This window comes from Tasmannia lanceolata, unplaced genomic scaffold (genome assembly GCF_043159265.1).
Source record: "Tasmannia lanceolata isolate RefF3 unplaced genomic scaffold, GAP_Taslan_0.1 ptg000008l, whole genome shotgun sequence".
Taxonomy (NCBI): Eukaryota; Viridiplantae; Streptophyta; class Magnoliopsida; order Canellales; family Winteraceae; genus Tasmannia; species Tasmannia lanceolata.
In genome coordinates, this window is record NW_027518685.1 from 61,254,937 (window position 1) to 61,327,025 (window position 72,089).

At 39.7% G+C, this 72,089-nt stretch overlaps 1 protein-coding gene and 1 long non-coding RNA gene across 2 annotated transcripts; one reads left to right on the plus strand and one right to left on the minus strand.

Moving 5' to 3' along the window:
• Window positions 1–1,607: 1,607 nt before the first annotated feature.
• LOC143883701 (uncharacterized) lies at window positions 1,608–35,148 on the plus strand. The gene is made up of 2 exons (XR_013252483.1): window positions 1,608–2,582; window positions 34,897–35,148. It is a non-coding gene; the product is annotated as an uncharacterized LOC143883701 (long non-coding RNA).
• A 23,177-nt stretch (window positions 35,149–58,325) lies between these two features.
• On the minus strand, window positions 58,326–60,283 carry LOC143885423 (transcription factor TCP19-like). Its single transcript, XM_077389590.1, has 2 exons — window positions 58,902–60,283; window positions 58,326–58,723 (listed from the first exon to the last, which is right to left on the minus strand). Exon 1 carries the CDS (start codon window positions 59,935–59,937, stop codon window positions 58,906–58,908), a length of 1,032 nt encoding a protein of 343 aa, XP_077245705.1. The 5' UTR covers window positions 59,938–60,283; the 3' UTR covers window positions 58,326–58,723; window positions 58,902–58,905.
• Window positions 60,284–72,089: the final 11,806 nt, after the last annotated feature.

Genomic DNA, 72,089 nt, shown 5'->3' on the forward strand with positions numbered 1-72,089 from the left:
GAATCAATAATCTAGGATTTGGAGGTAGTGAGAAGAGAAGCAGGTGAACTATCATGCTGTGCAAAACCTGCAGTAGGTGGTTGGCTCCTCAGATGCAGGCTCTGAAGCTCCTCATAGTCGGCCCTGGAGACGAGGAAAACATCATTAGGTGCCGCTGTGATGGCGGAAGAGGATGTAGAGACATCAGGAAGACTGTTGGCGATGACGTGAGCAGAACGGTGGGGGCGAAGCTCCAGATGTAAGGCATAGCATGTATCCACATGATGCCCGGCCACCTGACACTGAGTCCAATAAGGGCGGCCATGCCCACCGGTACCACGTCTGCCTCCAATATCTCGGCTGCCACCACGGCCTCTACGACTCCGACCACGGCCAAAGGCACCACCGTCGCGGCCAGAACAGTCACCACTATCATATGCTGCAAGCGCAGAACCATCAACAGATGAATCATGAGATTAATCACTTCGGATATACTGCTGGGCACAAGAGTAGACCTCCGTGAGTGATGTAATGGAACCGGGGCTAATAATCTGCTGTCTAAGGGGCAGAAAGCCAGGCCCAAGGCATCAAGGAAGTGAACAACTCAGAGCTTCTCCTGTTGCCTGGCTAGAACTGTCAAATCGGCTGTGAGAGGCATAAATACATCTAGCTGCTGACAAAATGAGACGAACTGACTGTAGAATGCAGCTAGAGGTATATCGCCATGCTGGAGGCGCACCGCCCTATCAGGGCGGAAGCCGTAGGATGTCTTTAGGCACATCATTGTGCTAGCGATATGAGGTGCGATGCTCTGCCAGAGAAGAGTGCGTATCAGGGCATCATCCTGCCGCCACCGAGCATAGGAGGGATCTGTGGAAGAGGGAGGATCACGCTCAATGAAATCAACCTTACCTCGAGCGAGGAGGTAGGTCTCAATGGCCATACGCAATTCAGATAATTGGACTCGTCACGTTTGACCATAGTCATTTGTGGGAAAGAAGCCTCCATAGAAGGAGAATAACCAGAAGAGAGAGCCAAAGGTGGAGTCACGCTGACAACAGGAGTCGTGTTGACAGGAGGATCCATGAAAACAAAGAGAGATGGACTCTCAACCAAAAACAACGGCAGAGAAATAATAGATAAGGGAGAATCACTAGAAGGGCCCAGGCACCATAGCGTGGCTCCGAAGAGGACCGATAAGAGTAGACATAGTATGGGCATCAAGAAGGAGAAGAGAAACTAGCAAAGAAGATCGGAGCTGCGGGAAGGAATAAAAAAGGAGGGGGGATGATTTAGGTCATGGAGGAGAAGGATTGAAAAACCAAGAATGAAGCTTAGGGTGTGAAGGGAGCTAGATTAGAGGGTTATGGATAGATTAGGGTATGGTTGTAGGTTAGAAGAGGGTGGAGGCGAGGGAAGATGAGGGTGAAGGCATCGGGTGGAGGTGGTAAGGGTGAAAGAGGGAGTGGGTAGGCTGGGGTTTTGGGTGTGGGGTGCAGGGGTTACGCCGAGGGTTTTGTGTGTGTGTGTGTGGGGGGGGGGTGTGTTGTGTGGGGTAATGCAAGAGAGGCTGGGAGGGGGATGTTCAGGCAGGGCGAGAGGGGGGAGGGGAAGGGGCGAGAGGGCTGGGAGGGATGGTTAGGGGTTTTGGAAGATGGATTAGGGTTTGTTGGAAAATGGCTTAGGGTTAGGGTTTTGCTTGGAGGAGGGGAGGAGGAAGAAGAGGAAGATGGGTGTCTTTAGTGGTGGTCACTAGGACTCTGATACCATGTTAAGAGTTAAGAGAAGAGAGAAAGAATGTGAGTTGAGGAATGGCTCCGCCTCACGTATTTATATAAATGGAGAAAGAGTACAAAGACCAAAGTGCCCTTAGGCAGATATACACCTTCTAAGTTCTAACACTCGTAAGAAAATAGGAATCTTAAATTTTGTCATCATTGACTAAGTCTAGATGAAAAGAAAGCCTATATTTCTTAGTCTACCTGGGCCCCACAGGGCAATGAAACTTATGTTGGACAAATCCCGGCGTTGTTTCAATGTCTAAATAAATCCCATAATCTTTCATTTCAAATTTGCTAGTTGCTGATACTGGTGAAGGGACTGAAAACTTGTCAGAATCCCCTTTTCACCTTTATTAAGTTTTTCTAATAATGCCGCTTGATTGTATTACATACCAAGAAGAAGAAAAGGTGACTGTTCCTGTTTTTTTTATTGGCAGTTTAACTTCAAGGTCATCTCCAGCAAGTTATTTTTAAGGGCTACCCTTATAAATTTCCGCTTGCCTAAGTCGCACCTTGAGAACCCACGTTACTAACAATGGCCCCCAATGGTCATCATGTTGTCCTGCATGGATTGCACAGTCATGTCAATGCTTGCAATTGGTTTCTTGCCTTTGCTCAGTGAATCCTGTCCATTGGGTTTAGGCTTGCAGGCCAATTGTTAGGCGCTGTAAGCCACACAACCTTGATGTCACTGTCTCAATCCAAGCTTACCTGTTTGAAATTTTCACCATTCCTATGCTCTAAATTCACTCCTTTTCTTCGCAAGGGTGGAAAATGGAATCTGCAACTGTACCACCTGCTGGTATCATCTCCGGAACACAGGTACGTCTTTCCTTCCTGAAGCAATGTTTCAAGTTAAAAACATGTGGTTACATTTATATTCTTGTTTCAAAATGCCAACCATTGTTTACACTTTACACTGCATTATATTTTATTTTTCTGTCATTTTTATTACTGTTTTCTTTCGTTTGAGTTATGTCCCTTACCCTTGTATCCTACTTTCTGGGGATGGCCTTTGAAATACAAATTTGTTCTCTGTCTGGAATTTGGAAGAGTGTAACCCTATTGAGCATAAATACTTTGTTGATCGGTAATATTGATGTCCATTGCCCAATGTTTACATGTGTAGATTTCTGGTTGCTATGTATGTACTTCTGGTATGATATGCATTGTAACCGAGTGTTGGTAGAAGTGATATTTCTTGTGGTTTGTATCCTCACTTGTAAGCATGTGATTTCTGTTTTATGCAATTTGGTTACTGGTTATTGGCTAGACACTTAAAATGCATATGCATTCACATTTCTCCACTTCATGGCAGCCACTTCAGCCATTTAATCTTACTCAAGAAGATTAGATTGTTTCTTTCTTCATGATGCTTAGGTGAAAGTCTTTGGAGAAACATAATGAATGTTTGGCGTTCTGGTGGCATCTATGGTCCGCATAGTTCATAATTATTCTCGAGTCTTCACAATAGACACTAACTCCCCTCCCATAAACACAGGTTGTGCTCTTCCAAGAGCAACTCCTCTCAAAATCTCAAAAGGTATTGAGTTGGAATCCCACTCAAAGAATTCTTGTGGTTCTAGTGGTCCAACTATTGACTGCTGACTTCATGATTGCCAAGACAATAGGGGTGTATTTTTTCTGGAAGGTTTGTTCTTCTTCAATCGGCTGGCCTTTGTATAAAGAAATTAACAATAGAAATTTCAGGCTGTTTTTTTAATGGCAAAGGATTTTATTAATATGAGGAAATGGGAAGCCCCATGACCGAGGTGGTCAATACATGAGCACCCAATAAGAGTAATATAAAAGGCACATGCTCAACTCAAGGAGGAAGATAATCAAATAGTTCTAGGCTGTCCTTGAGAACCCTTCCCTACCCATTCTATTGGTACTTTGAAATTGCTTGGTTGGAATTCCCCAAAAATGGAGGGGAGGTTGGGAGAGTGGTGGTGCGAACATGAGGCGGTCGGGCCGACAGGCGTGGTTATTAGATCACGGTATGTGAAGAAAAAGTTAAAGGAACAGAAATATGAAAGACAAATGGAATCCTCGGAAAGAAAAGGGTGGCTCATTTCCATGATCATAGAAATAGCAAGAAAGGAGGAGAGGAGAATGGCCTGTGAGGAGGAAATGGAAGAGGTGGGACAAATAAAAGAAGAGTATAATCGAACCCCATTGCAGGAAGAAATATCTTGGAGGCAGAAGTCGAGGGTGAAGTCTTGCAAGTAAACGAGGGTGTTGTCCGATAACAAGGAGGTAATCACAAAGGCAATAATCTAATTCTATAGGAGTTTATTCTCCTCCGATAGGATCGTCCACCCACTCCTAGAGGAGGTGGAGTTTGGGAGGCTAGGGGAGGAGGAAATAAGGAAGTTGGAAAATCCTTCTACAAAGGAGGAAATAGAAAAGGGGATTTTCTCTTTGGAGAAAGATAAAGCACCTGTGCCTGATGGTTTCTGCCTAACATTTTTTCAAAACTGTCGGGGGTATGTCCAAGAAGATATTCTTAAATTCTTTGTAGAGTTCTATGAAGGAATGGAGCTAGACAGGGGAACTAGTGCAACTTTCTGATTCCCAAAGTTAGAGGTGCTGTAAATATAGCTTACTATCGCCCATAAGCTTGGTTGGTTGTCTATATAAAGTTCTAGCAAAAGTCCTAGCAGAATGCCTGAAAAAAATGCTTCCTAAGATCATTTCTTCGAGTCAGTGCACTTTCATCCATGAAAGGCAAATACTAGATTGTTCTTTGATTGCAAATGAGGCGGTGGACTATTACATGGAAGTGGGAGTGGGGGTAGTTGTTTGCAAGTTGGACATGGAGAAATATTATGACCGGATTGAATGAGACTACCTAGGTAGGATGGGGTTTGGTTCTAGATGGAGGTCGTGGATGATGACATGCGTTTCGTTAGCATAGTTCTTTGTGCCCATTAATGGCTCTCCAAGATAATTCTTTAAATCTTCTAGAGGGCTAAGACAAGGCGATCCTTTATCCCCCTTTCTCTTTTTGATAGTGGCTGAAACTTTTAGCAGATTCATGGACAAAGGCAGGGCCAACAGGTTGATAGAAGGATTTAGAATTGGGTGGGAAGGAACAATGATTTCCCATTTGCAATTTGCTGACGTCACTTTTTAGTCCCCTGAGCCGGTAAAGGTGATGAATTTAACAGCCATTCTTAGATGCTACAACACTATCACAGGCTGTGGGACCCGATCCCGCGAGAGGGGTGTGACCCGCCTCATTCAGTCTCTCGTACCCACGCGAATAGTGTGTGCTTTTTATTATTGATATAAATCATCTTTTTCGTGAACTTGGGATCACAAAAGCAATTCGAATTTCACGCAAAAGAGAATGACAGAGTCGCCACTTAGATGAGAGATCTAGGACCCATAAGTAACCAGAAATCTAGATTCGTTACACCTAATTACGAGAATGGAAGGTATGGAGAGTTACCACCACATGCATCATTCTTGCCCGATAATCCGGTCTTCAATTCCAAAAGTTAAATCTCTTGAATTTCTATTAAATGGCTCATTTAACTCTATATTAATGTGCGAACTATGTGACATGCATCATAAAATTTAATTTCAATGTAATCCCTGATACACAGAACTATGTGACATGCATCATAAAATCTAATTTCAATGTAATCCCTAATGTGTATCTTGATTTTCTTAATTTGTTTGGATTCAATCCAAGTGAATGTTCTCCTAAAATTCTAATTTGTGGGAAAACCTATATATTTTAATTAATTGAATTAGTTAAAATTAACCTACAAAAAACTCCACCATTGTGGTGGGCCGACTCGTGCTCGGTATGCCATTCAAAGCATCCAAACCTGCCTACGTATCCAAGCCTCACTGGAATTAGAGTCGATCGTAGTTCGGTGCCTAAACTAAGCTATATGCCTAAACTGCTAAGACACAAATCTAAATTGGAAGGACTGTTTCAACAGTTTTAAGAGATTATTTAATTCAAATTGGGTAGATTTTATTATCCTAGGACTTCATCTAAGATCCTATATGCATGGTTTTAAATTTCGGCCGAAATATTTCGGTTTCGGTGGAAAACGAAACGAAATTCACATTGAGTCGGAAAAGTACCAAACTTCGCCAAAACGTTTCGGTAAAAATTTCGGTGAAATGTTTCGGAAATTTTGGTGAAACGTTCGGTGAAGTACAAAATTTCACCCGAAATTTCGGAAATTTCGGTGAAACGTTTCAGAAATTTCCGAAATTTCGTACCGAAACCGAAACGTTTCGGTTTCGCTGATGACCGAAACTGAAACCGAAACTGAGATTTAAAACCTTGCCTATATGGTCCTATCTAAGTGCAAGACGTTCCCTAAACTAATGCAGGTGAACCTACATCCTAGGTTAACTAGGCTTGTCCTATAGGGAAATGGGTTAACTAGTGTAACTAGATCTATGGCACGGTTACCATCCATAGCAAACGGCATGGCAAACTGCTGTGATGAGGCTAGACTCCTAACTCTAGGACACCTTAAAACCTAGAACACAACGTGACGTAAGTGTTCCTAACCAGCCCTAAGGGTTCCTACGAGGTGATACCGTTATCTAACGGTTCCAAGCACAGGGGATAGATTGACCCGAATTTTTTTAAGTTAAATAATTTTTAATTTTTCAAAGATTTTCGATTCCTAAACATCTAAAGAATACCAAAGGCTCTAAGGCTTGACAAATTTCATGCTTAGATTGCAATAATGGAAGGGAATCGTGCGCTCTCATCTTGCGAAATTTAATACTTAAGTTATATAATATTATTGCCTAGCATGGTTCTCAGGAATTCTGTGGACTACAACTTCAGAGCCAACAACATACTATAATTTAATTACTCAAACTGTCAAGGATCAATTGCAATTGGAATACGATTAAGAACGCAATCTTGGCATCTAAGCTATCATAGCATGGCCATTTTACAAAGGAAATCTATGACTCCTAAGGTTTCTGTTTCAAATGGCTTAATGATTGAATACATGATGAAAGGTTAGAGTTTTCTGGAAATTTTCATGATGTTTTGGTTAGTTTTGATTTTTAAGGGATTTTATCAATTTCAGACCAAGTGGATGATTTTACAAAGCAACCCATTGCAAACGAATTCCAAATAAGTTGTAACGTTTACAGTAACATGATATGGATGAATATACTGGGAAAATTTCACGGATTTTTATTATAACCTGCTACTAATTTCCGATTTAATAATAATGAGACCAGATTGCTAGAATTACAAAGAAACCCTTAGCAATCTAACTCCAAATCAATTAAATTTTTTACAGTAACAACGTATAAATGAATATAACCTACTGTGAAAATTTCATGAATTTGGAATACGATTTACTATCAATTTCTGATTTTTAAAGATTCAGTTCAGATTATAGACTTACAAAGCAGCCTCTAGCGAACAAATTCCGAATAAGTTGAAAGTTTTACAGCAATATGATATTCGTAATAGAAGACTACAGTAAATATTTCATGAATTTTAATTACGATTTGATACTAATAAACAACCTCACAAAATCTAGCTATTTCGGAAGAAAACATCAAAAAGCGTACCTAACGGAATCCTAATATCATGAAAGATTCACGGCAGACCGTATCAGTATCAAATTATTTAATCACAGAATTTTATTAATTTTAGAACTTATTTGGTATGTTTTCCATTTTCTCTTGAAAATGATGTCTTTTAAGAGTTTTCTATTTTTTTTAAACATGATTTTGGAGAAAATTATGACTTTGAAAGATGTTCTCTAAGATTGTTCTGATATGATGAACACAAGAAAATTATAATATTCTGAGAAACACATCATCCTAAGGTAGCTATTTTCCCCAATTTTCCAAATTTTAGCCCATTAATTCAAATTAATTCTCAAACTTCATTCAAATTCTAGAAACCCTTAGATCAAACGTCTGATCCGATCCGATAGTTCTTTTAGTCTAATTAAATATAACTTCGTATTAAATTTTGAGACGAATCAAACATATAACCCCTATGCAAAACATAATTATAGGCCAACCCACGCAATATTGAATTACACACATATATTTCTATTTAATACTAAAATCATGCAAAAATACGAAAAAAAAAAAAAACAGAAAAATTCTAGAAAAGTCTGAGAAGAGAGAACCTACCTTAGGTGTCGATCTGAGCCGAATCCGAGAGCGTTCGCCGATATATAATGTAAGAGCGATCCAATATATATATATATATATATATATATATTTAAATTTATTTATTCACCACCGTGGGGGGGGAGAGAGAGAGAGAGAGCGAGAGAGTGAGAAAGCGAGAGAGATGAGAGAGTGAGCTTGAGAACCGAGAGAGGGTGAGAGTGAGAGAGAGCTGTAGAGAGGGTGAGAGTGAGAGAGAGCTGTAGAGAAGGTGAGAGTGAGGGATGAGAGGGTCCGTGAGAGGAGAGGGTGAGAGAGGGCTGAGAGATGAGAGAGTGAGAGAGGGCTGTGAGATATGAGAGAGAGAGAGGGCTGGAATAGTGGGAGATGGGGAGAGGGATGCAATCGTCTGAGATGGGAGGAGAGATCAAGTCTTATCTCTTTCTTTCAAAAGAAAAACCAACCTCTCTTATGGAGCACCGTTTGTTTACCCCCTTTAAATTAGCCATACGTCCCCTTTTTCCTTCCCAATCCTAACTACATAAGAACTCTAGATAAGCTTTAACCTCCTATAAATTATCTAGTAGATAATATTATACTCTATCTCAAGTAAAAGATGAAAGCAATCTATGGACTCTCACCCGTTCAAAACTTTCTAGAATAAGATAAAAGATAAAACAAAATCTGTAAACACTCTACCCAACAGAGAAAACCGACTCAAACATTACATCCAATAGGACTCTCACGGTTTCTAAAGATAGAGTGGGGTGACCTGCGTAGGCCCCACAAAATTTAGTCACCGATTGAATTAATTCCGCGAACACACTAGGGGGAGAGAGAGAGAGGGCACGAGAGAGAGAGAGAGAGAGAGAGAGAGAGAGAGAGAGAGAGAGAGAGAGAGAGAGTTTGGAGGTCTCTCTACAATGACCGAAGGATGCCTTTTTTATAGAAAAAGAATTCTACCCCCTCCCTAATTCCTTAATTAAAAAAGAATCCTTATTTAATAAAGATTAATCACTTTTAAAGTGGGTCCAAGAGAGATAATTGCACATGAGATAAAGATGAAAGAAAGAAATGGTCATATAGTCGGTTGCCAAGATTCCAAGAAATATCCGATTCAATAGTGTGAGTAAATCCCAATAGAGATTGCCAAATTGAGAGGCAAGGCTATCATCAAATGGATGGTGAGGATCATCCCATGTAGATGGATAAATGAGAGAATGAGAGGGGGTCGGTTGCGAAAAGAAACTCTTGCCTTCTTCAACGTTACACAAAAAAATTATATGTCCATTCCCCGACCGAATTTAGACCTTGCAATTTTCCCTGGAAATTGAATTCTTTTTGAAAAATGTAATATAGAAATCGACATTAGCACCCCATGTTAAATTTGCGCCATGTAATAAATCATTGGAGGTCCACCCCCATGGTCAAATTCCATGAAATAATTTAATTTCTAGAAAATCGGCGGGCCCCACATGTATGGCCAAATGTTCAATGCGGGCCTACCAAATGAGTCTAAATTCTCTCTTGTTTGAATTCTTGTAAATAACCCTTCTCAATACCTGGCGGAAAAATGCAAAACACGGCGGAAATGATCGAAAAGATTTGAGAAAATGTAAGAGACGGACACAGAAACGAAAAATACTGGAAACCGATAGAAAAACATGTATTTAATTGAATATTGCATGGGTTGGCCTATAATTATGTTTTGCATAGGGGTTTTACGTCTGATTCGTCTCAAAATTTAATACAAACTTATATTTAATTAGACTAAAAGAACTATCGGATCGGATCGGACGTTTGATCTAAGGGTTTCTAGAATTTGAATGAAGTTTGAGATTTAATTTGAATTAATGGGCTAAAAATTTGGAAATTGGGAAAAATAGCTACCTTAGGATGATGTGTTTCTCAGAATATTATAATTTTCTTGTGTTCATCATATCAGAACAATGTCAGAGAACATCTTTCAAAGTCATAATTTAATCAAAAATCTTGTTTAAAAAAATTAGAAAACTCTTAAAAGACATTTTTTTCAAGAGAAAAAATGAAAAACATACCAAATAAGTTTTAAAATTAATAAAATTTTGTGATAAAATAATTTGGTATTGATATGATCTGCCGTGAATATTTCATGATTTTAGGATTCCGTTAGGTATGTTTTTTGATGTTTTCTTCCGAAATAGTTAGATTTTGTGAGGTTGTTTATTAGTATCAAATCGTAATTAAAATTCATGAGATATTGTAGGTTATATTCATTCATACCTTGTTACTGTAAAATTTTTAATTGATTTGGAGTTCGATTGCTAAGGGTTTCTTTGTAATTCTAGCAATCTGGTCTCATTATTATTAAATCGGAAATTAATAGCAGGTTAATATAAAAATCCATGAAATTTTCCCAATAAACTATATTCATCCATATCATGTTACTATAAATGTTTCAACTTATTTGAAATTCGTTTGCAATGGGTTGGTTTGTAAAATCATCCACTTGGTCTGTTAAATCATCCACTTGGTCTGAAATTGATAAAATCCCTTAAAAATCGAAACTAACCAAAACATCATGAAAATTTTCAGAAAATTCTAACCTTTTATCATATATTCAATCATTAAGCCATTTGAAATAGAAATCTTTGGGGTCATAGATTTTCTCTGTAAAATGACCATGCTATGATAGCTTAGATGCCAAGATTGCGTTCTTAATCGTATTCCAATTGCAATTGATCCTTGACAGTTTGAGTATTTAAATTATAGTATGTTGTTGGCTCTGAGGTTGTAGTCCACAGAATTCCTGAGAACCATGCCAGGCAATAATATTATATAACTTAAGTATTAAATTTCACAAGGTGAGAGCGCACGATTCCCTTCCATTATTGCAATCTAAGCATGAAATTTGTCAAGCCTTAGAGCTTTTGGTATTCTTTAGATGTTTAGGAATCGAAAATCTTTGAAAAATTGAAAATTATTTTACTTAAAAAAATTCGGGTCAATCTACCTCCTGTGCTTGGAACCGTTGGATAACGGTATTACCTCGTAGGAACCCTTAGGGCTGGTTAGGAACACTTACGTGACGTTGTGTTCTAGGTTTTAGGGTGTCCTAGAGTTAGGAGTCCAGCCTCATCACGACCGTTTGTTATGAATGGCAGCAGTGTCATAGATCTAGTTACACTAGTTAACACATTTCCCTATAGGACAAGCCTAGTTAACCTAGGATGTAGGTTCACCTGCATTAGTTTAGGGAACGTTTTGCACGTAGATAGGACCATATAGAATCTTAGATGAAGTCTTAGGATAATAAAATCTACCCAATTTGAATTAAATAATCTCTCTTAAAACTGTTGAAACAGTCCTTTCAATTTAGATTTCTGTCTTAGCAGTCTAGGCATGTAGCTTAGTTTAGGCACCGAACTACGTTCGACTCTGATTCCATTGAGGCTTGGATACGTAGGCAGCTTTGGATGGTTTGAATGGCATAGCGAGTACGAGTCGGCCCACCACAAATGGTGGGGTTTTGTAGGTTAATTTTAACTAATTCAATTAATTAAAATATATAGGATTTCCCACAAATTAGAATTTTAGGAGAACATTCACTTAGATTGAATTCAAACAAATTAAGAAAATCAAGATACACATTAGGGATTACATTGAAATTAAATTTTAGGATGCATGTTACATAGTCACACATAAATATACTGTTAAATGAGCTATTTAATAGAAATTCAAGAGATTTAACTTTTGGAATTGAAGACCGGATTATCGGGCAAGAATGGTGCATCTGGTGGTAACTCTCCATACCTTCCATTTTCGTAGTCTGGTAACGAATCTAGATTTCTGTTTACTTATGGGTCCTGAAGACCGGATTATCGGGCAAGAATGGTGCATGTGGTGGTAACTCCCCATACCTTCTATTCTCGTAATCTGGTAACAAATCTAGATTTCTGGTTACTTATGGGTCCTAGATCTCTCATCTAGGTGGCGACTTTGTCATTATCTTTTGCGTGAAATTCGGATTATTTTTGTGATCCCAAGTTCACGGAAAAGATGATTTATATCAATAATAAAAAGCACACGCCATTCGCGTGGGTACGAGAGACTAAGACAGGGAGGCGGGCCTCACCCCTCGCGGAATCGGATCCCACAGTTTGGCAACTCTTCTAGGGACCACCTAACTTTATTAAAATTTCAAAGGATAACTCATTTGAATTTATTTTAACTGGCTCATGAAAACTATCTTTTATCTTAAATGTTTGCTAGATTAGTTTGTTTGTTTTATTTTATTTTATCATCACATTATACTGCAAAATTTAATCTAACAAAACCTGAAGGCATCATAGAGTGCGCAAATTTATTTCACACACTTACATCACTTGCATCCAAACCCTTGCATCTCAGATGCACACATGTCCTATTTAGGAACCCGGAGTGTTGTCTAGCATGGTTGACTGTGATTTCATCACCTGGTGCTTATGTGCGAGAAGCATTCCACTCTTAGCCTAATACCTTTATGGTGTGTAAACGAATCTGCTTGTTCACGTACTGATACGCCGAACATTGGTACAGTATATCGAACACGGATTCGCGCTACGGAAGCTCTTGGCCTTACCCCTAGATTACCCCATACATGCATATAGTACGAACACGCGTGCACCACGTGTGTAAGCCTAGATTAGGATATCCTACCCATTTGTATCTAGATTAGGCCGTAGTCTTCTTCCAATGGCTACGATCGGTCCTTAGGTACATAAACAAAGTCATGAGTCGAGATCCTTTCTCCACTCCGCTAGATTAGGATTATGATCTGATGCCTTCAGGTAACACCAGATAAGATGTAAGAAGATTAAAAGCTTTCCCTTTGGGATTAGGAGATAAATCCCATATTTTCCAAGATCTCATAGGATTAATCTCTTCTTGATCTACCCGTTGAAAGCAATCTTGTACAATCTCGTCTAATCTTTTGATCATGTATCTATCATTTTTCCCTTATATGATTCAATCATGTCTTCATTCCTTCTCTTAATTGGCAAGAACAGAGTCTCAATCCTTTGATTATGCAAATCTGATGATCTGACCATACTTGATCCTGATGATCCGATCATACTTGAATCCTTGGTCTCTTCTTACTCTAGGGGTAACCTTTTTCAAGATTACTTTGCTAAGCCCCTCAGAGTTCATTCTCATGATCCTTAAACTTGAGGCATTCCCTTATGCGGTTGTGTCATCATTGTCATATCCCAGTCATTTTAGGATTCATCCTACCATCCCCATAGCAATGCTTAGCCCACAACCATTTTTCAGTCATTGATTAGGAAACACTCATTGAATGTCAAGCTTACATCTCGTGTTCATAGTTTCAATTTCAGAAAGTTGACACCATAGCTAAACCCACTACTCCTTGGGTTCGAATTTCTTCGCGGTTGGAGAGATCTGTTTCTCCGCCACACTCTGTGATAATCCCAGCATCTCCTCCTTTCCCGTCCTCACCAATGACAGAAAACTCAGATAATCTTCCACCTGCCACTGTTGCCGATACTTTGGCCTTGGTTCTTAAGCAACTTCAAGAGATCAAAGAGGAGAACCGAGCCATTAAAGCCCAGCTTGCTAAGAAGTTTGGGCCATCACCTACTTCTAAAGACAAGGGGCTCATGCACCACACAGCTACTTCCGGAGCACCTGCCGAACCTGTGTCCATCCCTATCCCTGATAAGACTGAAGAAGAGTTTGAGAAAGAGCAGTATAGTGAGGATCAGAGTAAACCTTCTCAGACAATGGTTGATAAGACAGTCATGGAAAAATTAGACAGTCTTACCAAGCAAGTTCAAGACATTTAGCTTCAAGACCAGGTTGGTTTCAATCCGAGTGACCTCATGTTGTTTCCTGAAATTCATCTCCCAGCCAACTTTCATATGCCAGATTTTGACAAATACGGTGGTGTGGGATGTCCGATCACACATTTACAAATGTTTACTATCATGTGTCAGCCACAATGTTTATCTCCTGAGCAAATGGCTCAGTTGTTCCCGGTTTCGCTCACAAAAGTTGCTAGAAGATGGTTTATGGTCCTAGACAAAACCCGTTATAGGACATGGAAAGACATAGGGGAACAGTTTATCAAACAGTTCAAGTATGATGATGAGACGGAGATCACTAGAAAAGATTTGGAAAGAACCAAGCAAGACACTAAGGAATCTTTTCTGACGTTTGTAAAGAGATGGAGAAGACTAGCAGCTCAAATGATGGAGCGTCCTTCCGAGGAAGAACAGGTTCAAATAATTATGAAGAATATTTCCCCACAACTCCAGTACCCACATGTCTCTCCAATACTATCCGGATTTCAAATACTTCATTGTAGCAGGCACACAGATTGAGGAAGCTATGGCTCAGGGTGTGTTTAATCGTAGTAACCCGAATACCAGAGAATTCAAGAAGTCTCCACCAGCCGAAATTAATAGCCTTTCCCGTTCCAAGCCTCAGCCTCAAAAACCTCAGAACCCAATTGTCATGGATTATGACCAACCCGTGGCTGCACCCCAACAGAAGCCCATGAGAGAATTCACTCCTCTCCCTCTTCCAGCATCTGAAGTGTTTAACAGAGTGTCTGGCCTCAGGTCGTATCACCCTACCTCCCATTAAACCTCCTCCCAATCTATTACCTCAAAATTGGAGAGCTCAGGACCACTATGATTACCGCTGGGGCCTGGGCCACATCACTGATCGATGCATAGCTTTGAAGTATGTAATCCAAAAGCTGATTGATGATAAAGTGTTGGCATTTCAGCAGAGGCCCAATGTTGTCAATAATCCTATGCCGACTCATGCAGTGCCGCCGCCGGCAAATCTCAATGCTTAGACAATCCAGGGTTCAAAAAAACCATATGTCCAGGTGCAGTGAAGAAGAATAAGAAATTGAGAGTACCAGACATGAACCAGCTTTCGCCGGGCTTCCAAAAGCTAGACAGTTTCAGCAGTTGTAGTTTTAGTCGTTCACTTTTTTAGAGTCAAGTCATTATGGTCAGTCCAGTTATTGAGTCAAGTCTTACATTTCTACAGCTCGAGGTCAATGCCTAGTTCAGGGAAGTTATCTTTTGCTTTTCTTTTCGTTGTGAATCCTGAGCATGTTCAGGATAGGTCACTTAATGTAATAGCTTCCCTGGACAACGAGTATTAAATAAAATTTCAGTCCCACTAGCCCATATGTGTTTGTCTCTCGAGTATGCTTCTAATCTTAATAACAATAAAAATAACACACTCCTCAAATTAGGAAGAGATCAACGAAACTCCACTTGATTTACAGCAATTGCTTGAACAAAAGGAGGAGCGTCGATCCCCACCTTTCAAGGAAGAAATTGAAATGATAAGCATTGACACTAAAAACTTTAATTTAGTAAATGACAATTGGAAATACATTACCCTCCTAAAGAGCGCGAATAATCAATAAACCCATTTCAAGGACAAAAGAATTGACTAGAAGCGTTACAACCAATACCAGGGGCAAGGCCTGGATTGAAAGCTCAAAATGATAAAGGAAGTGAGCGACATATGCTATACTAGGGGCATGAATTGGAAACAACTTTCATGTCTCCAGTCGATGACCTTGGTTCCTAAATTTATCATGTGATAATGTGAAGCAGACAAATTCAAGATAAAAAAAGTTCAGAAGCAGATATCGCAAAGCGATCATCAAGTATCAAGAGTTACCTATTCATAGACGAAGAATGATAGAGACCAGTCTGCACCCTCAATCAAAAACACGTATCAGAATCTTGAAAGAAGAAGACCCATTATCTCTTACCTGGAAATGCCGTCAAGCTCTGTGAAAAAAAACAAAGAGAATTTATCAACCTAGATCAAACCTGAATATTGGAAGGCCTCCTTCGGTCGAACAAATCCCAAAATCATAACCTAATGTCAAAAAGAATATTCGTTTGCAAACCCCTTTGAGCCTGAATAATATTTTCTTTGAAAACCCATTATACTAGGGGCATTCGCCATGAACTACGCGAGACCTGATCCCTACACGGGTACGTAGGCAGCTCGGTCAAATTGAGTTCGGTCGTTTCAAAAGAAAAGAAGTTAATCGAAAAAAGAAAAAGAGTCAATCAATCAGAGAAGAAGTCAATCGAAAAAAAGGGAAAAGAAAATAGAGTTAATCTTGAAAAAAGGGTAATCAGTTTACCTTCAAATTAGGGGCATCTGCCCTGAACTACGCCCGACCTGATTCCTACACTGAGATACGTATGCAACCTATTCACAGGTTCGGTCGAACTCTTTGCAAAGCCTTAAGCCTTTTCTTTGAAGAGCCATAACCCACCTATAAAGTCCTTCCGATGTTCAGAATCAAGGCTCTAGATCCAAAACTGAAGAAATAAAAAAAAAAACTGAGTTTGAAGATCTCCTAGACTGAAAACCTGAAAGGGCAGTCTAGGCAAAATTTAAGATCATTCATTTGCTAAGTTGAAGACCCGAAAAAGCGGCTTAGGCAAAAGTTAAGGAGATAGCTTGCTGAGTTAAAAATCCGAAAGGGCGACTCAGGCAAAAGTTAAGGCTAACTTGGTCCGCCAAGTTAAAAACCCTGAAGAGGTGACTTGGTCACAGTAAGAGAATCATTATAAAAAGGCTATAGCCGGTATCAAGATTGAAGATCGAGAGGAATTGATGACTTTGACGGTGGAGAATTTGGAGAAGGCTAATCGGTTCCCAGCAGAGTCGCCAAACTGTGGGACCCGATCCCACTAGAGGGGCGCGACCCGCCTCCCTCTCTTAGTCTCTCGTACCAACGCGAATGGCGTGTGCTTTTTATTATTGATTTAATTCATCTTTTTCATGAACTTGGGACCACTAAAGCAATCCGAATTTCACGCAAAAGAAAATGACAGAGTCGCCACCTAGATGAGAGATCTAGGACCCACAATTGACTAGAAATCTAGATTAGTTGCTTGATTACGAGAATGGAAGGTATGGGGAGTTACCACCACATGCACCATTCTTGCCCAGTAATCCGGTCTTCGATTCCAAAAGTTAACTCTTTTGAATTTCCTTTAAATAGCACATTTAACTCTATATTAATGTGCGAACTATGGGACATCCATCCTAAACTCTAATTTCAATGTATTCCCAAATGGGTATCTTGATTTTCTTAATTTGTTTGGATTCAATCTAAATGAATGTTCTCTTAAAATCTAATTTGTGGAAAATCCTATATATTTTAATTAATTCAATTTAAAGCTTTAAATAAGAGAAGAAACAAAAATTATCCTAAAACCCCACTGATTGTGTGTGGGGCCGACTCGTGCTCGGTGTGCCACTCAAGCATCCAAAGTTGCCTACGTATCCCAGCCTCACTGGAATCAGAGTCGATCGTAGTTCAGTGCCTAAACTAAGCTATATGCCTAAACTGCTAAGACACAAATCTAAATTGGAAGGACTGTTTCAACAGTTTTAAGAGAGATTATTTAATTCAAATTGGGTAGATTTTATTATCCTAGGACTTCATCTAAGATCCTATATGATCCTATCTAAGTGCAAGACGTTCCCTAAACTAATGCAGGTGAATCTACATCCTAGGTTAACTAGGCTTGTCCTATAGGGAAATGTGTTAACTAGTGTAACTGGATCTATGGCACGGTTGCCATCCATAGCAAAGAGCCGTGGTGAGGCTAGACTCCTAACTCTAGGACACCCTAAAACCTAGAACACAACATGACGTAAGTGTTCCTAACCAGCCCTAAGGGTTCCTACGAGGTGATACCGTTATCCAACGGTTCCAAGCACAGGGGATAGATTGACCCGAATTTTTTTAAGTTAAATAATTTTTAATTTTTCAAAGATTTTCGATTCCTAAACATCTAAAGAATACCAAAGGCTCTAAGGCTTGACAAATTTCATGCTTAGATTGCAATAATGGAAGGGAATCGTGCGCTCTCACCTTGTGCAATTTAATACTTAAGTTATAGTATATTATTGCCTGGCATGGTTCTCAGGATTTCCGTGGACTACAACCTCGGAGCCAACAACATACTATAATTTAAATACTCAAACTGTCAAGGATCAATTGCAATTGGAATATGATTAAGAACGCAATCTTGGCATCTAAGCTATCCTAGCATGGCCATTTTGCAAAGGAAATCTATGACCCATGAGGTTTCTGTTTCAAATGGCTTAATGATTGAATACATGATGAAAAGTTATAGTTTTCTGGAAATTTTCATGATGTTTTGGTTAGTTTCGATTTTTAAGGGATTTTATCAATTTCAGATCAAGTAGATGATTTTACAAAGCAACCCATTGCAAACGAATTCCTAATAAGTTGTAACGTTTACAGTAACATGATATGGATGAATATAGTTTACTGGGAAAATTTCATGGATTTTTATGTTAACCTGCTCTTAATTTTCGATTTAATAATAATGAGACCGGATTGTTAGAATTACAAAGAAACCCTTAGCAATTGAACTCCAAATCAATTAAAATTTTTACAGTAAGAAGGTATGAATGAATATAACCTACTGTGAAAATTTCATGAATTTGGAATACGATTTACTATCAATTTTCGATTTTTAAAGATTCAGGTCAGATTATAGATTTACACAGCAGCCTCTAGCGAACAAATTCCGAATAAGTTGAAAGTTTTACAGCAACATGATATTCGTAATTGAAGACTACTGTAAATATTTCATGAATTTTAATTACGATTTGATACTAATAAACAACCTCACAAAATCTAGCTATTTTGGAAGAAAACATCAAAAAGCATACCTAATGGAATCCTAAAATCATGAAAAATTCACGGCAGATCATATCAGTACTAAATTATTTTATCACAAAATTTTATTAATTTTAGAACTTATTTGGTATGTTTTCCATTTTTTCTCTTGAAAAAGATGTTTTTTTAAGGGTTTTCTATTTTTTTTAGACTTGATTTTTGAGAAAATTATGGGTTTGAAAGATGTTCTCTAACATTGTTCTGATATGATAGACAGAAGAAAATTATAATATTCTGAGAAACACATCATCCTAACGTAGCTATTTTTTCCAATTTCCAAATTTTTAGCCCATTAATTCAAATTAAATCTCAAACTTCATTCAAATTCTAGAAACCCTTAGATCAAACGTCCAATCCGATCCGATAGTTGAATTGGATTTGACACTCGTAGCTTTGCCGCATCCTTTGAGGGTAGTCACAACTCTAGGAGATGTGGTGGTTACTAATGTGATGTGTAAGCGGTGTGTGATTAAAATTGGTGACATGGAATTTCTGGGAGACCTTATCTTGTTGGACATGAACGATTTCAAGGTCATTCTTGGAATGGACTGGTTGGCTTCCTACCATGCCAGTGTTGATTATTTCTATAAGTTGGTCAGATTCTGTATTCCTGGAAAAGAAGAATTTGTATTTGAATGTGTGAAACGCCCTGGGAAGATCAGGCCTATTCAGCACTTATGGCCCAGAAGATGATAAATAAAGGCTGTGAATGTTATCTGACCTATGTAAAGGAGGCAGATGATAATCGTGAATTTTCGGCGATAGATATTACTGCGGTGAACGAGTTCCTCAATGTCTTTCCAGAGGACTTGACTGAGTTGCCTCCCCAAAGAGAGGTTGACTTCACCATTGACCTCGAGTTAGGGACTAGACCTATTTCCAAAACACCTTACATGATGGCCCTTATCGAATTGAAAGAATTGAAGGAGCAATTATCTAAATTGCTAGAGAAGGGATTTATCAGAACCTAGTTCTTCATCGGGGGGTGCTCTAGTGTTTATGAAGAAGGATGGCTGTCTCCATCTAATCATTGATTATCAGCAGCTGAATAAAGTTATCATCAATAATCGTTATCCTCTGCCTAGGAATGATGATCTTTTCGATCAGCTGCAGGGAGCTTGTCACTTCTCGAAGAATGACCTTTGGTCCGGGTATCATCAACTACGTGTCAAGGACGAGGATAGTCCTAAGATAGCATTCATGACCCAGTATGGTCATTTCGTGTTCGTGGTGATGCCGTTAGGTTTGACCATTGCTTCGACAATATTCTTGGACGTGATGAATAGGATCTTCAAGCCTTTCTTGGATCAATTCGTTGTAGTGTTTATCAACGACATGCTTATCTACTCTAAATTCAGGGAAGACCACGCTAAGCATTTGAAGAAGGTACTTGAGACTTTGAGGCAGAATCGGTTGTTTTTCAAGTTTTCCAAGTGTGAATTCTTGTTGGAGAGCGTGACATTCTTAGGTCATACGGTCTCTAAGGAGGGTATCGTAGTCGATTCATCTAAAGCATAGGCAGTTACTTAGTGGAAGCAGCCTACTAATGCGACTGAGATCAGAAATTTCTTGGGATTGACCGGTTATTACCAGAAATTTGTGGGAAGTTTCTCTACATTGGCAGGTCTATTGACGAAGTTGATTAGGAAGAATGCTAGATTCGTCTGGACTAAGGAGTGCAGGCACAACTTCCAAGAATTGAAAAAAAGCTTACGTCAGCACCAGTATTGGTGCTTTCTTCTGGAGGGGAGTTTGTTGTGTACAATAATGCTTCCATCAAAGGATTGGGTTGTGTGGTTATGCAGTCTGAAAAGGTGATCGCTTATGGATCTCGGCAGTTGAAGAGGCATGGGGTGAATTATCTCACTCATGACTTATAGTTTGCGGCCATGGTTTTCGCACTGAGGATCCTTAGAGACCACGTGACCTAAGAATGTCACGCTCTCCAACTAGTATTCACACTTAAAAAACTTGGTAAACAACCGATTTTGCCTCAAAGTCTCAATTGCCTTCTTCAGATGCTCAGCATGATCTTTCCTGGATTTAGAGTAGATGAGTATGTCGTCGATAAAAACTATGCCGAACTGATCCAAGAAAGACTTGAAGATCCTGTTCATAACGTCCATGAATATTGACGGGGCATTGGTAAACCCAAACTGCATCACCACGAACTCGAAATGACCATACCGGGTTTTGAATGCTGTCAGGAATATCCCCGTCCCTGACACGCAGCTGATGATACCCGGACCTGAGGTCAATATTCGAGAAGTGACAAGCTTCCTGTAGCCGATCGAAAAGATCGTCAATCACAGGCAGAGGATAATGATTCTTGATGGTAACTTTGTTCAGCTGTCGGTAATCAATGCATAGACGGAGACTGCCATCCTTCTTCACAAACAGCACTGGAGCACCCCACGACGAAGAACTAGGTCTGATAAATCCCTTCTTTAGTAATTCAGATAATTGCCCCTTCAATTATTTCAATATGGCAGGGACCATCCTGTAAGGTGCTTTGGAAATAAGTTTAGTCCCTGACTCGAGGTCAATGGTAAAGTAAACCACTCTGTGGGGGAGGCAACTCACTCAAGTCCTCTGGAAAGACATTAAGGAACTCGTTTACCACAGGAATATTTACCGACGAGAGTCCACGACTATCACCTTCCTCCTTTAAATAGGCTAGATAACATTCGTAGTATTTGTTTATCATCTTCTAGGCCTTAAGTGCTGTAATAAGCCTGATCTTCCCAGGGCGTTTCACACCTTCAAATACAAATTTTTCTTATCTAGAAATACAGAATTTGACCAACTTATGGAAACAATCAACACTAGCAGGAAGGCAGCCAATCCATGCCAAGAATGACCTTGAAGTCGTTCATGTCCAACAACACAAGGTCTCCCAGAAACTTCCAGTCACCAATCTTAATTACACACCCCTCACACACCACATTAGTAACTACCACATTTCCTACATGTGTGACTATCCTCAAAGGATGCAACAAAGGTGCATGTGTCAAATCTAATTCTTATAAAAAGGCAAGAGATACGAATGATAAGGTAGAGTCAGAATCAATTAAAATGTGTGCATATACATCATTTATGAGAAGATGACATTCAGTGACGGCATCCGAAGCCTCTGCATCCTGCTGATTAAGGGCAAAAACCCGATTGACTGGCACTGGTGGTGCCTTTCTCCCTTGGTTCTGAATGCGGTTTTGGTTCCCTCTGCATTGATTTTGCTGCTGATGGGGTGGAGATCAAGGCTGAGTCTGCTGCTGAGGTGGAGATCGAGGCTGAGTCTGCTGCTGGTGAGGGTTGCCATTGTTCCTGAAATTCTGATTGGCGACGGGCTGACTGTACTGCTGATTCACAGGTTTGGCATACTGCTGGTCGCTCCCTTGGGCTCTGGCCTCCTGGTGCCTCTTCTTAGGTCAGTCTCTTTGCTTGTGATTCAGATCCCCATAATTAAAGCATACATTCATGGACTTCCAGCACTGACCTGCATGGGTCTTTCCGCAAAGAGGGCACAATGCCTTTGGTTGTGCTCAACCACCATTTGTCCTATGCTTCTTTGGGGGAGGTCTCTGGTTCTTGCTTGCCAAGGATTGCGATCTGGCTGCCTATACAAGCTTCTCGCCGCGCTCTGCCACCTCAGCCTTCTTACAGGCCTTTGCCAAAGTCCGCTATCCAAAGTTGGCGATGCTCGCCATGATAGTAGGGCGAAGACCGCTAATGAACTTCCTGACTTTGTCCTCCTCTGTTGAGGCATAACCTGGTGCATAGTGCGACAACTCCCTGAATTTGGCCCCATACTAAGCCACAGACAAACTTCCCTGTCTCAGGTTTGCAAAATGTTCTGCTAATTGATCTCTAACATGAGCTGGAAAGTACTGGTTGTTGAAGCGAGCCTTGAACTATGTCCATGTCTCATTCCTCGTTCCGGGATAGTTTTGCTCCACAGTCCGCCACCAAATGCCCGCCGCTTCTTCCTTCAGTAAAAAGGAAGAGAGGCGGATCTTGTGTGCGTCAGTTCATTCCATCACAGCGAACATCCGCTCAGCCTACAAAGACATGAGTATGAAACCCCCAATATGTGTCTAAGCTTCAACTAAAGTGTTGATGCACTTACTTGGATAGGATTTGAAGGTGGAAGAAGACCAAACCAAACTGTCACCTTCTCTCTTTCTTCTCATCTTTTCGTCCTCTTCTCTTCCTCTCTCTCTCCTCTCTCTCTCCCATGTTTTTGCAAGGAGGGAGAGGGAGACGATTTTCTCTTCTTTCTTAATTTTTTTTTTGGAAAGGAATGAGGTCCTATAGGGAAGGGTTAAGCAATTATATAATCCTCATATGATTGGCTTGGTTGGCCTTCTATAATTAGATACCTTAATGGCAAAGGAATAAAGAATTTATGGAGGGTTGCCTTTTAGGTTTCCCTCCAAGAATTTGGCCTTTAAAAATCAAATATTCTTTCCTTATTTTAAAGATGTACGAGCTCATGTTGTCAAAAGAAGAAAAGAAAGTCAACTATGGTTAAAATTTGAGGAATATTTGCCTTGAAGGCAAATCTACAAGATTTGGGGAATATTCCCCAAATCTTGAAAATTCGTCCCCCCTTCATGGAGGGAAACAAAATTTTCCCAAGAAATGTGGCATGTGGGAAAAATTAGAAAAAATTTCATGGAAAAAGGTTTCAAGGGTAAGTTTCAAGTGTACACAAGTTTTGGGTGTATGAATAAGAGCTGTCAATCTTCCATTCTCTTGATCTCGAAGGATCAAGGGGGAGATGGACACCCTAAGGGGACAAATTTTAAATCTAAGGGACCCGATCCAACGGCTCGGAAGGTTCCGAACCACGATCATGACTGTTGATCTCCGATCAAGGTGATCTTTGCGATCCAAGCAATTGATCGGATGATCCAAGGTTCAATTTATTTTATTTTATTTTTTTTTAAATCTGACAATTTCAATGATACTTCGAACAACATTGGGGACCAGAAGTCCTGCCCTGCAATATATATATATATATATATATATATATATATATATATATATATATATATATATATATATATCAATGATACTGGACTAGGCATACCTAGAACCAGAAAGCATAGGCGTAAGCAAAAGATTTTCGCCGTTAAAACAAAAGCCAGAGTTAGGTAACAGCAACAGCAGAAGCAAAAAACACCCACAAAGCTGCCGAAAACATAAGAACATTCTGCCTTACCCAGAACACTTCTCCAAATCTTCCAGAATGGTGTTGAATTCATCATAGAGCAATTCCTCATTGACAGCTTGGTCTTCTTCATTCAAGTTTGATTTTTCCGATGCCTCTTCTCTTAGAATCCAATCCTCCAGCCTACGAAGCCCATCCTTGTTCTTTGCCTCCCAACCTAATCTCCTTTCTTTCCTTTCATCCATCAGGAATTTGATAAAGAAGGGATGCTTGTGCAGGGGCTTATGAGTTTCTTTCACATCGTAGAGCCCAGTTAAGTGAAAGAAAATCTCCCTCCTCCTGTTGGTCTGTCTCTTGCAAAGAGTCCATTCCTTTTTTAAGAATGCACCAATATCCTCTCTGGGAGTTGGAGAGGATTTTGAAGCCTTTTCTTCATTGTAACTTAGTCCCCTGAAACAAGAAAGAAGTTCCTTCCTATCTGGGACTCGCTTCCTCTTTCTACTTGCTCCTGTTGAGGAAGATGGAGAAGAAGGGGTTTGATTCTGATCCATAATCCAAAACAGAATGAGAGGTTTTTCCAAGGATGGAAAATGAAAAGTAACCGCCTAGAGATTTTGGGCCCCAAGCACTAAGACCAATAAGTACACATAGAACAAGGGTGCCCACCTGGAAGTAAACTCGGATTTGACCCTTTAGAGTTCCTGACCATTCATCTCTGCCTTTTCAAGTGCCAAAATTAAGACAAAATATCCTAAATTTACGTAAGAATCGATATGAGGACCCTAGTATTTATTCTGACATCTTGTAATCATTCTTTTTGAGTGTCGGCACATTAATATAGCCACCACACGCCAAACCTCTTACCTTTTAGCTTCTCAATTAAGTAAAGACAACTAATTGGCCTACTCTTGGAACTAACAAACCTTTTCAATCTTCTGTAGTATCTGTATAAAGCCAACCTACACCTTTTTTATGACAGCCACAAGGGCAACCTCCTAAACAATCAGAAAAAAAGACAAGGAGAGAAGCAGGCCAAATATCCTATCCCGAACCTACCACAGGTAATCCTGACTCTCGCAAAAGCCTGACATTGGTTAAGTCAGCACTCAAACCTCCATTCCAAGATAAGCCGAGGACAGACTTTTGACACCTTAGGTTGAAGCCTAGCTGCCCATTTAGGGAAGACTTGGGAAGGAAGCCTAGAACTTTTTCCTTTGATACCCCTGAAGATTTGAAATTTGAATTCCGGAAGATGGGGCCCCCGCACGCCAACTGAGCACCTCTTCAGAGTCTCGAGAAGGGGCACCGGTGGCCTATTCACCGGTAAAGCATCCACTGTGTGTGTGTGGTGTGGATGGGGGGGGGGGGGGGGGGGCAGCCACCGATAACGGGTGAAAATCATTGGAATCCTGAATTGAGACTCCAACTGGGTAGTAAAGATCGTCAACCGATAGTTTCACAGAGTGGGACAACAGTTTCCACCTGAGGGCCCTAATTTTGGCAGAAACATAACTCATATATTGATTATGGGTTCCTTCCATTTTATCTTCCATTACCTGCCAAAATAGGTTTCCCAAAGCTTCTATCGTCGACATAGCCCATACATGTAATGGAATGCCAAAAAAATTAACCCATAAGATCTCAGATCCCTGAATGTAGTCTGGGGACCAAAGGGAAAGAGAGGATAAACAACCTCCCCAAGACTCAACTCCTAAAGCCAAAACCCTAGAAGCCACCTCTCTTGAATCGAAAATAAAGAGGATTTCTTCCTTAGAAAGCAAGCAGGGACAGGGGAGATTGGGGATATTCCAGGATCTTTTAGCCCACAACCATAAGTCCTGCAAGGTTCCAGACGAATCCTTTCTTCTACCCACCAAGCAGGCCTTTAGGGATTCCAGTTTCGATTTCACCTCCATTCCGGAAATAGAAAGGGACAACGACCCATCTTCCTCCGAAGAAGAAATTACTCCGGAATCAGGCCAAGGGTCAATATCCTGAGGTAAATCTCCAACCCCTGATGGGGGTGCCGAGCATGGAGTTTTCCTCTTATCCACTCTACCCAGATGACACCAGCGACATCTAGCCCGTTGCTGAAAGTTAGAGTAGTTACAAGATGAACAAAACCAATCCTCACGCCCCCACCACTTGTCATTCTTCCAGACCTCGTCCACCAGACGATAGACCGCGTTTGATGATGCCTTCTTCTTTTGATGACACCAGCGACACCTACCCCTCCATTTGAAATTGTAATAAGCGCAGAGTGAACAGAACTAGTTCCCTTGCCGCTGCCACCCCATTGTTAGAAATATTTTAAAATCCTATGTGTGGGTGGGTTATGTGTGTCAACAGACAATCCAATCATCCAAGGTCCAAATTTATCAACACAAAATCGACCCATGGTGGGGTCGGGTATTACAATCTTGGTCTCCTATTGGTATTAAAGAAATCCTCTACCATTAAAAAAAAAACACACCCCAAGACCCTTTGAAGGACAGGAGCTCCATTGGATTAGTCCTTAAGATGAAGTTTGCTTGGGAACTGAGGTCCTTCAAGCATTGACGGTTGCTTTAGGGTGGATTTCAGCATGGTGAAACATGCCTTTGTAGGATCTCTCGAAGCCTCTAATGGGCAGAAGAATGCTCATGGAGGGCCTTTGAATATCCCTTTGCACCTTTTGTTGTTCTTTAATAGTGAAATATGACTTGCTTGATGTAATTGGATGGGTGAGATGTAAAGGGTTGGTCCTGGAGATAAGATGTTTTTCATGAGACTTATGACTTATTCTATAAGATGATTGTCTCCTTTCATCATGTTCATTGAAAGGTGAAGAAGATTCCATGCTGTTTGACTAATGATAGAATAATGACGCATTCTGCGAGTGCTAGGGATTTCATTCCTCTTGTGCGATGGACATTATAATTTTGTGATACTTTGATTACAGTTTGCCTTTCCCAAATCATATTGGAAGGAAAAAAAACTTTGTTTAGTAGACTTTATATATGTTTGTGATAATTAGGTTGCTGATGTGCCATACGCTAGCATTGATTATGCTCAATATTTTGATTACAACTTGCAATTTGCAAGTTTTCCATGCTTCACACTTGCAAATAGCAATATCCAACCTGTCAAACGTCAAGTGTATCAATACAACTACCAGCTCTGAGGTTGATGCGAATCAAGTCTGAAGTGTCTATATGAAATATGGATTGAGAAGTGTGAAACAATAGACATGACAATGGTTTTCACATTCTTGTCATCGTTTTATTCGTTTTGATCGAGTTAACTGTTAGAAATACCATATAAGTCACTATTTTCAGTCTTGTGTATGATCAAATGTCTTATGTGGCTTATTCATTAATGACAGTCTTTTAATTATGTTACATAGGCCTTTAAACAATTATGTGATTAGGGCTGTACATTGCAATGATAAAAATAATACAATAGACACCCCACAAATTGTGATTGTTCTCTCCTCTCTTCTCTACGAAAATCACTTTCTTCCCTGCTCACATAAGCTTACAAGATCGTTTACATGGTCTTACAAGATCGTTTACATGGTATTATAGAAAGGAGATTGAAGAAAGATAACTTCAATTCCTCAAGAGCAAGGTGTCAAGGATTGAAGAAAGAGAATTTCCATTCCTCAAGAGAGAACTTCTAATTTTTGAAAACCTAATCTTCCTCATATCTTGTCGTTTGGTTTCCACTATTTGATTTGAGACTTTAGGCCCAATTTCCTTCTCTGCTATGAGAGTCGTGCACTAATATTCTTATCTTCTCCGCCATCGGAGTCTTTGAGACTTGAGAGCATATACATACCAAATCCCTCAATCCCACCATTCGAAACCCCAAACTCCATCTCCTGAAGCAATCAAAACCATAGTGTTCATCTTCATTCAAAACCCTACTCTTTCGACACTTGTCCATTTGAAAATATAAAACCCAAATCCAAGCATATACATACCAAGACCCCTCAATCCCACCATTTGAAACCCTAAAGTCCACCTTCTAAAGCAATCAAGGCCAAAATCTCCTTCCCCATTCAAAACCCTACTCTTTCGACACTTAACCCAAATCCCCACTCTTCGAATACCCTAAACGTAATTTCCCACCATTCGAAAACCCAAATCCCTAATTCTTACCCTTCGAAAACCCAAAAGCAAATTTCCCACCATTCAAAAACCCAAAATCCTAAACTTTCCCTTCCAATTTTCACCATTTGAAACCCTACAACCCTAACTCCTACCTTATAAAAACCTAAAACCCTATTTCTCACCCAAAATCGTAATTTCTTCCATTTGAAAACCCAAAGCCCAATTTCTCACCGTTTGAACTCCCCAAATCCTTATTTCTTCACAATCCAAAGTTACCCGTTTGAAACCCTAATCCTCATTTCGTTTTTATTCATTTAAACCCTAAATCTATTCACTCCCAACTTATCCTTGTTTGAAACCCTAATCTTCACCTTTATCCATTCGAAAGCTTCATCCATTCCAAAACCCTAATCTTTAAATATTTTCTATTTGAAACCCCACGCTCACTCGAAACCATAATTTTCATTCAAGACATCCCCCCCTTCCCCCCAACACCACATAATCTATCACAATCTATAATCAGATTCCTAATTTTCTTTCCATCACCCTAGTTCAGATATGTTCCACATTCTAGAAACCGTGATTTCTTTCTCCTAGCCTTCTTTCTTACTTGACTTGTTACTATCAATTTATTTCATGATAATTTCCTTCTTTGGAAGGAGGAAAGTCACTCCGATTGTTTCAGCCCAAGGAATACTGGATCACTTAAATGGGATTTCTGTAGCAACTATGGAATTTGTTAAAAGAAGGGGAGGTGATTCAACCGCCGACGAAGAAAAATCTCTCTTTTGGGAAAAGAATCCCGCACATGAAGAATGGTTATGCAAACATCAGCTCATCATTATGAATTCCACACTTACGCCTGAAGTGCTTGCTCAAGTACTTGACATCTCGTCGCCTTGCGATTTGTAGTCCTATTTGCAACAATCTGAATCATTTATCTTGCAACTCCGCATGGAGCGTCATAACCGTCTTAAAGGAAACCTTTCACTTGCAACATTTGAAGTGTCTATTTGACCAATTTGCTATCAGATGCCACTTGATGAGCATGATAAGGTATACTCCACTTTCTCTGCCCTAAGAGATGATTATCTGATATTTAACACTTTGTTCATCACACACAAAAGGCCACCCACGGTTGCTGAGCTGCAACATGAGGGCTTTTCGCTACAAAGGGATGTGCGAAGCTCCACACACTACAATTGAACTCCCAAGACTCCTCTGAGACTCTATGTTGCTAGTACCTCTGGTCGTAGGCGTGGTAAGATTCCTGGGCATGGTTATGGTTGTGGCAACTATTACAATCATCAAGGGTGTGCCCCTATTCAGACACATTATGGGTCCATCCAAATTAGCGCCATGATCAACGTTCTGGACAGGGTCAAGATTGAACTCCTCATAGGGAGTCTTCCCATTGGCTGATGCCCACACCTTCTATGTTAACATATCCGCAATAGGGCCTACTTTACCTTTTGCGGTCCAGGATCCATTGCTTCTTCATGGTCACCTCAGTACCATGCTGGTTGTCAAATTTGTGGGTGCAAAAATATACAACTATATACAGCTATAATCATTTTAATACCTAGTACCAACAGAATTCTCATTATTCATCAGCTGGGGTATCGTTCACTGTTAACACCTTTTGAAGCTTCTTGGGTTTTCGATAAGGGGGCAACCTATCATGTTTTAATGATTCAAGTGATCTGTCATTCTTAGTTTGTATTTTGGGTCTTCTAGAATTGTTACGGGCAACGGGAAAGATTTTAAATGTTGGTTTCAATATGCAATGTCAGTTGCAACGGAAATAAAATGTTGTCGGTTTAAATCATAGATTTTGATGTAAATCTTGTAAAATCATGGAAATTTATGAAAATGCATGCGGAAGATATAAATTTAAGATGAAACTTCAAGAAGTGCTAGAATAAGCACAAATTCATGCTTAAAAATATCACATGAGTGAAACAATAATCCATAATTGTTTAACAGGATCAGACAGCTAATGCGTGTATGGTCTTATTCTAAAACTGAAAATGCGTACAACCATGTATACATATGACTCAAATAAACACAAATGTATGCGTGCATTATGCAACTACATCAAGTCAACAATTAATTGATGCATTTACATAATAATTGAAGAAAAAAACATAAAGTAAGCACATATCAAGAAAAAAAATGTGAAAACCCAAGCTTCATGCACCTTTGTTAAAATTTTGACATCTCAACCAAAGGTCTCTAATTTACATGCTAAATCTGTAGCTTTTTGATCTACAAGATCATAACGTTACAGAAATCTATACCGAAAGATTTCGTTTCTGTGGGTTGGAAACAAAAATATGTAGGCTGTTTTGTGTATAAAAGCAAAGTTTGTTTGGCTTCGACTTAATGTTTTCTCAAATGGAAAAGCTTCCTAAAACCAGTCCAAAATCTACACCAAATGAGATGAACATGTAACTTGAGTGGTGTTATTCACTACCAAAGCCATATAGATTTGGTTGCGATCCCAATGCAGAGCTATGTGAACAAAATCTCATCGGGGACATAATTTGTAAATCTTACTAGTGCTTCACAGTTGGGTTCTCATTCTTCCATTTCTTCCTCTTCCTCTCTTCACACAACCCTAGAAACAGCCTCGAATCCCACACGAAAGCAGGTGTAAGAGCTGCACCTTAGTTCAAAAGATATTAAATAATAACCTATATATGTGTGTGTGTGTGTATCGGGAAAGTGTTTCTAAGGGATACCTTAGATAAGGTATCTAAAGGATCACTCAAAAAACATCAAGGGCCCACATTGTTTGGATGATCCAAAGCATTCATTTGATAGGCCTTGACATAGATAGGGTGTGCCCAAAAAATCAGCGCGCGTAAAGTGCTTCTTTCTTTTGGGCAAACCCTATCAGTACTTGGCAACTTTAAAGTGTCAAGGTTGTCGCAGACAGCCCTCCTAAATTTGCGAAGTACACTAAAGTGTCAGTATGCTTCTCATTTTTATAAAATGACGGGTTTTTGTGTCATAAAAAAGATCTTGAAAATATGGGTGATTATGGAGGGCTATTTGGGACAGCCCTGGAACTCACAAGTCTTCATAGCTGCTCCCTAAACTGTACAACACTTAAAACAGTCTCAAAACAAAGTAACAGGTTCATTTACTGTTTCCAGAACCTGTAATCCCCCTACAAAATTATCTAGCATCCATTGCATTGTCTCTTTGGGGTGTAGATCGACATGTTGAATTGTCTTTAAAGACCTTTATGCCGAGCTTCTGTATGGGTTGTGGATTGACAGGTTGCGTTGTCTCTTTGGGATGTGGATCAGGAAGTTCCTTTACTGTTTCCACAACCTGTAATTTCCCTCCAAAATTATGACGTCTTGCATTGTCTTTTTGGGTGTGTGGATTGGCAGGTTGGATTCACCTATATAACTTAGGTGAGGTTTCTGTATGTCTAACAGAAGTTAATGCATTCCTAGCTCTTAATCCTAGAGAAACTTGCATTCCTAAGCCTTGTTAAAGTGGCGGGAACACATCATCAAAGAACAAACCCCCTTCTCAGTAAAGTTGCAATCATTCTTAGCCTTGATGCCTCAAGGCAGATGAGTATGTTAGTGATTAATCATTTGATGTGGGTTGGGGTGGCTCTTTCAAATATTTATGATTCATCCTTGTTCGCCATGTGTTCAAATGTATGAACTAATGGAAGTAAGGGGTAAAACAAAATGCAATGAAAGACCTTAAAAAAAAAGATAACTATCACAGAGTCCAGAGGAATGATATCGTCGCCCAGCGCAAGACTCAAGATAATCATCATAAAGATTTTCGGGCAGCTGGGAAAAGTCCTTTTTTTAATCCCGTAAGACCTAGCGGACATGGCAGGCCCACGATGAGGTATATGACAAGCTTCGGTATCAAAAACGCCTTCAACAAGCGGCATGCGAATGGGCCTGATAAATACTCAATGCATTTATTGTCTGCAGACAAAGAGAGAGGGATACCCCTATATAAACAAAGAAGGGAGAGACGTGGAGGTAGAGAAAAAACAGAGAGACTCGCCTCTACTATTCTTAATCTCTTGCACAACTATAAGATGGCAGAGGATTCCTCATCTTCCGATAGGGAGTTCAGGGAAAGAGATTTCAAAAGAAAAAATAAGGCGGATACGGAAGAAGAGTCGAGGGTTGTGCGTGGAAAAAAGGCTAAGAAAAATGGGAGGAAAAAAAAGATGAACAAGGAAAGGTCACCATCAAGAGGAGAAATAGCAGAGGCTTACCTAGACCTTCAGTGGAAAAAAAATTTTGGAGGCGGCAAAGGGTAAAGAGGACGAACTAGAAGCCCTGACAGGCAAAAGAAACATAACAGATATATGTGTTCCAATAGACCATTTTCCGTTCTTCAGAAAGCAGCTAGGGGAGGAAAAGAAAGCTTTGGAGGAGGAATCTGAGTTGACATTGGAGAACGAGAAGGGCATGGCTGGAACCAGGGAGGTTCTTCACGAGAACCGGCTTTTTTCTCGAGACTCCATGGATGCTGAACTCAGTGAGAATATAAAAGGGTGCATGGAAGGGGCTATTGGCGAAGAACCTGTCGAGGGGGGTGGAGAGGCTTCTGTGGAGGAAGACAAGGTTTTTTCTGAGGAATTTGAGAGGATGTCAAAGATGGGGACTGCTTTCGGGATCTGCTTTGATGAAAATGTGGAAAAGTCAAGGGAGATGCTGTTGGAAATTGAGAGGCGGGATAGGGCGGAGAAGGTGAGAACTCCAGGCAGGGGACTTAGAGAGACCAACGCTCTACAAAAATGATGAGGGGTTCCTCATTTGGTAAAAACTTTTTGGTTATGGGATCGGGTATAATCTTTTTGGAATTCCTCGACACAGGAGTTGCCGTAGGAAAAGATCGAAATAGGCTGTGTCGTCTCCACTGCTTACTCCCTGCACTGTTTTAAGCTTTGACTCTATATAATGGAGTCAGATATTGAGACTCTGGATGGGAAGGTTTCTTTTCAAGATCTTCGAGGAAGATCGCAAAAGGTTGTTGGAAGTTCTTATGCTTTGAAGGTGTTCTTTTCAAGATCTTCGAGGAAGATCTCAAAAGTCTGTTGGGAGTTTTCTTATGAGCGTTCTATTCAAGATCTTCGAGGAAGATCGCAAGAATTCGTTTGGAAGTTCTTATGTTTTTTGGTTTGGATGGGGAATGTAAATGGAGATAGTTTTTGGATAGTTCTTTTTTCTTATCCTTTTGCGCTATGGAGTTCTCTCCTTAGCCGTCATACTATGTGATCATGGGGGACTCTTGGTCCCTTCTTCATGTATCTTTCGTATGAACTATCAATATATACTCGACTCGACTCGACTCAACTCAACTCAACTCAACTAAGCCTTTGTCCCAAACTAGTTGGGGTCAGCTAATGAATCCTTCATGAAGAAGGTGAAAAGGATCTACCCGGCTCAAATTGACTAAGTCTAATCCCGACACTGGTTGGGTTCATCTACATGGATCAATTTCTTCTATTCTATCCTATCCAAGGTCATGTTCTCTATTATATTCCTAGCCCCCAAGTCTTTCCTCACTGTTCCTACCTAAATTGTTTTCGGTCTGCCCCTACCTCTTTTTACTCCATCAACTTGGCACGAGTCACTTCTTCTCACTAGAGCATCCAAAGGCCTACGTTGGATATGCCCAAACCATCTTAAGCGGTGTTCTCTCATCTTCTCCTCAATTGGTGCCACCCCCACCTTTTTACGGATGTCTTCATTTTTTAATTCGATCTAACCTATGGCCGCACATCCATCTAAGCATTCGCATCTCCACTACACATCTTATGCACATGCTGCTTATTGGTGGCCCAACATTCTGAGCCGTACAGCATGACTGGTCTCACAACTGTCTTATAAAACTTTCCCTTCAATTTGGTAGGTATTTACGATCGCACAGAACTCCTGAAGCATGCTTCCACTTCAACCAACCTGCTCTTATTATGTGGTTAACATCCTCTTCAATCTCTCCTTATGTAGGATTGAACCAAGATAGCAAAAGATATCCCTCTTAGGTACCTCCTGTCCAGTCGTATTTATTACATCCTCCCTGCCTCCTTACATTATTAAAGTTGCACTCCATATACTCTGTCTTAGTCCTGCCCAGTCTAAAACCTTTGGATTCCAAAGTAGTTCTCCATAACTCTAGCTTAGCATTAACTCATGCTTTGGTTTCGCCAATTAATACTATGTCATCTGCAAATAACATACACCACAACACGTCATCTTGGATACCCTCCGTAAGTTCATCCATAACTAGAGTAAAAAAAAGAAAGATAAGGGCTTAGAGCTGATCCTTGGTGCAATCCTATTATAATTGGAAACTCACTAGACGTGCCATCCGTAGTTCTGACACTAGTTACTACTCCATCGTACATATCCTTAATCATATTAACATATTTAGTAGGCACGTTTTTCCTTTCAAAGACCCACCACATAACACTCCTGAGAGCCCTATCATACGCTTTCTCTAAGTCAATGAAAACCATATGAAGGTCCTTTTTATTTTCTTGAAATCGCTCCATTAACCGCCTAATAAAAAAGATAGCTTCCATAGTTGATTGTCCGGGCATCAAGCCAAACTGATTCTCTGACACCTTAGTCTATTTTCTTAGTCTATGCTCAATTATCCTCTCCCAAAGCTTCATGGTGTGATTCAAAAAACAAATCTTGTGCTCCTAAAACATAAGCCAACTTAGGCCCTATTCGTTTAAGATTATGCCAACCGATTGTGAGTCCAAAACCAATTATTGGACTCAAAATCGAATGTGTCATTTGTGGAAAGTTGCCACATATAGAGCATGAACAAGACGGCGGTCATGCATTTTGCATGATTACATGTTTGGCAGGGCATTCTTGAAATACTGCACATGAAGAATTTTTCAGGAAATGCACATGAGAAATTGTTTACAAAGATATATGTCTAAATATAATATTGTTTTTTCGCTTACAGGCTGGTGTTCTTCTCCACAAGTGTTTCCGAATTCCTGTTACATTTTCGCGCCTGTTGATATTCTGTCATATCCATGTTCTTGGTCTACTGCAATTTCAGGTGTAATTTGATAGCCAAGTTCTGCTACATCATGTTCAAATATCAAGGATTTATGTTTGCATATGTCGTTTTAAGTTATAGGTCACCCCATAAAGTGGTGTTTGGCATGCATTTGGATGAATATTTTTATTAATTAGTATGATTTTGTTTTAATCTTTGGCCATAAGTTTATTATTGACTTCTGCATATCGGCAAGCCAAATATCCATGTACAGTAGGGCTGAGATTTGTCAACTCTAATTACATCCATATTTACATCTTCTCTACTTTGATATGTCACTCGATCTGCTTTATACAGACACGAGAAGAAAAAGGTGATGACTCCAAAAGGTTAGTCATAATCTCCCTCTCGAAGTTGAAGTAATTTGTAAATCTCTTTGATGATAATTGCCACACGCCAAGGACCCTGGTTTTGATGTAAGGCTCAATTGATTGCATTTGCAGTCACCTTCTACCCAAAGTCTTTCTGCCGAACTCTCTTTAAAATTTCCTACCCATGCTGGGTCAGGATTGACTATTGAACCCTTGTCAAAGTCTAAATTGGTGAGGTTGGGAGGACTCCTTGTCTATCTAAAATTCCTTTTTGCCTTAACCCTAGTTTTAATAATATTTCCCTAACTCCTACAGAGATCTTGAACCAAAAAGCTATTTAGATCTTTTCTGGCTAGTGCCCAACGAATTATTAGACCCTTCATAGTCCTGGTGTTCTTATATTTGGAAGAATTCTAATCAATCATCAGAAGCCCAATCAATGGCACCCATCTTCCACTTTATTATTCTTTTATACCATTGTCTAACTTGGTGAGGTTGCGAGGACTCCTTGTCTATCTAACATTCCTTTTTTGCCTAAGATTTCTCCAACTCCTATAGAGATCTTGAACCGAAAGACTCAGTAGTTCTTTTATTGCGAGTGCCCAATGAATTATTAGACATTTGATCTTACATTTGGGAGAATTCTTATCAATCATCAGCCATAATTTTGGTGCCTGTGTTTTTTATTGAATCAGAGCCCTGGAATACATGTCACCAGGTTTGATGTGCACCTATATAGTACTTGGCAGGCTTGGTGTTGCATTTGAATCTTCTCTCTACTTAGGTTAGGTGGTGTCAAAGTTCAATATATTGATTCTACCCTCTTTTACCATAGATGCTTGTCATTGAGAAATCTTTGCTGGCCCATGGGGTTATTTAAAATCACAAATGTAAACTTTCCTTTAGCTATTGAATACCTTCTTGTGTAATTTTTATATAACAATTAAAGATCTTATTTACCTAAACATCTCTACAGCTATTAAATACCTCATAGATATAGTATATTGAAGGAATCTATATATTATTAAATATTATAGTATAAAACACAGCCTCCTTGGACATTGATGGAAACATAGCTTTATCATGTTAGAGGATTTTAGTAACAACCTGATTATATCAGAACATGAGTAGAATAATGATGTAATGCAGTCAGTTCTTCTACGCCTTTTCTCTTTTGCTAATATTTCGCTGCTAAACTACTCCAGTGCAACTTTGTGCAGAAAAAAAAAGGTGGAATGTTTAACATTTCTACCCCACTTTCTCTGTCTCTTCCTAAACGATGGGAACATTACGATACTTTTTTCTTTTTCTTCTCCTGAAAATGAAGTCATTTTCAGGAATAGACAAACAAGAGGGAATGGAAATATGATTTACCTAGTTATCTACTGTTGGAAGAATAGTGTGATGATCATCCATGTCTCACCTCAGGAGCATAGTGGTGCCTTCACGGCTGCTACATAGATAGGTCCATTTTGTTTTATGGATTTCCATGTTTTTTACATTTTCCCATAGGATGATGATTTTTCTGCCCTCCCCTCTCCTCCCCTCCCCTCCCCTGTAGGATAATGCCCCCCCCCCCCCCCCCCCCCTCCCTTTTAACGGGATTTAATGTTATAGTCTGCCCACAATTCACGTTAAAAGGGGGGCGCATTATCATAGGGGTTGTTTAAAAATCATCACCCTTTTCCATAGTATTATTAGGGAAATGATATCACCACTTCCATATTTTGATGATCGCACTCCTCACTTTATTAAAAAGTACGGTATGGCCCGCACCATAGGAAGATCCAAACCGTCCATGAGATGTGACACAGCCCAAATAGGTTGTGCCCCAAAAATCACTTACATAGGTGGATCCAAACCCTCGGATCTACAGAGGGTTAGGATCAACCCTCTAATATTCAGCCCCTCTGTAGATCGGAGGATTAGGATCAACCTATGGAAATGATTTTGGAGCACAACCTATTTAGGATGTGACCCATCTAATGGACGGTTAGGATCATCCTATGGTGCGGCCCATACCGTACTTTTTAGTAAAGTGAGGAGTGCGATCATCAAAATACAGTAGTGGTGATATCTTTTCCCTATTATTATTATTCATATTTGTACTACAAATAATGCAGTTAGTTTGCTAATTTTAGGTTTATAATGGGACTTCTCAGCGGGGATAGAATCTTTTGATAAGCTGTTCCGGGGATTGGCAACACTGCTTGGATAAATTAATCTGAACAAACCACTTAAATTAGATTATCACTATGTATTGGGGCTGTTATTGAGGGGAAAAGAGGAGAGCAAGTCAATACAAGAATAAAATAAATCACTGCTTGCTATCCTCAATGGAGAACAGTCCCAAATGGGCATGCCCATAAGATTAAAAAAGGACCAAAATCAAATATGTAACTTTTATTTTTTGCAAGGTAACAGATTTTATTCCAGGGCAAACCAAAAGTTACAACCAAGGGGACAAGCTGCCCCCAAAAACATGATACATATAAAAAACAAGTCCTACACTAGGCAATTGAGGAAAATACGAAAAGTATAAAAATCCCCTAAAAAAGAAAGCAACAGTATGCCCCAATGAGTTGCAGAATGCAGCCATAAGATTATTTCAACACCTTCCTGAGGCAGTCATAGAGAAAAATCAACCTTAGCAGAGTCCACACCATCTTTTGCCAATAGGCCAGCCTTCATTGGTCATTGGGGGGGCCCCGCTTACTAACTTTCCACAATAATTTCTGCAATGCTTATTACCGGCATTTAAGAACGCCGGTAAATGTAACACTGGTGTATATTCTGGCTTTTAGTGGCGTTCATGAATGCTAATAAAACCCTTTTTTTTGTTGTAGTGATAAAAGGGATTTTGCAAGTCATTGGGGGGCATGGCCACCCCCACACTATAAGTCCCTCTGCCCCAGAGCGGACCTTCTCATGTGTTGGATTTTAGGGCAAATACCATGCACCAAGTTCCAAATCTCTGCAATGATGTTTTCAAGCTTCCAAGGTCCCCTACCACTTGTTAGACGCCCAAGCTAACACATTCGACGAATCACCTTCAGTAATGAGGGGGCCTAGATTGTGCTTCACATACCATCATAGACCGATGGGCAAAGTTCTAGCTTCAGCTTCATTAGCATCACAAAAATTAGCCAGCCCTGAGAATGACATCAATACTGGCATCCCGAATCAAGTCTCGAGTGCAAGAACGACCCGGATTATCGAGAGAGCTTCCATCAAAATTCTGACCCAACCCACCAGAGCAGTCTTCTTAGGATAGATCTTCTCTTTTATTTTATTTTTCCATTTCACTACATGCCAGTTTCTAAATATTTCCCCAACACTACAAGTAAGACCAACCTTTTCTCTATTCTTTGCGATTAGTGCAAGTTTGACATCAAGAGCAATTTGGTCACGTCTTTTCTCCTTCAAATATCATGTTATTATGCTCGTTCCAAATATTCCATATTAGAACATAAGGAATTAGCTTCCACATAGCCTACCCCGTGCTTCTAAAAGGTCCGGTGGTCCAATGAAGTAAAGACCTTTTTAATGTTTTTTGGAAATACCCATGCCAAACCAAAAGGTTTTATTGCATCCATCCAAAGGCAATGGGAGAAAGGACAATGCAATAACTGATGATCTGAGGATTCCTCCTCCCTCCTCCCTCCTCCCTCCTCCCTCCTGCAAAGCACACACAAACTTGCTAATCAGAATTTTTTATTTATTGATGCGATCACATGTCTTAATGCTTCTATGAACAACAGTCCACGCGAAAGCCACTACCCTTGGAGGGTAGTTGGAAATCCATATTTTAGCTCGGCTTGAAGCTTTCATGAATCCATCATTTAACCTGTAGAGAGAAGATTTATTCGAGAAACCACCTTAGGAGTCGGGAATCTACACTCAATGGTCAGACTCATAAGGTTAACAATAACAATAATTTAAGTGGGCATGAGAGGATGGGAAACTAATTATTTCATCATTTTTGAGATGTCTCCTAAGTATAATGTCCCAAGAACCCCTCCTTAGTTTCCTCAGCCCTCACCAAATAATCGCAAACTCTAGACTATTGGTCGCTAGACGGAATAGGTTTGGAAATGCCTGGCACAAACGAGACTCCCCAATCGAAATATCCACCCAAAAGCGTACCTCATTACCCATTCCCACTCTAAATATAATAAGAGACTCAAACTGGAAACGAGGAACACAAATAGACTTCCATGCACCCGAACCTTTACCGATAACCGGGTTTCTAGCATCCCAATCCCCAACTCTCTCGAGTCTCTCCTATATTTGGCGCCAATGATGTTGTGACATAATGCCTCTTTTTCTACTCCGAATCTCCACAACCACTTGCCAAGGCTTTATTTCGTTATCTGATTTTCCCAATCCCCATATTCCCAAAATCAACTATTTAACTTCTTTAGAAGAAACCCTAAAAGATGCTTATGGATCAAGGGCCTAGGATCATCCAATAAAGGTGTTCTTATGGTGAATGGATCTGATCATGCAATTGAGGGTAGAAGTGGGGCTCAATAGGTGTCTTTGAAGGAGAGTGAAAGTGACTTTAGTTTTCAACATATCCCATACAATTTTTATAAGAGGGGATGATTACATGGGAACTTGTGTGCATAATCAAGGGAGACTACATGGGAAGCTGTGTGCATAATCGAGACCGTTGATTTAGTAGACCATAACGAGGCAACCCACATGATCTAGGTCACATAGGAAATATAAATATTTACAAAGGTCAACGATTCAGTTTTTCCTGTAGGAACCCCTACATGATGGGCTCTCTTCAACGGACCCGATCTCATCCTGACAAATGTGAGGGTGTCCTAGTGGGTCCATGCCTGATCTCTAATGAGATGATTCCAGATCAAGCTTGATCAAAGATCTGGAATCATCCCATTAGAATGATCTCAAGAGCAATAAGCAAGATTTCTGATGGATAATAATATCTATGGACCAGATCAGTAGTCTTGAATTTGCTAAGTGGGACCCAAAAGTTAGCCTTCCTATTGACCACGAAATATGGACCCAGCAATCAATGGAGGGAGGGACAAATGTTTGTGGAAATGGGGGTTACGGTCACAGGTGATATAACAAATGGGCCCCACAGTACGACTAGGCACGGCCCATGGTGCATTCTTTATTGACCCACTGAACAAGCCGGGCCCACAGGCAATTAAGCTTTTTAATTCTACCCAATTGGGACCACAAACGTATGAGGCCCCCTGCCAGCTGTAGATGCTTAGGCAACTTGCTTTTAAAGGGGTCGATTTGTCACGACCCTTAAAATTTGGCTGCTAATATTGGCACTACCATGGTTTTATAATTGCACTAACTCATCTTGTCTTTTACTATCTAAACAGCTGTCACAGGATGTTCCCAACCAATTAGAAAGGAAAAGACAAGCCGAGTTTGTTCAATTATTAAAACATGTCACTGCCAATACCAGCAGCCTAAAAGTAAATATCTCACCTTGGTATTGAATGGCTCCAGTATCAATGGCGTCGGTCCAATGGGGGCACTCTTGGGGCTGGTTTTTGCAAGGACACTCTTCAAGGTGTAATTCCTTCTGAAAATAATGAACATATTTACCCAACACATTCTTTGTTTTTCCTCTAGAATAATGCTCTGGAACTAGTACACATGTGGGTTTTAGGAAAATGGAAATGGTGTATCTTTTCTAATTATCATTAGACTACCGTATATTTTCATTCATCTCTCATGTCTCGAGTCACCCTCTTCACTTCCTTCTCTAGCCATTGACCCTAAGTCCCTAGCCCACTGCGTCCCGCCGCTGTGGCTCACTATCGAAGTTTCCGGTCATGCTCATGCTCACGCTCACCCGAGAATTTTTATTAGGACATTCCGATGGACCGTAAGATTCGAAATAGATAGTGACCAAGACAAAAAAAACACATGGGTAATTTGATTTGACCTACCTACCTATGGGTAATTTGAATGAATCTTAACCATGGTTTTAAATGAGACTGACACCGAAACGTATCGAAATTGAAATGGCCGAAATTTTGGCAATCTCTGCTAAATTTGGAAAAAAATATTAATTTTTTATTCCTTTACCAAACTTCAGCCGAAATTACCAAAATTTCAGCACAAAAAATGACATTTCATGCGCCTTTACTGAATTTCGGCCAAAATTTCGGTTTCGGTTACCCCCGAAATTTCGGCCGAAACCAAAATTTAAAACCTTGATCTTAACTATGACCTACAATCCGAAGGGGGTCCGTTGACACCCATACAAGAGGGTAACACGGGGAAGAAAATTTTAGATATGCAGGGGGCAGAAGAGATTATGATAACATTAAAAAACAACGTCACCTTATAGGAGCTCGAAACGTGTTTCGTAAGGTCTTCGTCTGTCCAATAAGATACGTCCACGTGGCAATCAGAAAAGGCCAGAACAGCTCCGTCAAAGGGGGTGCAAGTGGGGCCACTCCACCACTGGGCACGGCCCACGGTGCATTTTTTTACTGACCAACCAAATAAGTGGGCCCCACTAGCAAATAACGCCATTACGTCGACCCTTTTGGGAAGACATATAACACAACCTTTTTCTCTGTTGAATACTTATATTGCACGCGTGCCCACGAATGAAATGAGAGGGCCCACGTGGCTTGTCAAAATTCCTAATTCAAATTTGGCTCCTTCTCCTCATATTTCAATTGACCAAAACATCCCTTGTGGATTTTATAATCCATGTATTGTAAAATCCTGGTTTTGGCTTGTAAAATCCATGTATCCAACCGGCCTTGGAGACATAACTAGACCCGGCAAGAATTGACCCGGACCTGCGGGTCATCCCGGCCCGCCCGTAATTTTTGGGTCTTGGTCAACATTTTGTGACCCGTTTCTAAGTTGACCTGGGGGACAACCCGGCCCGTCAAAACTAGGCGGGTCCGGGTGGACCCACGGGTGCCCGTAGAAGTGAAACAAAGTAGTTTTTCCATAATTGTTATATTTCTATACTTCTTCTTGTAGTTTTTTCCGTAATTATCATATAAAGATACCATTTTTCAGTACTTTTTTTTCATAATTTTTCTACTTTATAGCACTTTTCTGTAATTTTCTTCCAAAACTTTAGTACTTAGGATTATTTTTGCTAACTTTTTTCACCAGCCACCTTTCCATAAATAGTATTTTCATGCAGTTTTCACCACGTCTAATAAGACAAATCTCTCAACACATACAATTGCAAAGGAGGATGGGCGAGAAGTAGCATTCGGAGAAGGTGGTTAGCAAATACCTATAAAAACAGAAAAAAAAAAAAAAATTTACTAAAAAGACAGGTGACTTGAGAGTCACCCGGCCCGTATGGGCCGGGTGCAGGCCCAAGATTCATGACCCGTAAATTTTTTCAGGTCATTCTAACCCGGCCCGCTTGACCCGGACCGGGTACGGGTCAGGTCAAACCCAGCCCGGCCCACCCGTTTGCCAGGTCTAGACATAACTCACCATATGATGATGGCCCACCTAACACTCAAGTATGGTCGTGGTGGAGCCCGCTGTTTTTAATCCCACGTGGTTATTAATTAAAGTGTATGATTTGCAATAAATGGCAATCGGTCCAACACCATGGAATTAATTATTGGTACTGAGGCAATGATCGGTGGAAGTAATGGGACCTGTGTCAGTTTCATTATCTGGGAAATGATAAATGCGCCCCTTTTCATTACTTGGGACACCAAGCTGCAATGTACAATGGTAATCAGGTCTCTTAAATCCATCGCATGTGATGTACATCAACCTTTTGCAGTCACAGATAAACTGCAGCTGGGTGTCTCAAGTAATGAAAAAGGGGAGCATTTATAATTTCCCATTCCCACATCTTTTATGTGGGCCCAACTGCGTCCCCAATTACCTTATAAATGGTAAAACGTCCTTGGTTATTTAAAACGCTATGCGGAATTTGTTAGAGACTGGCACAAAGGCATTTCTCGGCTTGTTGTTGGATGAGAGTAGCACCTGGATAGTACCAGGACCCTTGTGCCCCGGACTGCACTGCCCGCCCTATGACCCACAACTCAAAATGAGCCTTGCGACGAGACGTGGACATTCCCCCAGCAAGCCTAGCACTGTACGGTACCTCCGTGGCAGCTGCATTATCATGGCAGTTGGAGGTCGAAAGAGCATGGATTGCTGTTCTAGTAAGTGAGTAGCATGGGCAAGCAGGTAGTTGCGGGCGTGGATACCTGAACGGACAGATGCTCACTTTTCAGTAGATTTGGGCTTATTGATTTTAGGGCACTCGTTAAGGTGCATTAGGAAATGAATTTTACACATGTTTTGATAAAAATGACTGAAAATATTTGTAAAATTCTCAAACGATGTGAAAAAGGATAGAAAATTCCTTTCCCAATTCACCTTAACGAGCTCCTTGATTTTATTCATCTGAGGTGTTGCTCTCTCGTGCAACACTCCTTTCCGCGAAAGTCGCTAGCAATTATTAAAGAGGTGTCAAAAGGTTATTACAGTTCCAGAAGCTCTCACAAGCCAATTACAAAAAGAAAGACAAGCTGGGTCTGTGCAATTATTAAAACATGGTTGTGGTGATATCTTTTCCAAATTTATAATATGGGATTTGCTAGGGACCATCGCATAAGGCATTTCCCAGGCCGTCAGTTGCATGAGAGAACAGCCACATATGAATTAAATAAATAAGACAAAAATCTGTTGAAGAGTGAGCCACTGTGGCTGCTGGCACCATTCAGTTGGACCCAGGACTAGGCAAGTGGGCTCGTGTGGAGATGTTTTCTATGTCCATGAGGAACTGGATTCCACAGTTTATAGGGGCCACCTATTCTTTATCTTCCCTCATAAAAAATGGTAAAGTTTGATGCCCTGTAAGGGCCCACCCATGTGAAGGAAACGTGATATGACTATTCATCTGCTGGGCCCACCGTTTAGATGCCATAGCCTTGAAACAAAGTTATTTTTATATCTGACCTTCGGATTAGTGGGCTAATAGAAAAAGAAGAAAAGAGTGGGTCCACTTGCAGTCCTAGGTGAGACAGTTAGGTTCAATGAATAGAAAGCGTATGCTATTGGCCGGTGGGGCCCACTTTAAGGGAACAATTCAAATCATCCTTTCATATGAATATGGCTAATTTGAAGGTGTTTTTAATTTAATATCTGAACTCAAGTCCAGACCATTCATCAGCTGGCCCTACATGTTTGAATGATGCCACGGCATGGGCCCCATATGGTTAGGATCACTTGAAGAAGACATTATAGGGCGTGGCCCACCCTAGATATTGATGATTTGGATCATTCAAGAACTGGCCCTTGCCTACACTTTCAGTTGAACTTGCTTTTTTCTTGAAAAATGCTAATTAAGTTGGACTTTTTTGGGTCCCACATGTGGATGTTATCTGATTCATTGATTTGACCACTGACCTCATGTATGGGCCATTGATGTCTACCTCGTCTTGATCGGATGATCCGCGTTCCTTGATCTATCAAGGTTCATTGAAGAAAAGTCAAGATTACTGAACCATGTGGGTTGCCTCATGATAGTCTACAAGATCAACGGTCTTGATTACACATACATGTCACAGTGTGGGACCCAAAAATTGATCCTTAGGATTTACCGCCAGGGCCTATCTGCCTAGTTAACTTATTTCCTAATATATTTATTTCCAAAATTGGAAATTAAAAATTTTCATATAATCTGAATATTTTTTTTCCAAGATAAAATTTCCCTGCTTGCAAAAAATCCCAAAAATTTTATCCCTAAAGAGGAACAGTTCCTGAATAAATATGAGTGGCAAAATAATGGGGATTTTCAATTCTAATAGCATGAGGATGATTTATATGCTGCATGTTGAAAAAGTAGAGGTGGTGTTGGTGATCTATTGGCCTATAGTTGGTGGGCCCTTAGAAAAGATATCCTTTAATTTTATGGAACTCTTTTCTCAGTTGCCTTCTTTCTGAAACATCCAATAGCAAAAGATCCAGTGTAAATTATGGAATGTTCAATTGAAGGAAGTTTCTGGAAGGGCCTACCTATGGTCTACAAGTGCTTATGTTTCTCTTTGTAGGCATAACAATGGACGACATAAACTAAACTAACTATGAGAAATTATATGTTGTTTGGAAAATACGTATAGGTGGAACCGCTTATTAAATTATCTCATCCATTGTTTAATGGCCATGTCCTATAAAGCTTCTCCGATTAAGGCTGTTCTCATTTCTCAATGGAGTTAATAGACACTTGGATGGGCTAATCCTATCACAAAACCTTGGCAATTTTCTCTATCTAATGCATGAGGAGTCCGTTTTGCAATCGTCCGCCCTGCACTCACCCCTCGAGAGTCGGTGATTCGAAGACTTCCTTTCCTCGATTTTGATTCACGTATAAATTCAGGAATTAGGATACCGGTTGAACCGTAGAGACTCTAATTTCCAAGGAACAAACCTTATTCCATGGTATTTCCATGAGATTCTTCTTTCTTATTCTTAAACAAGCCCCAACAGGGCTTAGTTGATCCATGATTTATGAATCCCCAACAATTATTCCAATAACTACATATCCGTGGATGAATAAGCAAGCAAGCAAGCATACGTTTCATGCTTGAATATATACGGGTCCAGGAGGATTCATCCTAAATAAAACTTGAATTGTTGTGGTAAGCCACTTTTTTCACACGGTAATCCAACGATGGAAAAGCATGAAATTTTGGAAATATCATTCCCCATGGCTATGGTAACTGTAGTATTTGATACCGTAAAAAGTAAAATCCGCACCATATTAAATAGGAAACAATCTGTCACTGCAATGAATATTTAGCTGAAATAATAAGTGAGAAGATTTTGATCTAAGATTCTATAAAATCGACAATGAAATCGAATTGATGTGAAGAATTAAAACACAAAACAATTAACGGAAGGTGTTGAGATATTACATTCTTTTCTAATTTTAACTTTCCGTTAGGGTCTGTTCAGTTGCTCGAAGGAAACGGAAAAGAAAAGGAAATAACGTGGTAGAAGGAAACGGAAAGGAAAAGAAACTGGTAAGAAAACAGTAGGAGTGAGCATTCAGTTGCCAGGAAAAGGAAAAGAAACAGCAGAATGTGCAAAAATAAATGAAAAAAAGCTACAAGTATCATCTCCTACTTCCAAAACCTTGTGACAAAACCCATAGCCCAAGAGGAAATGCCATTAGAAGCTAGCTCAAAATATAGACAATTCGAAGCCCTAAAGACTAGAGATCAAAGCACCTAAATTTGAACCATCATATAAACTCCTAAATCATATTTAAGAACTTTGAATAAAGCTAAATCTGAACCCAAAAGTACAACAGAAACCCCAATCTAAAAAAAATATATCAAAACAATGGCAGAGAAAGAGATTGGGGGTTTCGGCAAAACCTAAAACCCTAACTCCAACAATGAAAACCAGAAACTCTAAAAGAAAATCAAAACAATGAAACCCTAACTCGAACATGTTAAAACCAGATTGGGGGTTTTTGCAAAAATAAAAGAAAGATAAATAGATTCAATGAAACCCTAAAAAACGAACCCTAAAAAATGAAAATCAGAGTTGAATGGCACTTTAATCTTACAAAAAATGAAAAAAATGGCAGAGAAAGAGAGAGGTAGAGAGAGAGAGAGAGAGAGAGAAAATCAGAGTTCGATCCTTGCATCTCCATTACTCTGTTCTTCAAAAAGCTCTTTATTTGTAATTGTAAGCCCAATGGTTTCCACCTTGGCATTCCCATCTTATTTTGATGATTCCAATACACAAGTGATTTATGATCACTAATGTGTTTGATTGTCTAAGTTGTAGATCACATTGGTGCTAAGACAAGATTGCTTGGATTAAGGCCAAAGAAGCTCTCATTGGACCACATCATGAAGGCTTGAAGAATCGCATTGAAGATCGAAGTCAATTTAGATTGTAAAAGATCCAATCTTAATTTAGATTTTAGATGCATAATTAAGTTAATCTCACACACCCTAAATGTATAAGAGATTGTCCTTGTGGTGTTCCAACACCTTGGAACCCTCATAGCAATCCCAACTTGGTTGAGAGTTGGAAGCCCAAGAAACAGAATTAAAAATCTGCTTGACATAGGCTTCTCGGAAATCCGAGCTCGGAACTCCGAGACATTCCTCGGAGCTCCGAGAAATGGTCCAGTAGCCTTTTTTTCAATTCTGTTTGTATTCCCGGAACTCTGAGATTTTTTCTCGGAACTCCGAGAACACTATAACGGTCGGATTTTTAGCCGTTGGGAATTTTCCAGGAATTACAACAATGCCACTGAACGGTCATATTTTGGTTTTCCTATAAATATGGGTATTCCTATCATACCAAACATCAATCCTAATACTCTTAAACTCTACTTGAACATTCAAAGAGTGAATCAAAGTTTATTTATGCCTCTCATCTTCTAAGATTAGGATTTGGATCATAGGTAAAATTTGTACATCTTCTACTTCTTGTAAACCCTTGTGAGGGATTTTTTTGTTCTTCCTTTCTTATTCAAGAACTTTGTATCGGGCGAGTGTTCGGAGAAGCGTAGCCCACTCTCCGTGGTGAAGATCGCCACCAAGGTTAAAGGCGGTTGGAATTGTAATCGGCATTAATCTTCGCCGAAGTTAAGAAGATCACATAGTGAAGCCATCAACGGGTTTGGTTGGTGGAGTGGAGTAGGCCTCGCGTTTTGAGAACCGAACCACTTTAAATCTCGGGTGCACTCTCTCTTGAACTCTAGCTCTTTATTTTGCATTGCATCTTTAGATTTAACTTGTGTGCTTGAATTTAATTCTTGATCTCTTAATCTTCTAAATATTGGGTTGAAGTTTTCAAAAACTTAAAACTCATTAGCAACCTAATGTTTCACTCCTCATTAGTTGCCAATTCTGGACCACCCTAGGATTTTCACTTGGTATCAGAGCCGTGGCTCTTAAAAGATTTTCTTTTCTTGAAATCTTTGGTAAATTTTTAAAAAAAAAATTTAACAAGGGAAAGATCATTAGATCTTTGGCAACTTTCTATTTTGTGAAATGGCAAATTCAGATGGAACCGGACTTCCGGAGGGCCATTCCACAACTAGACCTCCCTTCTTTGATGGGTCCAACTATGGACATTGGAAGACAAGGATGCGCATCTATCTTCTTTCGATAGATGTGGAACTTTGGCACATTGTTGAAAATGGATACATGTTGCCTTCCAAACCATTTGAAGAATGGAATGTCGTAGAGAAAAGGCATGCAAATTTAAATTACAAAGCTATAAATTCTTTGTTTTGCGCCCTATCTATGGAGGAGTTTAATCGAGTTGGTCTTTTTTATTCCACCAAGGTTATTTGGGATACACTTGCCGTTACCCATGAGAGAACATCTCAAGTTAAGGATTCCAAAATAAACTTGTTAAAGAGCAAAAATGAAATGTTTAGAATGAGTCAAAATGAAAGCATTTCCGAAATGTATACCCGTTTTTCTAAAATTTCTAATGAACTAGCTAATCTTGGTAAATCTTATCCTACTGATGAGCTTGTGAGTAAGTTGCTTAGGTCACTTCCTCCACATTGGGATCCAAAAGTCACCGCCATACAAGAATCAAAGGATCTCAAGGCGCTAACTATGGAAGAGTTCGTAGGATCTCTCATCACCCATGAGATGCTCCTCACTAGCCGACAAGAGGAGAAGAAGCCAAAAGAGAAGGAAAAAGAAAGCCAATCTTTAGCTCTAAAAGTCTCCAAGATAAAAGCGGACTCATCATCCTCAAGTGAGGCGGATAGTGATGAAGAAGAAGCTTTAAAAAAATTTAAAAGCTTATGGAGAAAGAAACATAAAAATGATAAAAAGAAGAAGAAAGAAGAAAGAGATGTTGAGGGAGTTATAAGATGCTACAATTGCAAGAAGACCGGACACAAAAGACCGGATTGTCCACTTCTCAAGTCATCTTCCTCAAAATACAAGGGAAAGAAGGATTGGAAGAAGCATAAGGCTCTTGCCGCCGGTTGGGATGCGTTAAGCACGTCAGGCAAGAGTTCAAGCGAAGGAGAAGATAAAAAAGATGATCTTTGCCTCATGGCATTCTCCCATGAAGTTGAGGTAAATTCTAACCCCTCTTGTTATTCATCAAGTAGTGATAGTGAAAAAATATCTTATGATGAATTATGCTCAACCTTGCATTCTCAAATTTCTAAAAATAAAGTTCAAAAGAAATCTATTTCAAAATTAGAAAATGAACTTAATTTTTTGAGAAATGAATCTTCTTCCAAATCTCAAGCTCAACTTGAAAAGTTTAAACTTGAGATTGAAACCGTCAAGGGTATTTTGGATGAGAAAACTTGCCAATTAGCACAATTTTAAAATATGGCAAGCTCTTCCAAATCTTATGAAGATGAATTTAATGATTCTTTAAATCAAATAACACATCTTCATAATGAAAATGAAAGATTAAGATTATGTCTCCATGGATTCCTAAATGGAGATAAAATAATTGAAATAATCTTAAAGAAAGCTAGTCATAAACCTAATCATGCTTTTTATGATAGGACTAGCTTATCTAACCCTCATGTTAGATGCCATTAGTGTGGAAAAAATGGTCATTACCAATTCCAATGTGCATCTAAAATTAGAGAATGTGTTGGAACCAAGAAATCTTGGGTTCCCAAAGCCCCCATATGATTTTCATCATATGTGCTTAGACTAGGGGCTTCATTTAATTAAGATTGAATATCTTTTTATGGGTAGTTAAAAATCCCCTCTTGCATTGAAATTGTTTTCCAAATAGGGGGAGTTCTAAGTTTGTCTTTTTCCTTGAAAAAGGGGGAGCTTTAAATTGAATATTTCATCCATTTGTTTCTCTTTTACCCCAATCTTTTTTATTGATGCCAAAGGGGGAGAGAATTCTAGTGTAAGGAAATAAATGTGCTTTTTTGGAAAATCTCTTGTGCTTGTCATCATAAAAAATGGGGAGATTGTAAGCCCAATGGTTTTCACCTTGGCATTCCCATCTTATTTTGATGATTCCAATACACAAGTGATTTATGATCACTAATGTATTTGATTGTCTAAGTTGTAGATCACATTGGTGCTAAGACAAGATTGCTTGGATTAAGGCCAAAGAAGCTCTCATTGGACCACATCATGAAGGCCAAAGACATCAAAGTCCGAGACGATTGAAGACTTGAAGAATCGTATTGAAGATCGAAGTCAATTTAGATTGTAAAAGATTCAATCTTAATTTAGATTTTAGAGGCATAATTAAGTTAATCTCACACACCCTAAATGTATAAGAGATTGTCCTTGTGGTGTTCCAACACCTTGGAACCCTCATAGCAATCCCAACTTGGTTGAGAGTTGGAAGCCCAAGAAACAGAATTAAAAATCTAATTGACATAGGCTTCTCGGAACTCCGAGACATTCCTCGGAGCTCCGAGAAATGGTCCAGTAGCCTTTTTTCAATTCTGTTTGTATTTCCGGAACTCTGAGATTTTTTCTCGGAACTCCGAGAACACTATAACGGTCGGATTTTTAGCCGTTGGGAATTTTCCAGGAATTACAACAATGCCACTGAACGGTCATATTTTGGTTTTCCTATAAATATGGGTATTCCCATCATACCAAACATCAATCCTAACACTCTTAAACTTTACTTGAACATTCAAAGAGTGAATCAAAGTTTATTTATGCTTCTCATCTTCTAAGATTAGGATTTGGATCATAGGCAAAATTTGTACATCTTCTACTTCTTGTAAACCCTTGTGAGGGATTTTTTTGTTCTTCCTTTGTTATTCAAGAACTTTGTATCGGGCGATTGTTCGGAGAAGCGTAACCCACTCTCCGTGGTGAAGATCGCCACCAAGGTTAAAGGCGGTTGGAATTGTAATCGGCATTGATCTTCGCCGAAGTTAAGAAGATCACATAGTGAAGCCATCAACGGGTTTGGTCGGTGGAGTGGAGTAGGCCTCGCGTTTTGATGACCTAACCACTTTAAATCTCGGGTGCACTCTCTCTTGAACTCTAGCTCTTTATTTTGCATTGCACCTTTAGATTTAACTTGTGTGCTTGAATTTAATTCTTGATCTCTTAATCTTTTAAATATTGGGTTGAAGTTTTCAAAAGCTTAAAACTCGTTAGGAACCTAATTTTTCACTCCTCATTAGTTGCCAATTCGGGACCACCCTTGGATTTTTAGTAATATAAAAAAAAAAGGGAGAGAGAGAGAGAGAGGGAGAGAGAGAGAGAGTACTCACATTTTGCTGCTCCGAGAGAGTGGAGACGACGGGAGTGGAGACGACGGGAGTGGAGACGATGAGAGTGGCCGTCGAAGAAGAACCACGGTTCTTTTTTTTTCGACGAGAGAAGTATTTTGCTCGTTCTAGGGCTTTTTTTTTTCGACAACTTCTGTTTCCATCGGGGAAAATAACGTGAATCCGAGCTATTCTCACGGATTTGGAGTCGCGGAAATGGCCTTGCTACATTGGATTATAATGATTCCACGTCAGACTAGCGCTTTCCTTGAGCTTTCAGTATCCAAGCAACAAAACATCCATTTTAGTGCGTTTCAGCGGAAAAGGTACCCATTTTCCTTTCCGTTTCCATTTCTGCGGCCCAACTGAACACACCCTTAGTATTTTCGCACCGTTTCAAAATTTCAGGGGAAGTGATATATCCGCCCATTTTGATTACTAGGGACACCCAGCAGCAGTGTACGTCGCAATCAGCCCCATTGAATCCTTCTGACATGAAGTACATCAGCCCCTTTGCAGTCACTGCTGGGTGTCCCTAGTAATCAAAAGGGGCGGATATATCACTTCCCATTTCAAGGCAGTGGAACCTTGTTTTGATCACGTGGCCAGGCCCCATTTGGCAAGTGGCATTTTATAGTAATTAAGGCTGTTGATCAGAGTATTCTTAGCCGTTGGTGAAAAAATATTAGTGAGGATCTGTTAAAAGGCCAGAGGCATGGTGGCCCATCATTATTTGGCTCCCATCAAAAGAGCTGGCAAAAAGTGACCCAGACCCGCAGATCCATCCGGTCCACCTGTAATTTATGGGTCTGGGTCAATAAATTAGTGACCAATTGAAATTTGACCCGGTCTGTATGGGTCCCATCAAAACTATGCCGTGTCGGATGGACCCGCTGGTGCCCGTAAAAACCTAAATGATCGAGATTTTATATGGTGAAAGCCCTTATAGTCCCGTATTTTTCAGAAAGTACTGTACGGGCCACATCATAGGATGATCTAAACCATACATGTGATGGAACACAACGTAAATAGGTTGTGCCCCAAAAATCATTTCCATAGGAATTCCTCCATAGATCAGAGGGCTAGGATCATCCTATGGAAATGATTTTCTAAGCACAACCTATTTACGTTATGGCCCATCATATGGACGGTTTGGATCATCCTATTATAGTGCAGGAATAAATTAACAAACAAAAAAAAAAAAAAAAAAAAAACCTAGCATACAGGTGGGGTCCAGGTTCACCAAATAGTGACCTGTAAGATTCCGGATCATTTGTGACCCGGCCCGTAGCACCCGGACCTGTACGGGTTGGGCCTGCCAGGTCTACCCATCGATGTAAGTTGCATACTTTAGGTGAGGCAGACCGTGTTAAGCAAACGCAATAACGTGGGCTGTGTTTCCATTTTTTTTCTGCCAACAGACTCGGGCCACCTTGATCAAGTTGTAGCTCAGGTCTTCCAGTCATTCGGCAATGGGACCGGAATATTGGTATACGACCAAATCAATGAATCTAATTAAAACGGTATACAAAAATGATATATTCGCCCCCCTCTTTACTTGGAACAGCGCCCCCTAGTGTAAAAGAGTAGCCATAAATACACTAGAGGGGGGTGTCTCAAGTAAAAAAAGAGGCAAAAATATCACTTCCCATTAAAAAAATATGTTTTTCTATAATCTTGTGGATTATTAACCATACTAAAATGAACAATTCTAATAAATAAAAGAGAATGATGTGAAATGAAGACTGTTGATCTTATGCAATATGATGAGAGGACATCCCATGTGTAAGATTGAAGACTACCTGTTTTTTTTTTTGAATAGCTTAAGATTAAGGGCCCTAAAAATAAATTGTTTAGCTTTTTGGTGGGACCCTGAAATCAAATGTGTTCTAGATGGTATTTGATCTGACATATGGCTATTGTTTGATAAATGGATCTATCAAGTACACAAGTAATTGGCCCGCTTTTTTATTATGATTTTTCCAATCTAATAAATATTTTCCTAGGTTTCGTTATGGGCCATTTGGACACATGCATGATTTTTTACAAGCTAAAACCTGGATTTTATAAACTAAAGCGTGGATTTTATAACCTAAATACTAGATTTTACACACATGAAAATGTGCAATCCAGGTTTTAGCTTATTAAATTTAAGTTTTAACTTGTAAAATACAGGTTTTAGCTTGTAAAACCCAGGATCTTACAGTCCTAATTATAAAATCTATGCATCCAATGTAAACCGGACGCTATCTTTTAATTTAGTTGGAATGGTGAGTCACCCTAAGTACCCGTTCGTTTCAGATAATGACAATTGATTGTCAGCCCTAAACCTATCATTTGACTCAAATTTAAATGTAATTTTGAGCCCAATAATAGGTTTGGGGCTCACAATCGGTTGTCATAATCATGGGTTTAAATTTTGACCGAAATTTGAAATTTCGGTCAGCCCCGATACCGAAATGGCTAAATGCCCGAAATGTTACATTTTTCGGTCGTACTTACTAAAATTTCAGTTGAAATTTTGTTTTTCTAAAGTTTTGTCCGAAATTTTAGGAAAAATTTCAGTTGAAATTTTGTTTTTCTAAAGTTTCGTCCGAAATTTTAGGAAATTCAACCCAAAAATCTAGACTTTTTAATTAATTAATCTTTTCCTGAAATTTCGTGTTAAATAAAATATTAATTTTTATGGTTCGGTCAAATTTCGGTTTCGGCGAGGGCCGGAACGCATACCGAAACCGAAATTTAAAACCATGCTCATAATCTCAAACGAACAGTAGCTAACTAGATGATTCTAATCATCCAAATATTGACGGTCTAGATCATTAGGATCAAATGGCCCTTCCAACAAATAGATGTTGGAAGGGTGACTTGACCTTACACTGACTCTACCGCTTGCTGCTATTTCCGGTAGATGTCGTAAAGTGTCTGTCTCATTTCGTTTTGGTAGCTTCGACCCCACCAAAAGAAAATTATATATATGATAAGACTCGTCTGACTAGAAAGCAAAAGACGCAGTTTCTCATCAACACTTTTTACAGCGTGTCCCACACTCCCACCATTAACTGTCCGACTTCCAAATGGTTACCCCACACCCCCCACGTTGTGGGCTCAACACTGAAAGGTTCACTATAGTGTACATGTGTCCACTAGACCCTCACTCATTGGGAGAGTGGGGGAGCACTATCTTCTTTGCTGGTAAAGGGCATTTTTGTCAAAAGCAAAAAGGGAAAGTACAAGAAATAATGGAATCTCCTTCAGTTGAAGAATATAGACTTCTCTCAAGCTTTGGACAGAATAAATGGACAGGACCGGGACACACTATTAGTATCCATTGGACATATTTCGGATCCGATCAGGCTCTGTTCACTTGTTTTCCCGGGAAAGGAAACGAAAAGGTTTTCCGGGAATCTGACGTGGCATTGGGAAAAGAAATCCAGGGAAACTATGTAGGAAAAGGTTTCCTGTGCCTGTTCATGTGCGCAGGAACTGTGCAAGAAAAGGTTTCCCGAGAAACTGCTAGCCCACCTTTTTTCACTAGTTTTCCCGGAAAAGCAAATCCGACTAAAATAGTGGGATTTGGTTTCCCACACTTGTGAGAAAAGAGTCATTTTCACATCATTTTTGGCAATTTTCAGGTCATTATTTGACATTTTCCACCTAGGCTTATTACTTTCTCAGGAAAGCAAGTGAACGCCAGAATTATGTCTTGTTAAGGAAAAAAAAGGCAGTTTTCCAGGGATTTGCTTTCCCGGGAATGCAAGTGAACATAGCCTCATAGGTTCTGAAAAATGACCGATCGGACCCAAACAACTAATAAAAGCCTGAGGCGGGACGGTCCTAAGTCCGATACTATTATATTATTTTATGTAAATACCCTTCAATTTTTGTAACATTAAGTATTATTTTAACAGTATTTTAGTAAAAGTAAGACATATCTATTTTTTTTTTCTATTTTCAGTATTTTGTCATTGAGCTGTCTATGTCTTTAGTCAGTCACTTCTTTTCGTACTCTAACCAATGGCTTTAAAAGCACATTGGCAATGGAATTTTTCTTATAATAAACTAGTCTATCCAAGCGGTAAAGTAGCTTGAAATCAAGAAACCAATATCTCAAGTAGTGAGAGTGGCTAAAAATAAGGAAACAAAACTAAACTCTACTTTTTTTCAGATTTTTAGCCATCCTCATCCCAATCATGCCCTCTCAAATCTCTCTTCTCCCACCCATCCTACACCTCTCTCACCTGGAGACACTAATTTATCATGGGAAAAAAAATTCTTGGTTGCCGGACATGGCCTAAGTCTCTAATCCAATGTGTTGTTGCCGTTGCAACTCGCCCTTGTCCTCTTTTGAGAATTTTAATTATGTACAATGTATGTAGGACCTAGTAGTCCAATGGACGGTCCGATTTGAAATGGATAATGATGAGGCATGGGAAATAGGATCCGAAGAATAGGCCTGATCCGATCAGACCAAAGTGGGATTTCAATGGATCGTGACTGAGACATAGTTGGATCCGATCCGAAGTTGGATCAATAGCCTCTAAACAAAACACGTGTGCTGCGGAGGACCACCAGCCATAGTTTTAAATTTTGGCAGACCGAAACAGAAATGTGGCGAAATTCGAAATTTCGGGTTTTCCCAAATTTTTAGAATTCTATTTTTTAAAATACTATGGTATTTTCCGACCAAATTTTGTAATGAGTAAAATATTGTTTTTTTTTTTATTGTGTACCGGATTACGGCCGAAATCTTGGTTTCGGCGAGGGGTGAAAAATACATACTGAATCCGAAATTTAAAACTATGCATCCAGCAAGAAAGAGATCAAAGGATGGGGGAGGAGGAGAATCGGATCACAGGCATCTTCAGAGCTTCAATCTGATCATCATCGTCGTACCTTTAGTTTGGGCTTCTCCGAATTATCTTTTTACACTAGAAGGGGTGGCCCGAAGAAGAAAAGGGGGTGAACATATCATCACTAACCTTTTAAAAGTGGGTGGGACCCAAGTGCCGTAACGTGCATCAAGAGTGCGGAATTATGCTACGAGCGTCTGGATGTTGGACCATCCGTAAGCCCCCACTGGTGAATGGGGCCCACCAACATGGCTGTCAATATAACCCAGACAACTCATCTTAGGGCCCACCAACATGGTGGCCTGCAAATGGACGGCCATAATTATATATTTAAAAAAGAAAGAGCAAAAGTCGTGTGATAGGATGCCCCCTATAGGAGAAATGTTTCAGGTCTGTCCAGTCATGGTGGGGCCCAAAGATGACCGGCCAGATCATGATGATCTCACATGGGTGGGGCCCAATGATAAAGACCTTTAACCAATGGTCCCACGACAGCTGTATATTACCATCCCTCTATCTCATCGAAATAAAATAAAGACCCGTGTCGTGATGAGATCTGGGGTCCACTCTTTTATTAGGCAAACGAACTTTATTGTGGGCCCCACCTGCATCACCGTCGATCGAGCATTATTACTTTTTTTTTTTCTCGCCTTTGTGGAAAGGGTTGGTGGCATGCAATAGTTGTATTGAGCAGGTGGGGCCCAATGTTTTGGTATGGGTCACATCATTCACACCTATGGAAATGGGCCATTTTATTTGTAACGTGTAAGAAGAGGAAGGAGATAAGCATAAGAACAGAGGTTTGGATAAATAAAATACTAACAACTTACGGGTGTAACGGGTCAATGATAAAAGGTATGAATGGTGGCTTTTTATTAGAGCAATAGTTGGGACCCACATATGGGGTATTAAACAGCCACCACAGATAACGAAGAAATGTTTTATACAGAGCATGCTGCGTGGGCCTTAAAATGAAAAATCCAATTAGGGCATCATCCAACCCACCTATGTCTTCATCTCGATCTCCTACTTCCCTCGTTCCTATATATGTTATTTAGCTTAGGATATGTTTGGATGCCACATTGAGGGATCCTAAAGCAATTCTAAGAAAAAAAATGAACTTTTCGGATTACTTGGTGGTGTTTGTTTGCCCGCGTAACATCTAAATACCTAGAGATTACTAGCATTAACGAAACAGAATAAAGCACATGGCTTTACAAGAGTTTAAATGGCATCCAAAATCGTACACCCCCCATGGACTTTACTTCCCTAAATAAATAAGGCTTAAGCAACCAGAAACTCATTAAGGAGGATAGAGCTCTGATCCAAACAAAAAGTAGAAAATGTTAGTTATGGACAAGTGGTGTCAACGGATCCACTTTGGATAGGATCAACTTATGTCTAAGTCACAATCGATTCAAATTAGTTATCGATCGAATCGGATTCGAAGTGTTCTTCAAATCCTATTTCTTGTATCCCAATCATGATCCATTTTAAACTGGACCGTCCAGCAGAGTGTCCTAGAGGGTCCTACTTACATTGTTCAAAGTTAAAAGTCTCAAAAGTGGGCGAGGTGAGCACGAGCAACAGCTGAAGTGGCTAGGTTATGCTGCACCAGCGGGGCCATAGTTGGTTAGGGACTTAGGGTCAATGGTTAGAGAAGACAAGAGGGTGATTTGAGATTTTTATGTCTTGATTGGGATGGTCTATTTGAGTTAATTGGTAGCCCTACGTCAAAACTAAGAAAAATATTGTTGTCTATTGACAACCTAACTCCATATGATTTCGTGGCTACATTTGGTTCACTATCAAAATTAATTTCAAACCTTATAATATGTATCCCAAGTCCTGTCCATTAAATTTGGGATCCGAAATTGGATTATGATGCTACAATTGGGTCACAGTCCAAAATAACTTTGAACCTTAGAATAGGGATCCAATGGATAAGAATTTGATTAGAGAAGAAACTACATAACATTATCGCATCATCCAAACAAACAGAGGAGCTTAGCGAATATTCGCATGCATGCCACACGTGTCAAGTATTTCTCCTATCAAAGAGGGTCCCACCATAGAAATTTGCGCCATCCCATCCATAACATGATAGCCATGTGGCGGTCCCTACATGGAAACAACTTTCCTTTTGACCCACCAGCACCGGGGGCCCACATTCCCCCGGTCTAACCTGACCCTACTCACACCAATAAATTAATTACCCTACTGTCTCCACTCACGTGCACACGTGCCAAACTACACCCCTCGCTGTTCCCCTCAAGGGCCCACCGAGACAGAAAAAAGGTCCGGATGTAAATCGGAAAATAGTCTAACGCTGCCTGTAAACAGAAGAAAATAGAGGGATTAAAAGAAAATGGAGATGATAATTTCGCACCCCGTGTAGGATAATTCACACCCCTTAACGGCCAAAGAAAATTACAGAGAGAAAAAAAAAAAATGTTGCTCAAATCAAAATATAGCAAATCCAAAACCCATGTAGAGAATAGAGATGAGTACACATCTATTTGGCTGTAGGAGGGTTTTGAGCATGTTGGTGGTGATTTATAGAAGCACCCATGAATTGAAGTTCTGGTTGAGACATCGTCTGAGTACCAGCTTGAGATTGGATTTCCACAGCAGTTGCAAGATTGAACCCAGGCATAGCCGAAAAAACAGTAGAAATAGGCCTTGCAGAGAGATTAATAATCGGAGATGAAGAAGGAAAAGTCCATAACTGAGGCTGATTAGAAGGCCCAGCTATAGCACTAGATTGAGGAATCATAACAAAAGTAGCACCACTAGACAAAGCATTAGGACCAGTAGTTATAAATCTCCCTCCTCCACTCATAGTATTAGTTAAAGCAAACATAGGAACCAAGTTCTGATTTAAACTAGTTCCAATTGGAGCCAACCCAGATGAAGTAGAAGCTTTAGGCTGAATTTGTGGGCTCTGCATTGAATAATAACTACTAGTTGTGGCTTGGGTTCTCTTTCTTCTCTTTTTTGAGGCCTCCCCTTCTTCAACAGAAAGAGTATTATTATTACTAATAGGTGCAGACGTGGTGGACTGGGTTGGGATTTTGAGGGTCCCATCAACTGAAGTGGCAATGGCTGGAACGGTACCGGTACCGGTAGCGGCGATAATGGACGGTTCAGATTGTTCGAGGAGCCATCGGATTGTTTCACCATCAGATTTGTGGTTGAGTTCTCTAGTGAGTTGGAAGATCCTGGCCGCACATGCTGCTGGCATACGGATCCTACGGCCACGACCCTCTACCTTTGTGTGACGATCTTTGCTCACCCTTTTTGCTAGGGTTTTTTTGATTGGTACGTATTCCATTCTTGGGTCTGTGGCTATGGGCTCGGATTTGAGGTAGACTAGTTGGGTTGGGACTAGAGGGGTGGGGAAATTTTGTTGCACTGGTGCCGGAAATTGGATCGGTGCCGGAGTTGGAGAAGGAGATATTTCTTCTCCGTTTTGTTCTCCCGTGGTATTGTGATCAGTTGCTTTGTTTTCATCTTGTGTTGGGTCTTTGTTTTGAGAGGATTCCATCTGGGTTTTAAGAAAATAGCAAAGAAAAACACCCCCAAGGAAACAAAGGTTTTGGTAACAAGTGTTTCAAGGTTTATAACTAATAAGAACAAAAGATACAAGAACAACGGATTATCTAGAGAGAGTGAATCTATATTAAGAAGCAAGAGAGGAGTACCAAAGGAAAGAGAGAGAGGATGAAAGATCAAAGAAGAGTCACCATAAGAAGAAAACCCCTTCTTGCCTTTAATAGCCGAATTAGAAAATTGCCTTGGAATCCCGAGCTAGCTCTACAAGAATGCTTTTTTCCTATAGAACCAATGACCCCCCAAAAAACCTACATATATATGCCAGATAGTGATCATGTTATTTTTCTTAGATGGTGTTATATAACAAATTAAGCGGAGGAGGTTTAAGGCCATAGGCTTAAAGTAGGTGAAGGCTCCAAGAATTATTTATGGGATTTATTTACACAGAAAAAGACACGGGATATATTCTTCCCCATTTTTTTTACTTGGGACAGCCCCTCTAATGTAAAGGAGTAGTCATAAACATGGTTTAAAATTTCGATTTCGGTACAGGCTTCGGACTTCCGAAAAACCGAAATTTCGGTCGAAATTTGGTACTCTCGTTCGAAATTTGGCCAAAATTTTGTAAAAAAGCTTTTTAAAAAATAAAATAAAAAAGGCATTTTCTAGAAATTTCAGACCAAAATTCGAGAAATTCTCCAACGCCAAATACCGGTTTCGGTCCCCCACCGAAATCCGAATCGAAATTTAAAACCATGGTCATAAATATGGTTTAAAATTTCGGTTTCAGCCCTCACCAAAACCGAAATTTCGGACGAAATCGGGTACAAGATTAAAAAATAATATTTCACTTAATATCAAATTTCGTCCGAAATTGCAGTAATTTCGGTTGAAATTTCGGAAAAAATTACTATAATTAAAAAAATTGAGATTTTTGGGTTGAATTTCTCCAAATTTCGGACCAAATTATAAAACTGCCGAAATCCGGTACGGTTTTGGGTATTGGAAGTTTCCGTTTCGCGGAAATCCGAAATTTCAGATATCTGTCAAAATTTAAAAGCATGGTCATAAATAATTAAAAATACACTAGAGGGGGCTGTCCTAAGTAAAACATAGAGGCAAATATATTACTTCCCCAAAACACGCTCTTCAGATTCAGCTTTTGACAAAAATGCCCTTTTCATAAAAGAAGATAGTTTTCTCCGTCCCTGCTGAGGTCAAGTAGACACGTGTACGGTTAGTGAACCTTTCAATGTTGGGGGGCTACTACATTAGGGTGTGGGGTTACCATTTGGAAGTCGTACGGTTAAGGGTGGAACTAGGGTCGGGTCTGGTTGAGGCCAACCCGAACCCGACCTGAGTTCCAACCCGACGAGGTTCAACCCAAGATTTTAAGCTTAAAAAATATAAAAATTATTAAAAATATCGGGTTGAACTTGGGTCGGGTTGCCCAAGCCCTCAACCCGAACCTGAACCCGACCTAAACTCAACCTGGGTTGAGAAAACTCAACCAGAACCCGAACCCGACATGAACTCAACCCAACCCAACTTTTTCCTGGATTGAACCCGACGGGTTCGGGTTGAGCCTGCCCAAGTTGCACCCCTAGGAACACGCAGTAAAAAGTGTTGATGATGGACTGCGTCGTTTTTTTCTCTGGTCAGACGAGTCTTATCATATATATAAGTTTTCTTTTGGTGGGGTTGAAGTTACCAAAACGAAATGAGGCAAACACGTTACAGCATCGAGTCATCGACTACCGGAAATAGAAACGGGATCACACGCCCCGCATGTGGGACCTACTAAACATCTATATCTTTGAAGGGCCATTTGATCCCAATGATCTAGACCGTCGATATTTGGATCATTAGTATCATCTATTTAGTGTGACTTATCCATCTCCAAATAAATTAAAAGATCGCTTCCTTTTCACATTTTGATACAAGTATTTCATAATCCAGGATCGTAAAATCCAAGCTTTTCCAAGTTAAAACTTAGATTTTATAACCTGAAACCTGGATTTTATAAGCAAGAACCTGGATTGCAACATTTTCAGGATTGTAAAATCATTACAATCCAGGATTCTAAAATCCATCTATCCAAACGGCCCGTAATGAAACCTAGGAAGATACTTTTTTTAAGGGAAATGTTATCAGCACTACTGTATTTTGATGAGGGTACTCCTCACTTTATTAAAAGTAAGGTATGGCCCACACCGTAGGATGATCGAAACCATCCATTAGATAGGTCAAAGCCTGAATAGGTTGTGCCCCAAAAATCATTTCCATAGGTTGATCCTAACCCTCTGATCTGAAAGTTAGAGGGTTGATCCTAACCCTCTATAGATCGAAGGGTTAGGATCGACCTATGTAAATAATTTTTGGGCACAATCTATTTAGGCTGTGGCGCATCTAATGGACGGTTTGGATCATCCTATGGTGCGGGCCATACTGTACTTTTAATAAAGTTAGGAGTGCCCTCATCAAAATATAGTAGTGCTGATAACATCTCCCTTTTTTAATCAGGAAAATAATAATAAAAAGGAGGGACCAATCACCACCGTGTACTTGATAAATCCATTGATCAAATGGCTGCCATAAGTTCAATCAAATACCATTTGGAACACAATTTTTTCAGGGGTGTCCTCGAATCATGATGTCCCATAATATCAACGGTCTTGATTTCACTTCCATCTCCTACGTGGATCCAATAAACTGCGAGTCACCACGAGATTATATTAAAACACTATAATTTTAATAATTTTTATGGCAAGTGATATATTCGACTCTTCTTTTACTTGGCACAGCCCCCTTTCTATTGCATTTATGGCTACTCTTTTACACTTAAGGGGCTGTCCCAGAGGGGGAGGGGGCGAATAAATCACTTTTGTGTACTATTTTTTTTCTGTTATCAGAAAAAATGGTAACACACCCACGTTATTATTTTTGAGGAACACGGTCTGCCTCACCTAAAACATGCAACTTACACTGATGGGAACCAAATAATGGTGGGACACCATGGCTTTTGCATTTATTAGATCCTAATATTGTCTCATCAACTGCTGAGAATACTCCGATCAAGAATAGTCCAGTTAGAGTGGATTTTGATACATGGGCCAGCCACAGACTGATGAAGGGTTTGGATCATAGAACCAGTGGGCCCCATTTACGGGTGCAACCAGACTGGTTCAATCAAATTTCGTATTAGGTTGGGTTGGGAAAAGCCAACCTGATTTAATGTCATGCTTGGGCAACCCGACTAGAACCAAACCACACTCATATTACTCTAATTTTATTGTGATTTTATTTCAATTTTCAATTTTTTAGTTTTGTGTTATTTTAGTGGGTTTTTTTTTTGGGGCAAACCTGACTATGCAAAATTTGGTAAGACAGATTGGATTAGGATTAAGAGATCTAGGATAGGGAAAATTGGGTTAGGTTGGGTTAATTAGCATTGACTCTCCTTGACCTGAGGCTAGTGTCACGGGGCCAATTCGTCTAGCGCTGATCGCATGGCCTATGGCCCGTGATTTGGTTTATCAATGTAATATGTAAAAGTCATGCCAATGTACATGTTATAGTGAGGACGTAGTCAGTATTACATCCGAAACGTACCGAGTTTCATTGCGTCTTGAGAAGTTGTCATTTGTAACACCTTTGGTTGCCACTCGCCGCTAAGTGGGTAGGTTGCTAAAGCTCTTCACCCTGAGAGCTTGGTTGGCCATCGAGTGGTGCATTGCTAGTGCATATCCTAGCAGGGATTCCATTCTAGTCAACGGGTGGTCGGAGACCTTTAGAAGTAGTAGTCCTTTTGGCTTAGTCCTATTGTAAGTTGTTCAAGAATCAGCAATAAAGATCAGCATTTGCCTATTCGTGTGCCCCATTATTTTGTGCTTGCTTGCAAACTTAGCATTTTTCCTTCTGCTTGTTTTTGTAGGTTTGATCCTCACAACCTTGCTAGGCTTACTTGCTTGTTGTGAGACAACGCAAGTGCCGCACGGACCTCGCTCCCAAACGGAAGGTCCGTGACAGTTGGTATCAGAGCCGCAGTTCCTGTTCATAGCAGAACCAAGCCACCCTCGTGATGGGGAAAACTGGGGGACACAGTACCTAGCCACTTCCTGCAGAGTCAAGTCGGGTTCATGAGGAACCCAACCCTGTTGAAGAACCAACACCTGTAACGTCCACCAATGAGCGACCTGCAAGAATCGAAGAAAGGTTAAAAGAGGTAGAGCAACAACAGGTCAACTCCACCGAGATGGTTTACAGACGCAGGTTGAGAATCTCACTGCCAAGTAAATCTACTCATGAGGACCCTCGGTAACGACACAGGAGGCCACAATGATGGACATGGAAGTAGAGTGCGAGTGCCCGAACCCAAATGTTTCACAGGTGCCCGCGATGCGAAGGAGCTACAAAATTTCTTGTTCAACATGGAGCAATTCTTTCGGGCAACACGTCTTGATGAAGATGCCAAAGTCATTACTACCAGCATGTACCTCAGCGACGATGCCAAACAATTGTGGCAGACTATCTATGAAGATATTGAAGCAGGGCGATGTACTATCAATAGTTGGGAAGACCTAAAGCGAGAACTCAAAGCACTGGCCCGAAAAACCTAAGGCACCTCCAACAAACAGGGACAGTTAGAGATTATGTGAAGCAGTTTTCTGCTCTTATGCTCGACATAAAGAGCATGTCGGAGGAGGATAAACTATTTCAATTCCTAGAAGGACTAAAACCTTGGGCACAAACAGAGCTTCAGAGAAGGGGAGTCCAGAATGTTGGGGAAGCAATGATTGCCGCAGAAAAGCTACTAGATCGTGTGGCAGATGATGCCACCAATAAGAGAAAGGAGACAATTGACAAGCTTCCCAGCTACATGGACAAGCCTTCCAACAACTTCAAGGGAAAGAACCAGGGCCAATGGAACGATAGGAGGCCTTATCCCAGAGAAGGACCAAGAAAGTACAGTGAGGCATCTAGCCCTACTAGACCATCGCCATCTCCATGTTTCATATGCAAAGGAAATCATTGGGTGAGATTTTCCCCAAAGAGACAAGCTCTCAATGCTCTCTTAGCCACAACGTCTTCATCCCAAGATCAAAATGAAGGAGAGGAGAACAGGCAAGAAGAGGGTGAAGTGGAACCCAAGAAGACTGCTCTAAGCTTGTGTAGTGCTATCAAGGGCAAAGCACCAAGAACATTCCCTCCAAGGGCTTGATGTACATTGAGGCATGCATCAATGGGAAGATGACTCGAGCCATGATCGACACAGGTGCCACTCACAACTTTGTCTCTGAGAAGGAGGCAAGACGTTTGGAGTTAAAGCTTGAGAAAGATAGTAGCAAGTGGAAAGCGGTAAACTCTGCAGCACGTCCCGTCGCTGGTTCGGCGAAGGACGTACCTATAAAAATTGGTGCGTGGTCCTGAACAACCAATCTCATAGCAACGCCCTTGGATGACTTTCATGTTATATTGAGGATAGAATTCCTAAATCAGGCCAAGGCGGCCCCAATTCCCTACCTCAATTCTTTGTGGGAACTCACTTTCTTGGTAACCCTGAATATGGGAGAGACACTGGTGGGGAAGAACACCATCTCCAACAGCATTCAATATGTCCTGGATGAATATGCAGATGTCATGCCCGAGAAACTGCCTAAAACACTGCCGCCGAGGAGAGCAGTTGACCACAAGATTGAGTTGGAACCTGGTAACATACTGTAGACACCCCATTTTGACCGTACCCTAAACCTCGCATGTTTGATTGAAATCCTTCCAAATTAATGATTAAATGTCCCAAATTTCATCCTAAGGTAGGATAGGAATCCAAGTGGGTTCCTCTAAAATTTCATTAAAATCCGTCGACGTTTACCCAGTGAGATGAGCGTAGTTCGTAAGACAGTGTAAAATAATGTAGCAGAAGGGGGGTATTTTATCCGGTTTAGGGGTAAGCCAGGTTAGTGTATTTTGCTGTAGAGGGTTGTCCTTGGGTAACTAAAGGAGCGGATTTATTCCATTATTTTCCATTAGAACTTTTCTTGCGGACTACCCAGTTTCGTGAATACTCAGTGTTAAATATTCGGAGGGGCTGTCCAGAGCACATTTGGGGGTTGAAAAATTATCGGAAAAAATCTATAAATAGCAGTGAGGGCTTTCATTAAAAAAAAAAAATTTCTTTCATTTTCGTAAGAAAATTTAGAGAGAGAAAGAACGAGAATTCTGGAGAGAGATAAAGGGGATCTCAAATCCTAAACCCTAATTTTGTCTTCTCCAATGAGATTTTGTCGGAATCCGGCCGTTCTGTTAGAGATCTGACCGCCGGAGTTTCTTCGCATAACCTCCTTCACATCCTTCTCCCTTTTATAGTCATAAAAACCCTAGATCTACATCATAGAGCTTTAGATTTTTACTCCAAACCTTCGATCAAACCCTAATATTTCCTCTTCTCCGATCTTCTTCTTCGGCTTGCTCTGGCCAAAAGCTCCGCCAAGCTCATCTTCTCAAGTTCTAAACCTAAAATCCCCAAATCTGAAACTCTAACTCTCTTGCTCCTTCTTCTTCGACCATAACTCTGGTCGCAACTTCGACCAGTAAAAATCGCTTCAATTTTTGGCTCTGGCATTGAGGAATTGGCAACATTCAAAAGCTTTAAAGTTTAGGTTATATTTGCTAAAGAGATTCAGCAGCTCGATCGTTCATTTTCTAAAAATCAAAGCTTAGCAAGGTAAGATCAGGTATTTTTTCCTTTTAATTTACCTGGATTTGAAGTTGTCTTGATTATATATAATCGGTGGTCTATTTGAAGCAATCTTTGTTTAAACTTTGTGTTTAATATGGATTATCTACTGGTATGATATATTTTATGGTTAAGATTTGATTTTCTGCAATGGACCTATATTTTTTTTTAGGTTTAATGTTCTAAATGAAGCTCTCATATTATCTTGTTAAGATCTAATTACTAGGTAGTAATTTAAAAAAAATGTTTTCAAAGGTCAGGTTTAAATTGTATGGATAAAATTTTATTTTAGTTTTTAGGTTGTTTGTGCTATTGATGGGAGGTTCGTGTTCTTGAACGCTTCTGATGAGAAACCTTGAATAATAGTATTTTATTTTCAGGTTACAACTAACGTTCAGATGTTGTATTTCATAGATTTCTTTTTTTTGGAATGCACTGAGAGTTTCATTTGGCATGAGTAATACACTTAATTTCTTTTGGAATTCACTCGAATGCTATGAAGAGATTTTTTTTTTAGGTAACAGTTTGTGAAAAGTTTCTTTGTTTGCTATTTTCAAGTTAGTTTTGTTAAGTGTTCAGATTGAATGGTGACAGATTTATATGCTGTTTTTATCTTTTATAGTTTTTAGTATTTTTTATCTAAGTAGTTATCCAATTGAGATAGAGTCAAAATTGTTAGCTATTTAATAAGTCAATTTAGGCATTGTGTTGTAACAGTGATTTGATAGTAGTTAAATTTTAGGCATATATTTTTTCTTTTTCTTGAAATTGATTTGTTGAAACCCTTATTATTCAGTTTTAGAACTGGACCAATTGATGTTACTTGTGTTCTATTTTTTTTAAGACAAAAAGTCTGAATAGTGTAATGAAAAGAGATTTATTGTTATCCATTAGTCTATTGCACATGTTTAAACGGCAGTGATGGGCTAGAATCCAAACCTTAGATTTTCTGGAATTTTAAAACCCTTTTTCAGGTAGCTAGTGTAGTTAGATGTTAAAATCTTGTAATAGGGATACATCATTTATACCTATGAACGAATAAGTTGGATGGTAGTAGCTACTAGATAACTTTGTTGGTGGTGTGGCATATATTTCTATGCTATTCGAGGACAGGTGTGTGTATGTAAACCTTAGAAATTTCTGTGGGATGAGAATAACTGAAATGGTGGAGTGGAATTTATCTTTTATACCTATGAGTGAATGTGAAAAATATCTAATCAAAGTTTGCCATAAATCTTATGTGTTATTTATGATAATCATAATGATAGCCCCAACACTTTTAATATTGGCAGCCCTTGCAGCCCGTTCTTTTATTTTGAACTTTGACAACCATGGCATCTCTTTGATATTGGCAGCCCCTATTTTAGTCCTTGTTGAATTAGCCCCTGTTTCAGCCCCCTATCAGATTCAGCCCCATTGCTTCCCTGTTTCAACACAATTTTCATTTATTTCGCCTTTTGTTTTGAGCACAGTTCAATCCCTGTTTCATGGATGAACCTGAGAATCATTTTACGCCCTTCTAGTTATTGAGTCTTGGAAATGTTCATAGTATCCCCTTTGTTTGAGAATTGGTGAACGAGAATAATGTCATGCTCTAACATAATAACTCATGATTGAATATTCTAATTGATTTTAGATGATTTTGATAAATACTGTTTGGAATCGAATCATATAAGATGCACAAGATGCTATAGTTTTTTTTATATAATATGAAGAAACCCGAACTTATTGTACTTGCTAGAATTGCATAGTATGTTGTTTGATTTGTTTGAACTTTTGATGAGATTAATATAAAGGTCTTAATCTTGAAATATAATGAAATTAATCATCCATTTCATTCAAGTTACTGTCCAGATTCGATTACCCAAAACCAAGCTTCTTATTTTTTTAATACAAATTATCTCTTTCATATCTTATCTTTCAACCTGCTAACTCTATGCGTTCTGTGACAGCTGCACATGATTTATTTTCTTGATTGCTTGTATGCCGATGGTTGTAAAGATTAATTAATTTTGCTTAAATAAATTAATATATTCAGAATAAGGTACTTGTTTACATGAGAAATAAAATGAGTTAAGGAATGATTATTTGAACAAAGAGTGACTTACAAGAAAGTCAGTGAATATTCATGTCATGTGTTTATGAAGAGTGCTAGCACTGATATTTTTAGTAAAATCTGTGAAGAACTTTGAGTGTAGTATTTAATGGACTGATAAGAAGTGTGTGAATTATAATATCTTTCTAGTAGTCTATTGAATACTAAAAAAAATGAGATGCCTTTGAGCATTTTGTCATGGCTTTGCATTGAGGATATCTTTCACTCTTTACAGTTTTAGTCCACATTTTTGTGTGCTCTAACGTACATTTTATTTCCTTGCATTATATTTCATTTCTTTAAGTTTGAACTTTAATACCTTTCTCGTTATCATTAGTTAGTTACATTTCTTCAATTCCAAGAGTTTGTAAACCATCTGCAAAGAGGGTAATACAAGTTTTTATTTATTTATTTCTTACTAGTGTTCATGCTAAGTATTAGAAAGTCCATAATAAATTTGGCTGTGTAGTTGCATTTTACATTATGATTCTGTAAATATGGTTGTAAATTATCAAGTTTTATGGTATAGAATTGAAGATATCTTCTTGATTGTTTGCTTTATAAGAAAGATATCATTTTTCATCAGGTTTTAGTGATATGTGTTTCAAAATTTCAATATAGTTGTGACTTTTGGGATTCTAAAAGGATCTAAGCAGGGAGTTACTTAGAGCTCTTCATTTAGAGGACTCCCAAGTCCCATCGATTTATTTATTTTATTTTTTTTTGTTGAAACCTCTTCTTATATTTTAGACATAACTGTTGGATGATATAACCCTCGCTAAGAGACATACCTTGTCTCGTGAGGCACTACTTCTTTGGAGACAAGCCTTATTTAGAACCTACCCTTGGGGAGTTTACCTTTATTTTTTTTTTAGAATCTTTTATAAGTTGTATCCCAACTTGTTCTCCTTACTAGTTGAAGGCCAACTTGGTCTATTAGTTGCTTCCTCCTTCTCATTGCAAGGGCAATGAAGGCGCTAGCCCAAGCCCATCTTTAGAGGACTCGCTCAATCCAAGTAGCGCTTCCCTCTTTTGTTTAGTAGGCCTACCCAACCTTTTGATTTTCTTTTAACCTTTTAAAAAAAAGAAAAAAAAGAACACTTCTCTGAGCAATGATAAGGTTACTTGGAGCCCATCTTTGTGTTTTGTGGCTCACCGTTTTTTTTTGCACTTGAATCTGCACAAGTTGATGCCCCCTGTTATGCACCAAAATTTATAAAAATCAGAAATATCATTGCATGCATTTGTATAATTTGTTGAAAATTTAAGATTCTTCTTTTATGTTAAGTTTTGAGTTAGGTTCTGAAGATGAATGGACTGTTTAGGTGAGACTATCTTGAAAGCTTATCATACTTATTTTTTATTTAAATAAATTGTTTAATTGAAGAAGGAAATCAGATGACTACTTTATTTGATTTTATCGACATGAGTACTGTTTGATTTCAAGGCAGTTTGTAGAAATATTATATGTGTATGAAATCAGATGATTACTTTGGCATCATCTGATTTCGTTGGAGTCCCCGTATTGGGGTTTGTGGTTGGCTTTAAAGTGTTTAATATCATTTTTTTATTTTTTTCATTAGGCTACCCAGCGGCTGGTCTGGGCTAATTAATTTTATTTTAAATAAATTGTTTAATTGAAGAAGGAAATCAGATGATTTGCACTATTCGATGTCCTTGACACGAATATCGTCTGATTTCAAGGCGGTTTGTAGAAATATTATACGTGTAGGAAATCAGATGATTACTTTGGCATCATCTGATTTCATTGGAGTCCCCGTATTGGGGTTGGCTTTGAAGTGTTTGATATTGTTTTTACTTCATTAGGCTACCTAGCGGCTGGTCTGGGCTAATTAATGTTGTTTATCATGCTATGATTGCTATTTGTGGACCCCGATCCGAGAGAGGGCGGGGGGACGAGCCCCCTACGCGAGTCTCTGGATCATCCACGTGAAGGAGAGCTCCACCAAGGAACTCTCAAAAGAGTGCCCCTCACAGCATGAGCGGGGATGTGAAGTGAGATACCTCTCGATTCGGGGACCAGCCCGGATTCGAGACGCACCTCGAACAAAGAAAGAGTCGCCATCCAAGGAAGTGGGCCCTGGATCCCATGCTGTGCTCTGTCGCAACAGATAACCATAGATATAAAAGGTCCGTGCCTGATGACGAATGGGGAAGGGGTTAGGCGCCCCCAATTCGCCCAAGTGCGAGCACCTGGTCTCTTATGCCATTTATTATTAACTTTGAAGAATTTTGGGCGAAAATCATGTGAAATGGGAACGAGCATCCCCGAGAAAACGTCTATCTAAGCATGCATGACCCGGGGATGGGCAAAAGAAAAATAGACATCCAAATCCTAACTCACCGCATCTACTCCTAACCCATCACATCTAGGAAAGCAGTAACATCCGCATGCACAGCTACAGCTAAACAAGCAATATCAGATATGGTAAGCAGAAAGCAGTAAATAGCCACAGCTAAGCATGCGAAACTAAGCGCACAAATAATAAGCAAGCTGAAAGTAAACACACAAGGAACCAAAGACAAACACACGATAAACAAAAGATGCGAGGAAAGAAATGAATCGATAAATCGACGGTACATGAGGACCGAGAATACCAGGGAAAATAAAAGGGAGCGTACGATAGGCTCAGGGAGTCTAATGAATCAAACTCAACAATCCTGATCCGTTGAAGATCGGATAGGTCTCACGATCGTCATAGCCTATCGTTGGGCTCAGCGAGGACAATCCCTGCAAAGGGGCCACGCTACGTCGTCGCCCGTCCCAAAACGCGATAAAAACGTCAGAAAATCGATAAAACCGGCAAACCACGATGAAAACCGGAAATGGAATGAAAAGAGGGCTCCGAGTGACCTTGCAATCACCATCCTTGCCCATTTTGGTTTTTTGTATTTTGAAATGTTTGAAAATATTTATTAAAAAGGTTTGAATAAAAAGAAAAGGTGCAAAATGGTGTGTGAAAACAATGTAAAAAAAGAAAGAAATGGTGTAAAAAGAGTGACTGTACTCAGGGTGCCAGCAGCACGCCTGAGCTGCCTACGTACCCCTCAGCTAGGGATCAAGCCATCCGTAGTTCGGAACAGATTTTCCTAACTACACTCTAATGACTCGAGATTTTTGAGATTTTTGATTTTTCAGATGTTTTTGATTTTTTTCGACACAAGAGGACAAAATCCTATCATCACAAGGGGAGGACAGACTCCTGATATCCCGCAAAGGTTGGACAGCATCCTATGCTTTGCGGGGGGGAATGAACAGAATAACAACTCTGCAAGGGTTGGACAGCATCCT

Coding starts and splice junctions, on each gene's coding strand:
- LOC143885423 (XM_077389590.1), bottom strand. CDS start 59,937: ATGGAATCCTCTCAAAACAAAGACCCAACACAAGATGAAAACAAAGCA.